Genomic DNA, 72,089 nt, shown 5'->3' with positions numbered 1-72,089 from the left:
GGCTGGGACTGCAGGTGGCGGAGGCCAGCTGCTGGCAGGTCACGATTCCTGATAGCCCTTTGGGCCCGAGAAGCCTCACACGTGCAAACCCAGGCCCACCTGCTTTGCTTCCCTCTCATCCAAGTCCTTCCACGGCGTCCTTGGCTTGTTCCCTCCGTGGGACATCTGCTTCCCTAGCATAAGCCTCTGGGGCACTCTCACGGTGGCAGAGGAGATCAAGTGCTCTCCTATTCCAGGTCAGGCGCTTTGGATTTAACCTTGAGGCAGAGCAGCAGCAGCTTTGACAACCTGCAGCTCATTTCTACGGTAACACCTCCTGCAAGGTAGCCCTGCACGTCCTTGGCCACTAGCTTCCTGGGGTGATAAAAATAGCTGAGGCCCCACAGCTGCTGAATGATGAGTTCTGGAAGGAGATGACTGATTCTCACAGCTGAGCCACAGGGTCAGTGAGTGCCGGGCAAGGGGGAGGCCGGGGTAAAGGCTGGGCCGCCGGGGTTCTGCTATAGATAGAGTTGTTGACAGAGCGATCCTGGGCTCTCCCCACCTGAGGGGACACAGAACAGCTAATTCAAAGGAGCTGCAGAGGCTGTTGTGAAATGGTGCGCCCGTGTGCCCTTTTCTATCGGGCCACACTTGACTTTTTTTGATAGGAGCAGTCATTTCTCCTCCTTCCTCTGGGATACGATTCCAAGTGGGGGAGACATCCATTTCCAGGGAAGGTGATGGGGTGGGAAATGAGAAGAGCCCCCTGCTTCTCCTAAAACAACAGCGAGAGCTGCCCAGCTTATGAAACACCATGGGGACACCGATGTCAGGAACTGCCTGATGGCCTGGAATTAACATCTGCTCCCGCCTTGGGCTGGAGTGGGAACCCGCTGACCTGGAGGGGGGCTAGCTTGGGTAATCTTCCAGAGCAGTGTGCCGATTCTGCAGGGCTGTGAGGTTAACCATTGCACAAAGCTCCCGGTCAGCGCCAAGACGCCTTTAAACCAGTCCCCACATCACGAGGTTGCAGGGCGGTGCATGTGCCAAGAGCTGGACCCAGGAGTTGTGCAGCTGGGCTGGATCTGGACAACTGAGAGCCAGAGCCATCTGCGTTTGCTTTACAGAGCGTGTTTCTCGGCAGGCGACCCCCCAGTGTTCTGTGAAGTCACAATAATAAGGTTTCAGAGAAAGAAACAGAAGAAGTTGCTGGAGGAGGGAGAAATGACGTGACAAATGAGAAAAGCTGTGCTCTCAGATGAGATTGTGAAAAAGATGATGCACCAGTGAGCTGGGTGGACATAGGGAAGGGCAGGTGGCAGCCGTTCCCCTCGGGAGAAGGTGCCGCATGGCTGTAGAAGAAAGGACAAAGGAGGGGACTCCTGCTTTCATGAGGGACGAGAAAGGCCCTGCAGGGGAATCTGGGTCAGGCCCATGGGCTTGGGCATGTGGGGACCTCATTCTTGCTTGCTCTTCCCCCTGTGAGGTGCGTAGGTGGGACTTTGTCTTTTCTGGTCATGTGAGGTGCTTGTGCCTTCTGCTCTGTCCTTTTCGCATATTTCCTACTCTCGGGTTTACAGCAGGCAGCCCCAGCCTGCCCCACATAGTCCTTCTGTCCCTCCGCACCCACTAATTCAGTCCCCGCATCACCCTACAGCCCCTGATGCTTGGGATGGGGGTTAGTATACGTCCATATACTCCTCCATCACCCCTGACTGAGAGTTATGGGCAGTTATCTGAATTCTTAGTTATGCAAAGCTTAGAATCAATTAAAAAGAGGGGGACCAGGATGATGTGGGGGAAGATCCAGATACCAAGTCAACTGTCGGGGACTGGCCCGATCACGGGCTGTCAGAGGTCAGGGCCTTTAGGTGAGAGCGGCGGCGGCAAGCAGAGATTCCTAGAAGGGGGAGAGGGGAGCAGGCATGAGGAAGACACAGGATTTGGAGTTGGCTGCAAGTCTTCCTCATGCCTGCTCCCCTCTCCCCCTTCTAGGAATCTCTGCTTGCCGCCGCCGCTCTCACCTAAAGGCCCTGACCTCTGACAGCCTGTGATCGGGCCAGTCCCTGACAGTCAATACCTGGCAATGCAGGTATTGTCATTGGTCTGGAAGTGGGAAGATTCAGAACACCTATACGTAGCCAGTCTGTGGGGTATGCATGGGGGAGTCCTTCCCTTCTGAAGTCTCCTCTGTGCACACTGGAGAAGCCTTGCACGCGTGTGTGAGTGAGCAATCCAGGCTGCCCATCCAAGCCTCTTCTCTACACCCCACCGAACAATTGCTTTGTGGCCACAGCGGGGGACCAGTAGTGTCCTGTCCCTGTCCTTGGGAGGCCAGATGAGAAAAGAAGCTACAGGCTATGAATCTGTCCAGGCTTTACCTGGAGCAAGGTCACTATGAGGCAGCACTGTGTCCAGGTAGACATGTCCCCTTTGTCTCACAGACTTGTCACGACTCCTGGAAGGCGCTATCACCCAGGGAGGGTGAGAAAGGGGGCCCCCAAGTGTAGGGTCCAGTACCGAGATCCCAGATGCCCAATTCTAAATCTGGCCCTGAGTATGTCAAACTCCAGTGGCCCAACACAACACACGTGTCCTGCCAAGTCTCCCCTTCCCCCTATATTGGCCTCCATGAAAGGTTCCTTTATCCACCACCAGAGGAACAACAACTCCATCTCCAAAGCAGCATACAGTCCAAGAAATTCCAACTCATTCACATTCTAGAATCCTTCTTTTTCAGCCCTCAGCTACTAGCCAGTGCAACGCTCAACAGTGCCTACACGGACTCCTGGCCACCCGGGTAGATCTGTGCCTCTTCAGTCTGCACCCTGTCACCCAGCAACCTTTCCCCAGGGTAAATATGACCTTCCTACCCCCTTACTTACGACTCTTTAGGGGCTCCCTGTGCCAACAGGATCAACTCAGTCTCCCAGCCCAGCACACATGCTTCCACAATCCCATGCACTAGCCCTCCACGGCCCGCTCGCTCTCCCAGCTGCCATCTGGCCTTGCCAAACGCACTCACAGTTCACACCTGTGGCCTCCCTGACCTTTGCTCACACCACTCCCTCTCAACCTGTGCACTTTCTCCGGAATGGAGCCCATTCCTGTGCCTCCCCAGCTAATATCGATCCTCTCATCTGTACAGTGAGCTGATGCCCACATAGCCACAATTTAAAAAATCCCCAGTAGGTATTTCTTCCAGTTTTTTTTTTTTCTCTCCCAGACTGCAAGCTCTCTGAAGGTATGTGTTGAAATGAAACAGAAAAGTGTACATAGGGTCAGAGTTTGTTGCCACAGGTCCAGTCATGTTGAGGAGCATACATGACTTATTTTTAGCGAACAGTGTATATGGGGACACTTCCTAAACAACGGGCAGGAACCAAGCACAAGTCTCGGGCACACATGGCAGACGTGGATAAGTCCATAAAAGTGCTCAGTCCTGCTGAGAACCCTGGGTGTCGCTGATGGCTGCAAGGCTCTCCCAGCCACCGCAGTTTCTGGCCTGTGGACTTGGTCTCAAGTGCCAGGGTGACCTCGGGACAAAGGGCAGTGACTAGGGCTGCTTGGCTACATTGCCTTGCTAGGGCAGGAGGCGTCCAAGGGGCTTCTTTCTCTCCTTTGGCAGGGCAAGGAAAGGAGAGAGGGTGGCCAGGTATGAAATGCATTCAGGCGATCAGACACCATCTGCCCATTGGATCCATTATGATTCACTGAACGGCCTGGTGTCAAGATACTCTCATGAACAAAACACAAGACTGCTCCTAAGAGCTCACGCTCAGCATGTGAGGTAGGGAAGCAAATGGATGGGAGCAAAACAACAGAACACCTGCCAAAGGAGGATGAAATATCAAACCACCCAGGGCCCTGAGCATGGGCTGCCAATGGACTCCTTCCCCAGACAGCCCCGTGTGAGCAGAGCCTGCTCCCTGCATTGCACGGGCCTCTGGCCCTCTGGCCCTCTGTCCCACCGGCCTCTGCATGCCCTGTCCCCACTGCCGAAGCACCACCAACTCCTCTTCACCTTCCTGCAACATTATTTCCTCAAAGAAGCCTGCCCCGCCACATCACCTAGGTAGCTTCTCCAACTCTTCTTCATCATTTGCTCTTAGCTTCTTGTTTATTTCCTTTAAAGCACATACCAGAAGTGACATCTTATGTATTTCTCTGGTCTCTATGACCCAAGAGGTAAGCTCTGTGACAGCAGAGACACTGTCTTTTTTCTTCTGCATTGACAGCATCGTGGGTATAGAAGGGACTTAATCATCATTTATTAAGCAAATAAAGTGAAGGAAGGCCCTTACTAGTTCTCCATGTTTGGCAGTATGAAGTAGGGCAAGCTTCATGGAAGGCTTCTCAGAAGACAAGATATTTGAGAGGAGCCTGTATCACTATTAGGGCTCCTGGAGGCAAAAGCCATTGCAGCAGTAAGAGCAGGGATGTGACTGAGATGTGAAGGTGTGTGGCAAGGATACAGACTGCCCTCTGCTCTCAGCAGTATGTCCCTTTTATGCTTGGCATAAGGCAAACGACTAAAATCTACTTTGAAACATCTATTTCTTGGGCAAGCCCATCGAGCTAAAATGCAGCACCAGCTGAACAATTAGAAACCAGAGAGCTACCTGAGGGACCCAACAAGGGCAGCAAGGACACACAAGTGACCTTAGATGATTCCAAAACCTGGAGAAAATGCTCCAGCAGGCCCAAGCCATCCGATCATGAGACTCATCTCCTGACTGTCTCTGCTCACAAAGAGCCAGCCAAGGACATTCCAGCTCTGCCAGGTCACTGGGCCAGGTTCCCAGGGACAACTACGCGCTCTGCTCTCTCCCTCATCAGACCCAAGGGGAAATACACAGGACTGGCCCGTGCCCACGGGCTGGCAGACTCTGCTCCAGCACCAGTGAAATACCCACCGTCTTTGCACCAGCCGGCCAGCAAGCTGCTGTTGGCAGAGCCCTGGTGATTTATGACACTGGGCTCCTTATCTGGGTGGTGCCAGGTAGATTCTCCAAACTCACCGGGCACCATCTCTCCTACTGATTTATGGATCCCGAATGAGCCAGTCATTTTCCCGTTCTCCTCTTCCTCCCCCTCCTTCCAGGACGAATTGGTTACTTGCCACTGTGGGAGCTACAGGTGCAAGGGCAGGACAAAGAGGCTCCATTTGCCCATTTCCCCCACACACTGATCATCACGGGATAATGGCCCTTGGCCAGCAGCCACCTCTGATGGGCCAGTACACTTTGCTCTCTGTGGGCTGCTTGGGCTGCAGCACCCACCTGGTGCTCTGGCAAGGACTTTGTTGGCTACCCATATCTACTGCCAGTCTGCAGCACCTGGCATCAAGATGACATCAAGATTTTCTCTCCCTCCTGCCCTGCTTCCTCCTGTTCTTCTCTCTTCTTTCCTTCCGTGCTCCGCCCACCTCCTTCCTTCCTCCCTCCCTTCATAATAACGCATAAATCTTAACACAATTTCTTGGCATGAATGCCCAGGGAGCTTTTTTCTAAAACATCCCTGTTGCAACAGATCAAAGAGAGGAGAAAAGGGCATCTACCTCTCCATGGCTCTCGGGTCAGCCATGCAGCTCCTGTGCTGTGCCAGGGAGGTGGTGTCCTTGGAGTCTGGGGAGAGGCCAGGGCACAGCTAAGACAGAGAGGGGCAGGGTGGGAAGTGCCTTTAGGCACGTGGGTTGGAAGCCAGAGTCCCTTGGCAAAGACCCTGCACTCACTGAAGCCCACAGGGCTGCTTGGGTGTGTGCCAGGTAGAGGTTTGAGGTACAGAAAATCACAAGCAAAGGGGCAGTGTGACCACCTGTGGTGTCAGACCCCTTTTTGGGGTGCCTGGACAAGTGAGAAAGAGGGTTGAGATTCCAGCACTAAGATGCCCCCCCTTTTTTAAAGATTTATTTATTTGTACCTACAGAACTGGGGTACAGGCCAGAGACTCAGGGGTGGCGAAAGACTTCACCAGAAGTGGGGAGCAGAGCAGGCAGATCGACGAAGTACACTGCTGAGGGGAGCAGTGGGTGGGTCAGGAGAGGTCTGCCATGCCATGTGGATCTCCTCCCAGGCAGGCGGGGCTCGAACTCATGTGGAAGTGGTTTCAGCTTCTTAATGCAGTGCTTTAACTCGCTGCGCCACCAGGGAGGGCCCCTAAGATGTCCCTTTGGTCCAGGAGATCCCTCACGTTCTCCTCAGGAGAACTGACATAAGCCAGGTCAACTGAGTTTCAGCTCCAAACATGATCCAGGTAGAAGGACATATCTGGTCTCAGGGACACCAGATTGCTTCTCTGCATCCACCAGTTTAGCACATGTGGCTGCCATCCCTTGGGCCTCTACTAGCCTGACTGCTCCTCTCTGTGAGCAGAGCTAAGCACAAGTGTGTGCTAAAGACCCTGAGGTGTTTTGGGGCCTCATGGGGTATGGGTTGCACCCACAGTTCTTGTTTACAAGTCTCTGGTCTTCAGGTGATAGTAGTGCAGATTGTTAACCATATGCATGCTGCCTGAATCCCGAGGATACAGACGCCTTTGGGTGCTCTGTTCTGAGACCACACTCAGGTTGTCACCTTGAGTCCTCATGGTTGTCATGGGAAGCGTAGATTATTATACTCATTTTCTAGATGGCAACAGTGAGGCTTTCAGAATTTGGATGACTTGTCCAAGGCTTGCCACCATCTTGGTCTTCTTGGGCTCCTATAACAAAGCACACATAATCTGGAAAGCTGGAACAACAACATTTATTTCTCATGTTTCTAAAGGCCAAAAGTCCCAGGTCAAGGTGGCAGTAGAGTCAGTGTCTGGTGAGAGCCCCCTTCCTGGTTTGCAGATTGCCATCTTCATGAGGGGAAAGCGTTTCACTCCATCCTACTAATGACCCCATCTAAACTACCCCAAAGGCCCAAATACTATTGCATTGGGGATTAAAGTTGCAACATATGAATTTTTTTTTTTTTGGTAGGGGGGTAGTGGGGAACCATAGAAGTGCCACTAAGTGTCAGAACCAAGGCTCAAACACAGCTGGTCTGACTCTAGCATATTCTACTGCTCCATGATATGCCTCACTGGCTATATTCTGTATGTCTCTTCTGCAACCTAATTTCTTTTAACTCCATAATTTGGATCATAGTTTTTAAATTTTATATATATGTGTGTGTGCGCGCGCATGTATTTTACATCATTCTTCATTTTGTACATTTTTTCCATCTCAGTTGTAATCCCCATGGACTTCCCACCACCAATTCACCCATGTGCCATCACCATAGTCGTGTGTGCTCTTCCCACCCCGGTTTTGATCCTGTTTCCCTTTCTTCCCCTATAAACGTCTCTGGTTTATAGTTGTTTGTTGACTTTCATTTTTATTTTATTAAAGTTTCTTTCCCCCTCCCTCCTGATTCCTTACACTTTGCTATAAGTGAAAGTACTTGGTATTTTTCTCTTTTTTTCTGGTTTATTTCATTAAGTATGATTCCTTTCAGCTCCATCCATGTTGCCACAAATGGCATCAGTTTATCTTTTTTGATTGCCAAATAATATTCCATAGTGTATATGTACCACATCTTCTTCTTGATCCAGTCATCTATTTTTGGACATTTGAGTTGATTCCATATCTTTCCTATTGTAAATAGTGCAGCAATAAACATAGGTGTACAGGTGTAATTTGGACCATATTTCTAAGTGAATAAATATATATCTAGGTGAGGATACAAAAATAGTGTCCAATTTCTATGTAATGCTCACATAATCTTATGCCTTTATGCCTTTGTAAAGCAAGGATACTATCACATCATTCTGAAGATTTAAATCATGCATATGGATTTAAATATCTATAAATCTTAACATTTATGTAATGTAAACCATAATGCTCATTGTTATCATTCTATACCACAATGGAGACTTCTCACAGACTGGGGTATTGTGGAAAATAGAACAGGTAACCTGGGTGTGCTCCAGAATTTTCATGACTTTTCCCAAGTCAAGGAAAAGTCACTTGTAATTTGTTCTCCTTCTGTTTGTCTTACTGTAGTACAAAATTTATCCCCCTTTTATGTGGAATTAAGTGCTCAATTCTGACATTGCCATTTAGGGGCTTCTACACAATGAACTGTCCTGCCTCTCAGCCAAACCATAGTCGTCCAGCCCCACTAGATGATCCACCATCCCTTTCACCCATCCTATGCGTGCCTACCTCTGTCTCTATTATCTGATGGAGATATGTCCTTCCTCTTAAGATGTTTTGTGAATTTTCTGTCTATTCTTCCTTGATCCACATTCTGCCTCTTCTTCTGAGTATCCTCATGTGGGTTTGCTATGGATGTCCAATTCGTCGGGAAGAGTCTACCAACAAATACTGTTTGAGTGGACCTTTCCAGAATCCCTAGTTAAAGTCAATCCTGGAAGCTTGTCTTTGTGGGTCCTTCTTTCATGAAGGACCCAGACTTCATAGAACTCTGACCTGGTTTGGTTAATTGTTGAAAACAATTCTGGGAAGCCACACATCTTGAAATGGAATCACTGTTATTTTCGCCCTAGCTGGAGATTCTCTGTATTTCCTTCCCAGCTAAAGTATAAGTTCCAGGAGGGCAAAAGCCATGTATTTTATGTGTTTGCATCCACTCCCCAATCACTCCCATCATAGGTCAGCATGATGGTGTGCACAGAGTCCCCACAGGTGTCATAGCTACACGATATTATTAAAAAGACCCTACTACCTGCTCTATACACCAACCAGGGCTCTTCACCAGTCAAAGGAAGATACACCTGGCCATTTTTATCCATCCTAAGGCAAAGGGAGCAGAGATTAGGGGGACTCCTGGCTTTGATGTGGCCGGGTTTGTACTTAATCAGATGGGAATTCCTGTGCTAGGGATTAGTAGACAGAGTCTTCCCCATCCCCTTGATTCTACAACTGAAAAGATGTTAGAACAAGGGGGTGGCCAGCTTTCTTCAGTGCAAGCACAGTTAGGATGACAGGCTTGGTGAAATTGTGATCATTGTTACGACGGCTGAAGCCTGTCTCTGTAGTGTGAGATTTTCTTTAAATAATATAACAGTTTATTTTTACATCATTTTGTACATTTTCTTTATCTCAGTTGTAATCCCCATGGGTTTCCCATCACCAAGTCACCCAAGTGCCATCACCATAGTCCCTTGCACTTCCCTCCTCCCTCCCCCCGTTTTTTATCTCATTCTCCACTCCACCCCCACAAAATGTCTCTGGTATATGGCTGTTGTTCATTATTCTTATTATTTTATCAACTGGTCCATTATATTCCTGCTATGAGCGAAACCATCCGTAATTTTTCTTTCTCTTTCTGGCTTATCTCATTAAGCATGATCTTTTCCAGCTCCATCCAAGTTGCTGCAAAAGACATGTGTTTCTTTTTTTTTTTTGCTGAGTAATATTCCAATGTATATATGTACCACATCTTTTTAATCCAGTCATCTACTTTTGGGCATTTGGGCTGCTTCCATGTTTTCCAATTGTAAATAAAGCAGCAATAAACATGGGGGTGCAAGTGTCTTTTTGAATTAGTGTTTTTGTGTCTTTTGGGTAGATACCGAGGAGTGGGATTGCCGGGTCATAGGGAAACTCCATGTTAAGCAGTTTGAGGAACCTCCAAACAGTTTTCTATAGTGGTTGTACTAGTTTGCATTCCCACCAGCAGCGCAGGAGAGTTCCTTTTTCTCCACATCCTCGCCAACATTTGTTGTTGCTAGTTGTTTGAAGATGTGCCATTCTCACTGGGGTGAGGTGGTATTTCATTGGAACCTCACATTCTTTTAATATCCCAAAATAGTATTCTGTTGACTTTTTTGGATCACTTGAAAACACAAAATCCCTCTTAGCTCCTGAGCTGTAACTTGCCATTTTCTGCACCAGTCTACCAAGGGGAAGATTTTCTTTTGCTTCATGGAAATGGCTTTGGAATAACTTGTCTCAGAATCACTGAAGGGTGGAGGAGAACACCTATTAAAGGTACAGCTTCCTGGTTCCCCCACCTGACCCATGGAATAGGTTACCGAGGTAACTGCCCAACAACCTACAGTTTTAGCTGATTCTGAGGGAGATTGTGACTCACACCAAGTGTGGAGAACAATTTTAGCCAAAAGGAATCTAAGAGCTTTCTTAGAGAAGCTTTTCAATTTTGACAGAGAAGTGAGGCCAGCAAGTGCTTCTTAGCTGAGTGAGCTTCATTAGGGCTTTGAAAAGTCACTTTGGGTTCTCCTCTTTATAATCTCACTCAGAGCCTTTGGGCTGTTTCCATGTGAACAACCAAGCTCATTTATTTCTTCTTTCTAGCTAAAGGGACCCTGGGTTTTGTACTGGTATCCAGCCTTAAGGAGGGTGACCCTGCTAGATCAACTGGCTCTTTGGGGGAAAAACTCTTGTGTGTACTGTTGTCCATTATTGTGGGGCAAATATACCCACAAAGGCCAATTAAAAATTTTTTAAAAATATTTATTTATGCATAAAGAACTGGGGTACAGAACAGAGATGGAGGGATGGTAAGAGGATTCACCAGAGACAGAGTGGGGGAGCAGAACAGGTGAAGTATACTGCTGAGGGGAGCAGCAGGCGGGTCAGGAGATGTCTGCCGCACCATGTGGGTCACCTCCAGGGTGAGGATCAAACTCATGCTGAAGTGGCTTTAGCTTCTTACTGCTGTGCTTTAACCCATTGTGCCACCGGGGAGGGTCTCCCAACGGACAAGTTTAAGCTACTAAACCCAGGTCACTAAGTGGAGGATGGGGAAGAGATACACACTGTCAGATGTCGCAAGCCAGTGAGCTGGCTCCAGATCATGCCACCCTGTTCCCACTCAGGGATCAGTAATCTAAATCAGGCATGGCAGGCCCATCCCTCAGCCAGGCATTGTTTGTGAGCAAAAAGTACTCTGAGGTGGGATTAGGACATTTAAAAAATAAAGATTTCTTTATTAATAAGGAAAAGAATGACTTTCTTCTTTGCCCTGGGCATGAGTAGATGGCAGTAATTCACCTTTCACTGTGATGCCATGCTGGCAGCCATCTTGGGATCATGAAGGAAACTGACCACTGGATACCTGCACACATCCTGGCTTGAAGAACAGAGCAAGGGAGAAGACCTGAGTCCTTGAGGAGGGGTCCAAGCTGCTGAGTTGAATGAGCCAGTGTGATCACTTTCTCTGTAACAGGACTTCTTGTCATACACATCCAGAAAACATTTACATTTCTGGGCTTCTGGAAGGGCAGAAAGTTCCCAACTGATGTATTTTGTCTGCATTGATAGCTAAGAGCTCAAGAAGAGGACATGCTTGAACTAACACCCTTTCTTTAGCACCTCATGGCAGATGCAGTTAGAACTTTGAGGAATCAGAGGCAGTGGGCCTACAAGTTGGGTTCTCATGGCTCATTATCTTTCCCCTGTTCTTTTCTCCAAAGCACATTTACCATGTGATATGTCACCAACTTTCTGTCTCGCCTATCTTGCTTCAGTGCAGCTAGCGTGGGTGATGTAGGGCATTATCAGGGCTTTAGCAGCAGCGTGTGTGGCTGAGGTTTAAATGAATTTCATCAGCACGATTAAATACTTATTACATGAGTCAAACATACGGGCTTCATTAAGCTAGTGAACTCCCAGGAACCTCCTCTTCTGTTTATACAACCCATCTGGACTCTCAAATTACTTTAAAGAAATGGGATAAATGGAGTTCGATATGACAGCCAGGTCGTCTTTCAGCATTATACTCTCAGAGGAAACTCATCTTCCATTGCTAAGTCTGGCTTCCATGCAATTGGTTGCAGAGGTTTTTTCCATCTGCTTCTGGCCTCCGTTAAAGCCTGACATGATGCTGAAATTGAGACTTTAAGTGTAACTTGCCAGGACATGACAGACATACTTTTCTCATTGAAGCATGGAACATTGTCTGAAGTCATTTGCAAGCACAAACTTTGGGCCTTTTACAAGGAGGGCACACCTTGAAGGCAAAATAAAGGACAAGGTTTAATTAACTTACCGGACTTCTGTTAGTCGTTATTAGAACCTCTTTATCAAATTAAAGGCCTGCTGGGAAGGCAGCTGAGGGCCAAAAAGCAGTGACATGTGTTAAGTGCCAAAGTGGGTTTTAATGGATGTTTAAATGAGGAAAAACTCCCTGCAGTGTGACAGACACACATAGTGGATTTGTGCAAGCATACTTGCACGTACACACACACACAGCCCCAGAGAGTCTGGGAAATCACAGAAGTCACATTTTTGGGAAAGCTGATATCCCCAAAGTTGGACCAAGAAGGGAACCCTAAAGCATAAAGTTCTTGATTGCTCAATAAATGTCATAGTTATTATTTCTAATAATAATAATCACAGCAGTGTATCAGTAAGTCATTTAAATGCTGCCAAAATTATATGAAGTCCAGCTGCATTGCCAAGGTCATCTGAGTCTAGGATCAAGCTTAAGGATTTGCTCTGTCTCTTGTGTCTCAAGCCATTGGCATAAAACCAGGACGGGGTAACTACCCTGCAGAAATGTTATAAGAGATTTACACAAAGCTCCTAGCAGTGCATGGTATATATTGAGAGCCCAATTAAGGATAATGATTTTGACCAAAGTGTTTTCTGCCATACGTTAAAAATATATTATTGGGGATTACCTACTCTTTATAACCCTAGTTAGGATGAAAGGTAGTGTAGATCATGGAGAAGAGCATGATCTTTGGTGTCAGATTTGTGTGTGTTTGTGCGGTTATATCTTAATCTCTTTTTCTATTAAAAGGGATAAATCACACCAACTTCACAGAATGGAGAGGAAATAATATGTCCATTCCAGAAAAGAACTTCACACCACACAGACACATAGTTGGTACATGGTCAATGTGTGTATTAGGTTTTAAGTGTTTGTGTTCCCCAGTGAGAGATGGGGAGATTCAGTTACAGACTGGGTATGGGAAAGCCCCCAAGAACCTCTTGCCTTTCCACAGAGGATACTAGCAAAAGCCCACTAAGTCAAACTACTGGTGGAGTTTGGGGGGTGGAAACTTACAAACAGGGCTGGCATGAACAGGGCTGTTAGGGACTGGGGACACATTTCAGACACCGGGGTGGAGAGGTGGACCTCTCCTACCAGGACAGAGGGAGAACTTTGGACAGAGTCCAAGGTGGTGGCTACTCCCTAGAAAGTTGGGGCCTTGAACTGAACACATTTTGACAGAGAAGAACTCCGTGGCATAGTCAGAACAAGAGGCCGGGACCCCAGTCTCCCATCTGTATCTTATTTTACTGAGCCAGTTTCTTGTCAACTGGTGGGAATAAATATTTCAAAATGAATGTCTTCTATTTCTTTTTTTTTTTTTTTTAAGAATTTTATTGGTACGCTGAGCTGCTATTAAATAGGAGGGTCCAAATGAAGTTCTTACTCCATCAATATCTCCCCTGTTTCTTTACGGGGGTGACGTGCAGTAATCACTATAAGTTTTGGCTTCCTGTCAGCAGCACAGTTTGGTGTAAGGTTTTGGAAAAGGTGGGAGAAGGGAAAGGGGAGGAATCACCCCACTAAACAGGGCTGGGAGGCTTTGTGACCATCTTTTGGAGAAGTTAGAGGTGTTAATAAACCTCAGCCTATAGCTGCTAAGGGGAAACTTGGAGTACAGGGTCCTTGTAGCCATTTTGAATGGGGGGATGTTTTCATAAAGGCTGCAAAAACAAATACTCCTGGTTGAAAGCATGTGGCTACGTGCATTTAAACACACACCCTGTGTTCCAAAAACACCGCAATTCTGAACTATCCCTGATGCATCAGCTAGAAAGAGAACAAAGTCCTTCATTTCCCAGCATCCTTGTTGGGGCTTGGAGCAAGCTCCCCTCAATTTTCCAGCCCAGCAAGGCTTTGAACATGAAACAGAAGTGTCCCAGGGCTTGTACAAATGAGCCACAGCAGGCTGGATGGCGGAGTATGGATTCCTGAGCTGCCAGGGGGTTAATATCTCTTGCAAAATTACAAATAAGAAAAAAGCCTGCATTCTTCTTCATTCTGCCTGTTTCACACATCTTTGGCAGCTGGCTTCCCAATGCTTCATTTAGGCCAATGCCCGTGAAGGAATGGATCAGCCGGCGCGGGCCATCAGGCAGCCATTTTAAGCCCTTGGCCTGGGTCCCCACTCCCGGCGCTGGGATGAGACAGACAGGCCTTTGTGTGCTGGGATCCGGCTAAGCCAGGATGTGACTGAGAGCTGGAATCTGACCTTTCATGGGCTCCAGCACCTGTCAGAAAAACGAACAAGCTTGGGGTGTTTTTTCCGCTCTGGACTTAAATGCCAGTTTTGTGACTCCCTCACAGTGGAACTGTGCCAAGGCAGTTGTGGTCAAGCCTGGCTCTCCGAGGAGCAAACCTGAAACATGAGTGATGGACGGCCCTGTGCTTCTGAGGCCTGGCCAGCTCTCGGCTCAGAATGAATTCAAGCCTAGCAGAGAACTCCAGTGGTCTCAGGAAACTCAGAGCAGAAAAAACAGCCTATTCCTCTGGCACAGGGTCAGGACGGCGGGGTGGGGGGCAGGAGGGCATACACGCATGTATGCACGTTCAGCAGTGGAACAAAGACAAGGTCATGATGACCCCAACAGAGGGCCATCCGTGGACACAGACCAGGCTCGCCCCTGCCTGGCCTGCTCTGTAGCAGTCTGAGGACTGATGAATGTATTCCGTTGAGTTCACCACCTGTTGGGTGACTGTGGCCACTGGGCACGCATCCTTGGCTCTGGAGACCCTACATTTGCAAAGATATCAGGTTGGCAGGCCACTTGGTTTTATGGACTAGAGATCCAACGCTCAGAAGTAGAAGCTAAGGTAGAAGAATAAGTTAATAGTTATATATTAAATAGATAATGTAACCCAAAGCTCCTGATATACAGAAAGTCAATGAAAAAATCTGAAACTGTAGCCCATTAATCCCAAGTATATTAAAAGTAAAAAAAAAAATCCATAAACATCTATCAGGTCAAATCTGGTTTTGGATTATATGCCTCATAAAAGAAAAAAAATTGTAATTAGAAATGAAATTTCTGTCTCTGACTTTATCACATGGGACCAACTGGGTACATTTTCACAGAATTTGGGGATTAAGTGAAGGTGATATAAGAGAAAATGTAGGCTGTGCCTGTGGGAATCTCAAAGAGATAAGCCTTTGTTTTTTACACAGGGACTGAAACTGGGCTTGGCGACAGGTAGCCGCGACTGGCAGCTGGGAGGCTTGGCCCCAGAACTAAGATGCTGTGCCAAGACAGCACAGAGCCCTCAAATGGAATGTGGTTGTTGATTTGCAACAAGCTGCTTCTCACATGGGCATCGTATGTAGCTGGCTGCAAAGTAAGCAGAACAGAGATTTATTTAACCAGTCTCTTTAGGAACACAGCATAGGTCAGTGAGTAAACACACAAAAAGGCTACCAAAGAAAGCGATCTAGTTTTTAATTTTGAAAAGATGTTACTTGTCTAGACTGTACATTTTGTAGCTTTTTGGTTACTAATGCTTGAAACACACAGTTGGCAGCGTGCCAAACAATTCCCTTCAAATGTATCACATATAATTCTCACAAGGATTCCCCTACATCTCCCTGATAATTCACAAGGGGAATTGTCTGCTTCTTCGGTTGTCCCCATTTCACAGACCTGAACAGAGGCTTACGGAGGTTGAGTAAATTGCCCAATGTCACCCAGCTAGTAAATGGCAAAGTGCCGAGACACAGACTCAGGTCTGTTTATGGCAGAAGCCAAATTCTTTACCAAAATACTATGTTGCCTCTTCCTGTGGTTTCTTAAAGCGCTGTTCATTTACTGCAAAGATAGTCACGTGGTCATAATTTGATTTTGTTGACTTAGAGGGTTACTTTAATCAATCAAACTGCATGCTGACAATATATTCCTCTGTACCTTTCAAATATGTCTGGGTTTAAAAAATTCAAATGAAATTTTTAAAATGCTCTAAATTAGATTTTCACTGGTAAGCATGTTATCTGATCATGTTATTATTTGATGTTTGATAAATACTCGCTGCTACTGTTTGGTACTCAGTTGGACAGTTAAAAGGTGGCTTGTTTTAGACTTAATCTGAAATACATTAAGAAGGGTCAGGCAAGCCTGGGCAGGCTCTGCGAAAGGTTTTTTGCATTGGTCACAGTTTTGACTTATAGATCATCAATTAGTTGCAGATGTCGACAGTAATATAGAGTGTAGGAAGGGTCAGGAGAACACTTCGTTCTCATTTGAGAGGAATTTAGAACTTGAAAAAATACTCTGTTAATTCTGAGCTGCCAACATACACACATTCATGCATGTGTGTAACTCCCTGGAAAAACAATCCAATGTTTGGAAGCAGTAGACCATAATTCTATAGACTGTATAATTCAATTCATAAATACTTGGGTTTTAGAAAATAATCATAGCAACAAGAAGAATAACAAGGATCATTTTTATATTTCTCTCATCTCTGTAGCTCAATAAACACGTGTGTTTTAATCATGATGCGTATGAAAAGCAGTAATGCTAGTAATGAGGAGCTCAACTTGGTGGGTGGCGTTGAGCGCGCCATCTGCTTGTCACTCTGGAGCTTCCCGCTCACTCTCTGATCTAGGGTTCACTTAGATCTAGGGAGCTAGGGCCCATTTCTGCTCCACGGAGCGAAGGGACATGGAGGGTCACGGAGGCCGCGGGCACCAGCCAGAGCTCAGTGCCTCACCCCTGAGTGTTGCTGCCTTCCCACCATGCCAGGCTTGTTGTGGGGAGTCTCACCAGTGTGTTGGAGGATCTTAGGGACAGAGTATTACCTCTCTGACACTAGATTTAGAGAGATCAGAAATGCAGAACCTAGAATGTGTAGGATGTGGGAATTCCAAGTGAGTGCTGCTTCTGTAGGGCATTCACCTCCCAGATTTGTCCAGTTGTGACCCATAAACTGAAGCGGGGGCCAAGCCCTGTTTTTGTAGGGTGCTGGAGCTAAGAATGGATTTTAAAAAAAAAAGATTGAGGAGGAGGAAGAAGAGAAAGAGCAACAGGAAGAGGAGAAGAAGGAATAGAATGAAAAGGAGAAAATATCAGTATGTAACAGACCACACTGGCTTGCAAGCCTTAAATATTTACAGTTTGGTCCTGCACAGAAATCCCTGGTTTAGACCAGTGGTATTAAAATAGGATTCAGTCATATAAATAATCTAACATTTTCTAGTAACTACAACTAAAGTAAAATAAATTATAGTAACATATTTTATTTAACCTGGAGTATCTAAAATAGTATCATTTCTACATGTAATCAATGTAACAATTATTAGTGAGACATTCTGTCTTTTTACTAAGACTTTGAAACCTGATGAGTATTTGCCACAGCGTGTCTGGGGTTGCATCAGCTGAATTTCCAGTGATGGCGAGTGGCTACTCATACAATCAATGGACAGAATTTTGATGTGGAAGTAGGAGGACCCAGGTCTGGCCTTCAGCAGAGTTTCTCAGTCTTTCAACATTTGGGGCTGCTTACCTCTCTGTTGTGGGAGACTGTGTATTGCAAGATGTTGAGTAAGATCTCCAGGTTCCAGCCACTCAATGGCAGTAGGGCCCCCTCACCAAGTTGTGACAATCAAAAAGTGTCTCTAAATGTCTCCTAAGGGGCAAATTGCTGTGGAGTGAGAGCCACTGGTTTGAAGTATGGAAAAGCTCTGTGTATGAACACACCTGGAATTACCCAGAATGTCCTCTGAGTCATTCACTGTGATGGAAGAAGGATAACTGAAGGAGGGTAATGAGTGTTTGGGTAGGAAAAGCTGAGGGGCAGAGCTCAGGCTAAAGCATTTGAAATTTATTCCCTCAGCAATGATAACCATCAAAGAGTTTTGAGCAGGGGAATGAAATTAGCAAAGTTACAAATTAAAACCATTTTTTCTTCCATCTTTGAATAACTAGATTCTTTCTCTACTGGCACAGATAGATTTTTTTTTCCTTAAAGAAAAGCATCGTTTAAAGAGCCAGTACCCCCACCCTGCATCTGGTGGGTGGTTTTTATTAAATTCCAGTAGAGGGATGGGTTTCTAAAGCAATCAGCCAGCCCCTTGGTGAGCAGGCTCCCTGCCACTCAGCTGACATTCCACTCTGCAGGAGTGGAGGAGAGAGGAAAATGAAGTGAACAGGCTGAGGGACCATAGCTTAGGCTGGCGGAATTTCCAGTGGGACCACTTGGTATTCAGATGGGGTGAAATGCAGTAGAGCACAGGGTGGGAGGCAGCCTGATAAGAGCCTTTGTAGCTTACAGTTTCCAAATTATTTTACTTGCTCAACTCCTGACATCAGTGATTGTAGTGATTTCTAAATCCCCTTTAAATAACAGTGGCCATCAGTCATGGTCATTGGGATATGTGGAGGATTGATCACATTCTCTTGTGTATGGTCAAATTAAGAATATTACATCATGACACAAAGTTGAAGGAAGCCTGTACGTTACAGGTGTTTTGGGGGCATTTGTTCACCCTGGGGTTGTTTGTCCGGTTCTACAAAATATTCCAATTGCCCTTCCAATCTACTCTCTGCCTCTCCACCCTGCTCTGTGCCGTGGGGGGCTGGCCTGTGTGGATTGCATCAGTTGGGCTACTTTGCCCTCATGTCCTGCTGGGTTCAGCCAAAGGCAGGCTCAGCAGGCACTCCCAGGGTGAGGGAGAGTGAGGTCTGGGTGTTTACTTCTCCCTCCCGCCCTGCCCAGCTGTGGGTTGGCAGTGACCGCATTCCTCACTGAAGACCACAGCTGTGATGACAGGTCTCACCAGATTCTGGAACTGCTTCCTCTCCTTGTCCTTCCAGGCCTGAGGATGGCCTTGGGATGCTTCTTTATCCTTCTTGGGTTGAACCACATCCCTATAAATTATCCATTCATAATCTTTCTCTAGTTGGTGCTGTAAGCTTCTTGCCAGGACTCTGCTGACATCCCTACTCATGTTAGCCTCTTTCTTTCACCAGCCCAACATCCAATCAGGAAAACTCAAGCAAGGCTAGAGTTAGAGCTTGGCCTTTGAAGTCAGTATGTTGACCCTATTTTATAGTCAAAGAAGCCAGACATGGAGTTTCTGTGGCTTTTCCTCGGTCACCAAGTATCTTGGTATACAAAGAACTTTAATCATAAACCCAAAACCCACACACCCAATTCACTTTCAGAGAGGAATGTACATAATGCTTAATTTTGTGGTTTTCTTTCTGGAATTTCTAGCAATAATAATGGGAAAGGAACTTGGGGGAAGTGTCAAAGAAAATCATGTTGGCATTCCCCTTTTCTGATGTGTGGGTTGTTTAAGGAATCCAACCCCCAGTTGGAGTTAAAATGACTGAACTGTAGGTTGCCCTCTAATTGGCCCTCAGCAGAGGGAGATGCGTGTGCTCTCCTACCTCTCCTTTGCTCTCAGCCTCTATCTACCCCATGGGGAATATTTCCTGGGTGTCACATCACCTTCGTTTCCTCACGGGGTCTCACTGATTACAAAAAAGAACAAACCCCACTCTGGGTTTTGTCTCAGCTAGTTTAACCAGAGGAAGTGATGAATGCTGGAAGGTTAAAAAAGGCTAGGTCCTTGTTAAGATCCTTCCCAGCTGTTAGCACTCTGCACTCTTTTGGTTCTTGACAGTGTGAAGGTTATCAAGAACCAGCAACAGCAGAGATATTAATGGTAGGTGCAGTAACTGAAAACCATAGCAAAGACAGGGATTCTCAGTTTCTGTTAGGTAGAGGACATGGAGACTGCTCAATATTCAACCTCTGTAGAGGTGTGTGTTTGGGGTGTGGGGGGGTTGGCATAGATACACACAGGACATGGAGACTCTGTTCTTGGCCTGTGAGGTGAATTTCTCTGATATTTTGAGCTGAGCTTCCCAGGAAGGGAGATGCAAGGACATTAAATACTATTAAGTTGATTGACTCTCAACCCAGACTCCATATGAGAATTATCTAGGCAGCTTTATTTTATTGTTTTCTAGCATGAGAAATTTTAATTTGATTCTTTTTCAAATTAAAGGTCCATCCAAAGATTTTTTATAAATTAATGTATATTTTATATCATTTGTGGTCCCCATAGAATTTACACCACCAATTCACCTGTGCACCATCACCATTGTCCCTTGTTCTCTTCCCGCCCTCGTTTTGATCCTTCTCCCTCCCTCCTCACCCCCCACAGAATGTCTCTGATTTATAGTTGTATTTGGTTCCCAATATTTCTCCTAGAAATGAAAACCATCAGATATTTTACTGATTCTTTCGGACTTATTTCTTTTTAGATTTTTTTTTATTTATGCATACGGAACTAGGGTACAGCTAGAGGTGCAGGGGTGGTGAGTGGATCACCTCCGAGACAGGTGGGGATCCAACTCATGCGGAAGTGGCTTTAGCTTCTTAGTGCTGTGCTTTAACCCACAGTGCCACCAGGGAGGGCCTCTTTCTGACTTATTTCACTGAGTATAATCCCTTCTAGCTCAATCAATGTTGCAGATAGCATTAGTTTATCTTTTTTGATTGCTAAATAGTATTTCATTGTGTATATGTACCACTCATCATGTACTAAGATCCAGTCATGTATTTTTGGATATTTGGGTTGTTTCCATGTCTTACCTACTATAAATAGTGCTGCAAGAAACATAGTGGTGCAGGTATTACCTAGGCAGTTCTAAAAACGGGATGAATTCTGCTCCACAATAATTGAATTAGAGGATCTGGGATTGGTACACACAATTTTGGAGCACCCTCAGATCCAGCACCAGGCCCCTGTACCTCCTGCCTACCTGACTCCCTTGTTTTAAGTGCCTTTTTCAAAGGGAGTCCTTGTTCAGTATGTGACACCAGACCGAACCAACAGTGATGTCCAAGTGAGTCAGTCTCAGCCTGTACTGGGACTCATGTCAACCGAGGTCCATGATTTTACTCTTCAGGTCACTTTTACCCCGTGCCACCTCCTTTCCTGTGTGTGTGTATGGGGGTGGGGGAGTGGCAGGGGTGGGGGAGAGGGGGAAGGTCAACCATATGCTCCTGTTTGTGGGCCTGTCCCATTAGGGCCACACTTCAGAAGTGCATCCATAGACCAGATTGTTCTGCTGGCTGGCAAGTTGTTTTTTCGTGGCATGGCTTGGCTTGCTTTGGTTAGCCAGAATGGTAATAACTTGCTAATTTGGGGTGACTCAAATATTTCATATAGAAAGGGAACTTGTAAAAATTATCTGCCTGCAGAAATTATCTGCCTGTTACCTTGTACACTGTAGCAGATAGACCTGATGGGTATATTCCAGTCTTTTATAGTATTAATCTGATTAGGCAGAGGGATATGAGTGATTCTTATTTTGTTCTTTATATTTAAATGCTTTAATTGGGAGGGAAATCAGTGTGTTGTTTGTTTTTGCTGGTAGAAGTTCTTTGTGAGTAAAAATAGTGAATACTGAAACGAGTCATTTCATGTGCAAAATCCAAAGTAGGTTAAGCTAATTTAACAAAGGAAACTGATTTTTTATGCAGTAAAGGGTCAAATTAGATAGTACTGAACCTCAAGCAATTAGCACAGTAGCCAACTTTGAAAATATTTAATAAATGTAAGTAGAGATGATTTTAATTAACACACCATTTTATAGTCCCTATTTTCCAGACACTGTTCCTATCCCCTTCCAGGTATTAATTGTCAGTTCTCAAATAACCACATGAGGCGGATGCCATCACAATCTTCATCTTGCTAATGAGATTATCGGTTGTGAGATCCACCCAATCTATGGTATGGATAGATAACAATCTTTTGTTCAGGTAGCCCAAAGTCTAATACCTCTAGTAATAAAACAAGTGGACACTTAAAAAGCTAATGTTTAATGACAGCTGGAAAGAAAATGGGGAACAGAGGAGAGGAAAAAAAGAAGGTAAAAGAAATGACAGCGGATATTCAGACAATTTTCTGTCTTCAGTATGTGTGGAAATCGTGGGCAGAGCCAGGCATAATGTACATGAGTTGGGGGACAGTTTAGAAGACGCTGAGGAAAAGAGAAAGGACAGGGAGTAGCTGAAAGTTCATGAACCAAAACCTCGCAAATCAGTCCTAACATTTCATCTCCTCATTTTTGATTTGGTTTGTGAGCCTTGACATAGGAGTTTTCAGTGCATTTTAATTTCCTGTTGGTTTGAAGAGATTCAAGACTGTGATATTTGAAAATATTTTAAGACAATCCAGAACTTTCTTGCCAACTGGGTTTTTCTTTGGCTAGTCTCTGATTTGAAGGAGACTGGAGCAGAGCCCCCAATAACTAGGATAGTTCTGATCTTAGTGGCTCTTCATGATGAAAGACCCAGAAATTTCTAAGGCTATCTCAAGAGACTATCCCATGAGCTCAAAATAATGCCAGTGGCAATGAGGGACATTTCTTAATGAGAATGGAGTAACTTCAGGAAGATATACCAATCCTAAGTGTGTGTGCACCTGACTAGAGAACTTCAAAAAACATGAAGCAAGATATGAGGATGAGTTCCTTGTGACATCTGTCACCCCACTGACCACCAGAGTTGGCAAGGTGGGTATTCTCTTCCTCCCTCACCTCTCCATGTGTGTCCCTCCCAACCTGTGTGTTCAGTCAAGGAAGGCCTTCTCAGAATAGAAATGGACTATTCTTCCATCAAAGGTTTACAAGTAGTTGCACTCTCCTGGTAGAACCTCCAAACAACAACAACAAAAAAAAACATGAAGCAAAAATTTTTGGTTTCTTACTAAGATAAAATGAAAACAATATGTCTTCATGAAAACTTGGGCAAAATGTTAATATATTTATTTACAAAATTTCCAAAGCTAAGAACAATCTGTCTCTCCTCTGGTGAATAACTATTATATGGAGACATACAATAGAATACGTTCAGCAGTGAAAAAGAATAGACTTGATACCCACAACTGCCCAGTAGGCTATGTTACTACATGATTCCATTAATGACGATGTAGAAAAGCCAGAGCAATAGGGATAAATATCAGATCATTTTTTTCAAGGAATCTGAACCTAAGGGGATGCAAATGACTCCAAAGGAACATGAGGGGGAAACTTCTTATAATGATAGAAATGTCCTGTGTCTTCATTGTAGTTATGCTTATGATTGTGTGAGTTTCTTGAAATTCATAGAATGGTATATCTAAAAAGGGAAAATTTTCCCTCTATGTCATTTATTCCTCAGTTACTAACAATGAGTCAGAGAGGAATATTAAAACAATTTTATGTCAATAAATTCAACAGTTTAGATAATATGACAAATTCTTCAAACAATACAAACTACCAAAATGTGAAATGGTACAACCCCTTGGAAACAGTGTTAGTTTTCTCATAAAATTAAATGCACATTTATCATCTGACCTAGCAATTTAATTCTTAAGATATTTATGAACATGTGGCCACACAAAGATATGCACAGGAATGTTCATGGCAACTTCATTTGCAGTAGCAAAAAGCTGAAAACAATCCAACTATTTATTAACTGGTGAATGAATAAACAAATTGCAATATTTTCTCAGCAAAGCAGAGAAGTGAACTACTGATACATGCAACATGGTGAAACTCAAATGCATTCTGCTAAGTGAGAGAAGCCAGATGTTAAGACTACATGCTGTATGACTCAATGTATATGAAATTCTAGAAAAAGCAAAGCTGTAGTAACAGAAACCAGATTAGTCATTGCCTGGGGCTGGAGATAGTGACATGAGATTAACTGTATGGGGGACATAAGTGTAATTTTTGTGTGGTAGAAATGTTCTATATCTTGATTATGGTGGCAATTTATCAAACTATACTTTTAAAAATGGGTGAACATTATTGTACATAAATTATTACTCAATAAAGCCAATTAAAAAAAAGAACAGAGCCTAGGTGCAGAGCTCATAGCTGAGTGGTAAGTGAAATGTTGCATAGCCAATGTGTCTGTAGGGAAAGGTGAGCAAGCAGAGCAATTGATGAAATCAATCTACTAGATTGGATTGGATTATGACAACACCAATCTATTGTTGGAGCATCTCTCTCTCTCTCTCTTTAAAACCATTCACGTATCACCCCAGATCCCATGTAGCAAGGAGAAAGGCACTGCGTTTTAGAGCTCTAAAAAAGTCACCCCTGATAAAGATTTGTTACTTCACACCCATCATCTTTATGTCTTGTTTCCTTCCAGCTTTTGGCTAGTCTGATGTTGTCATTTCTTATTACTTTTGGAGTGGAAATCTCATGTGTTTGTGCTTAGATGGTTTGTAGTTTCTAAAAGACTAAGGATTCAAAAATGGGTGTTCCTCTGGTCAACCTAAACGTGATCTGAAAGTCACTGGTATTTGCAATGCCAGCATTTCATACCTCATCCTTCCCTAGTGAAAACACTGGACAACTAAAGAGAAAAGAAAATAAAGCTGATGAGTTTCTTTTCTGGGACAATCATTCGAAGGTTTTTATATACTTTCTTTTTACATCTAACAAGGCAATTCCTATGATCATTACAATTTATAGCCAAATAAATGATTGCGATTGCAGGCACTGTAGTCAATGAATTAAACCCTTCAACATGTTCCTGATGCGGTGATGTGTACTCTTGCTCCAGAGCCCTGCACTCCAGCAAAATGGTAAAACTGGCCCAGAGCCATGGCGTCCCATGAGAAATTGAGATTGAAACCACAACACAAAGAACAGAAACTTTTCATGCTTTTAAAGTTTCTACTTCAGTTTGATATGAACAAAGCTTTGTACGCAAATCAGGGATACATTTAACATTTTTCTCCTATGAGCACTCTGTGGCTTTTTGCATATGATAGAGTAAGTCTAGGAGGCAGGGAGAAATGTGTTTTGCCAAGTTTAGAATTCAATCTCTTTGGTCTAGGCAAATCCCACCAAATGAGAACAGTTTGGTGTTTAAATTTGTTTACTTTTTTTCTAAAATAGAACTTCCTGTTTTTTGATTCTCTAAAGATTTGTCGAAGTAGCATTTAAATATTGTTTTGATGAGTTGAATGCAAACAGATCAGAAATGTATGGATAAAATTTCCCTCACATTTACCTAAAATTTTAATAATTAAGAATTAACTAAACATACTTTAGGCTTGGGACTAGATTAAATGTCTGACAAACCATTTCAAAACATTCTGAGAGCTCAAACAGACTGCATTCCCAACGGAAATGTTTTTGTTTTGGTATTTTGCTTAAATTTTAGAAATAAAACACTTGCATTTGCCTCCACAAATATGAATCTGTTTTCTGTATGTGTACCTCACACTGATAGGAAAGTTTTCATCTTTTTTTTTTCCTGGAAATGAAATAAACTTTTAAAGAAAGGAGCAATTTTATTGACTGCCATCCAAGTGCATACTGGGCAGGTACCCAAGCCTCTCTAGACAGGAAGCCAGGGTCCCGTGCGGTGGCACTCACTGCTCAGAACACTCAGTCATGAATGTAGCATTTTTTCTCTCATTCTTCACTCCACTTATCCTCCTAGACCATGGGGTTCCCGTCTTCAATTTCCGCTCTCTCTCTCTCTCCACTCTGTTCCAGCTTGACTGGCTGGCTCTTTATAGTCTGGGTCACCTCAATAGGAAATCTCCAATCCTGGCCCTTTGGACAAATGCCATCCATTCTCTCCTGTCAGGTGGAAGCTCACTAGTCTGGGCTGTGCTGGTTGTGGAAGGGCATGGTTGCCACCTTGGACTCCAGTGAACTCAATGAAAACCTGAATGAATTCTCAGCTAAAGACTTGGGAGGAGAAAACCCTGCTGGTCTGGGATGAATGGATACAGAATTTTCCAGAGGCAGTTGTCAATTGAACTTGGACAGGGAAAATTCTGTTTGGTGTGGCCTGGGCCAGTACCATTTGATTTTCTGGGAAGGATGTTGGTAGGTCTGAACCCTTTCTTCATTTGGTACATTCAAGGGCAGACACAGACTGGTGAAGGGCAGTTACTTGCCACCATGGCAATGATTAACCAGATCTTTAAGGTTTTTGGCCTATTCTTTTTCTACTATGATGATTATTCCCTTAAAGGGAAAAGACAGGGAAAAAGAGAACACTCACATGGATCAGCTGCACTACACTTAAAAATTTGAGCTCATGTCTGAATCACTAGGTAAAATGAAAAGATCAATGACTAAGTAAGCAGTGTATCTTGGTGGGGCTAGTGATCTCCTCCTCTCCCTCCTACAGCAATCAGGCTTAAAATAATTTAATCAAGATCAATTCTTTGCTCTAGTAGTCAGGAGGGTCTTGACTTTGGGTCAGAGGTCCACTGCATTGAGACCAAGTCTGCTAATAAGGAAACTGTTGTCTTTCACTGTAGATTTAGAACAGGGGTCCCAAAAGCTGATTACACTTAGATTCACCTGCGGAGTCCAAACCCAACTTTGAGTGAAACACAAACATCAGTATTTTTAAATTTTTTTCTGGAACATTCTAATGTAAAATTGGAGTTGATAGCAACTGGTTTAGATTGTACAATTTCTGAAAAAATCATTTTTGTCTTTTGGAGAGGGATTTAATTTAAGAGACTGATAACTATAAAAGTTCTATGTCTCTTTTATTGGTGGAACTGTTGCAGAGTAAACGTTTACCCTCAGTCATGAAAGCACATAGATCTCATATCTCCTTTGCTCCCTGCACCGCCCCCCTTCACTCCCCAAACTTAGAGGCAGCAATAAAAGTTCATGTCCACTCAGCGAAGGTTGTAGGTGATTTATTCAGACTGTAACTCTCAGGAAACATTCTGAGAGTGACAGTGAGATCTTGACGTCTTCCTGTGGGTAAGTGTTAGCACAGTTTTCTAGGGGAGAGGATGCAGTTTTCTCTCTGAGGATGGGCCTTGGACCCATAGAGAATATCCAAGTTGGCTTCAATTTCAGCATTTGCCCTATAGAAATTCAGCTATACTTCCCTTCTAAGCATTTATTAACCTATTAGTAAAGAAATTTGTCAATATCTTTGCAGCCAGTGTGTTAGTATTATGGCAACTGAGGAGAAAGTGGCAAGAGGGAAGAGAGTCATTGCCCCTCCCCCATCACCAGGGAAAAGTAGGACATTCCCCTGCAGAAGGCCAGATGGTTCTAGGCCCCCCCCCCCCCCAGTGAAGCCAGCAGCAGGGGTGGCAGACGGTCCCTAGCCTGTCGGGGTCTCTGGAAAGGGGCTCTCTGGAAAGAAAGAACAACGTTCTGGCACCAACATGCTGTCTGTGCTAATAATGTTTAACAAATGGCTATCTAGAAAAAAAATCTCTGATTTATAGCATTGGCCAATTTTCATGGTATAAGCATTCTTACCAGTGCCAATGTCCGGGTCCTAGCCTGAACAAGGAGTCTGAAAGAGGAATTGGAAAGAAACATTCAAGATTGACTCTGGCAGGCCTGCGGGAGCCGGCACTAGCTCGTCACTGCCCGCTGGCGTTCGTGGGCCCCCTCAAGGGAGGAGGGGCCCAGCAAACTGCTGGAGAAGGGCCGTCTTTCCTATAGACTCACCTGTTTGTGTATTCCCTCTCCGTGTTCAATATAAACAGCCAACACTTGTCTGTGACTCCTTCCAGCATGACCTTGTAAACTTAGGGTTTAAAATAAGTTGTTTATGGCCCTCCCAGGTGGCGCAGCGGGTTAAAGCACTGCACTGAGAAGCTAAAGCCACTTCCGCATGAGTTCAATCCCCGCCCGCCACGGAGGCGACCACATGGCGTGGCAGACCTCTCCTGACCCGCCCGCTGATCCCCTCAGCAGTGTACTTCGTCGATCTGCCTGTTCTGCACCCTGTCTCTGGTGAAGCCTCTCACCGCCCCTGAACCTCTGGCCTGTACCCCAGTTCTGTATGTACAAATAAATAAATCTAAAAAAAAAAATAAGTTGTTTATCTGAACTGAAACCTGTATTGCAGTCAGAGGAAAAAAGGACTGAGGACTGTCTTATAACAGAGAACAAATATTTTTGAGTGTCCTTCAAATGTTATCTAGTCACACACAGTTTAAAATGGTCAGGACCAGGTTTGCTCTGTGGAGTGGTACCACATTGCCTTAGTGCACTGAGATTTTTTTTTTTTTAAAGATTTATCCATTTATTCATACAGAACTGGGGGTACAGGCCAGAGATGCGGAGGGTGAGAGGATTCACCAGAGACAGAGTGGGGAGCAGAACAGGCAGATCAAGGAAGTACACTGCTGAGGGGAGCAGCGGGCGGGTCAGGAGAGGTCTGCCACACCATGTGGTCACCTCCGGGGCAGGCGGGGATTGAACTCATGCGGAAGTGGCTTAAGCTTCTTAGTGCAGTGTTTTAACCCACTGTGCTACCAAGAAGGTTGGCACTGAGATTTTTATCTTCACTAACACTTTGTGAGAAGGACACTATGATTGGGAGAAATGCACCTATTAAACAAGCAACCACAGTGAGTACTTCTGAATGAAACTACACTTACTGTGGAATTTTTATTATTATATTAGTTTATTTTTACATATTTTTGTGCATTTTTCCATCTCAGTTGCAATCCCCTTGGGTTTCCCATCACCAAATCACCCACGTGCCATCACCAACCATGGAATTCTTATAGTGAATTTTGAGTTGGGAGTTACTCTGATGCTTATTTTACACTTAGGGAAGCAGAGGACAGAGGTGACTTGATCTTCTGGTCAAGGCACTTGATGGCAGAGCCGAAATCAAACCCAGGCACTCAGGCGCCAAAGCTTGCCTTAGGTACAGAGAACGCTGCCATTTTTCTAAGCAGGCATGCTCCTGGTCCAATCACTGACCTTCAGTATATGTCTGATCCTGCTGGAAAAAGAATGCACTTCTTATGCAAATGTTTCTGAGCTCCATCCTTCCCAGCACACGCATGCACACACACGCCCTTCACATTGTAAACATAACCTTTTCCATTTTAGTGGTAGATACTTTTGAACATTATGTTATCATAGTCTGTGATTTAGAGCTCAAGCATCCAGATGCCAAGCGGTCCAGGGATGCATTAAAATCAAATGCTGTTCTTCTAATTGCTAGCCAAGTTCAATGTTATCCCTTTGAAAAGCACTCCTAAACCACATGCAATTCAGCCAAATTAAGGGGTTAAAAGAAAGTCATATTTCAGAAGGATTCTATTGATCTCCACCTTTAGACTCTGGTACTAAAACAGTTTTGAAAGTTCCTGCCTCACTGGAGTGACATAATTTACACCTTTCATTCTGGGGTTGTCTTAGCTGAGCCACACAGTGGTGTCCTTATGTAGACAAAGCTACTGGAGTTTAGAAACAGGAAGGGCTAGAAACTGACTTTTTAAAGTAAAATAAAGCTCACTCAGTGGGGGATTTCCTTCACTCTCTAAACTCTGACATGTGCTAGGGACTCAGGAAAGAATAATAAAATTCCCCAGGAAAAGCGTTTCACAAATGTCAGTGGTTAAAATGAGATTTTCTAGGTGACCACGGGTCTGATTTCCATCCAGTTTGCTCACCTCCCACAGGGCTGGTCTCAGGTTGCTCTTGCAGAGACAGGTCCACAGAGCCTGCAGAAGAGCTGAGGCCAGGAATAAACTGAGCGCATTCTGGAGGATGTGCAGCCCAAGCCCAGGCTCCTTTCAGGAATGTGTGTCAATGAAGAGCTATGTAAGCTTTCGATAGCTTCTCTCCTGATCACCTAGGAAAGGGCACCAGCTTCAAATGGGTTTGCATGATGATGGAGGAGAGAAGGTACTTCTTCAATGGGAAGTGAATAGGAACCACACAGATAGACAAGGCTTCTATCAGTAGCCTCAAGAAAGGACAAGATTGATGGAGCTCAAGAAGCAAGGAGTTGTTACAGGAGCGCAAATGGGATTTTGGGGAGTTCTTCAAAAAGGAACTGCACAGTGTGGAGTTGACAAGATATTTGATTTAGCTCTGAGGGTCTTAAGGATGAAGAAGAGCTTGGGAGGTGGTGTCCCAGGGCTCAGAGGGAAGATCCAAGTTCAGTTTAGGGGCTCTGTAGTCGTCAAACAACAGTTGAGGGAGAAATGTGGGAAATCAAGTATCTAGATCATAGGAACAGCCTACTATATTCACATATTTCATTAGTCAGTGCTGCTATAACAAGAGATGTATGCACCTAAAGCCTCACCTCACTATGCAAAATCAAAAACACAGGACTTCGAGAAAAATGGAGCCACCTAAAACTAAAAAATCCCAAACTAAAACCTCCCCGAGGTTAAAAGGTATTATTCTAATAAAATAGTAGCACAGTTTCACACAATTAAACATGTGTAAAGACTACAGTAAAGATAGCACTAGAGTTTGAAAAAGACCTGAAGCTTGAATGCTGCAGCTTACAAATTATAATGAAGTGGCATAGGAAGCTGATTAGATTTGCATTTTTTTTTTAATTCTGGAGCTTGTTTTTCCATCCTTGAAAAACAGGCCCTTTGAAATATGCATTTGTAATAGATACCTGCTTTTTCAACATTGAAGAGTTGATTCAATGTGTAGTCTTTTAGTTACTTCTGTGTTCCTGCTAGAAATTCTTTCATGGCTTTCTTATCTGCCTTTGGAGCTTCCCAACCAGCTTCAAGTTTTAGAAATGGTAGGGGTGTTTAAAATCCCCAAACTAAGTAACTCATACTAGAAGGTGCCACTTCTACAAAATTCAACATTTTCCATGAAGATCTTTAAAGATTGTAGTTTCTCTGTGCTGAGGCCATCCTGCTTTTTCACTGTTAAATATTCAGTCTCAACAATGCTCCTCTTTCCGCCCCTTCTATTACTTCAGGCCTTATTATTGTCCAACATGTCTATGTCCCAGTGCTTAAGAGAAGTTCTGTCATAGATTTTCCCCCTTAATTTCCATGGCATCATTGATTCCTTTATGCCCATATCTTAGGTCATGTGTCCTCTTGAGCTTTTAAAAAAATAATTTATTTTTAAATTTATATCTTTTTAAAAAGATTTATTTAGTTATGCATACAGAATTGGGGTACAGGCCAGAGGCGCAGGGGCAGTGAGAGGATTCACCAGAGACGAGTGGGGAGCAGAACAGGCAGATCGACCAAGTGCACTGCTGAGGGGAGCAACGGGCAGGTCAGGAGAGGTCTACCTTGCCATGTGGGTGACCTCTGGGACAGGGATCGAACACACAGTGAAGCGGCTGTGGGTAGCTTGCAGTGCTGAGTCCTAACCTGTTGCGCCATCAGGGAGGGCCCTAAATTTATATCATTTACATCATTGCGTATTCCCCATAAAATTCCTACCACCAAAAAAAACAACAACAACAACAACAGAAAAAACAAAACAAAAGATTCCCACCTTCAGTTCACCCATGAAACCACCACCTTCTCCATAGTCCCCTGTGCTCTTCTTTCACCTGTTTTGATCCCTTTTCCTCCTCCTCCTCCCTCACAAATGTTTCTTATTTGTGGTTGCCTGCTGTTATTTTTATTGTTATTTTTCTCAGCATCCTTTATTTGGTTCCCCTATATTCCTCCTATAAGTGAAACCAGTTGATATGAATTCATCAATATTTGTTCTATTTCTTTGAAGAATGTCATTGAAATTTTTATCAGAATAGCATTACTTCTGTAAACTTCTTTCAGTAGAATGGTCATTCTACTGTCCATGAGCACCATGAGCAGTGGTGTCTCCCTCTTGACTCTTTCAAAATGCCCTTTTATGTCAATACATAAACCTTTCTTTTTGCAAGACCTGTTCGGAGGTTTTTTTTTTTTTAGATTTATTTATTTATGTTTACAGAACCAGGGTACAGGCCAGAGGTGTGGTGGGTGAGAGGATTCACCAGAGACAGAGTGGGGAGCAGAACAGGCAGATCGACAAAGTACCCTGCTGAGGGGAGCAGCGGGTGTTTAGGAGAGGTCTGCCGCACCATGTGGATCTCCTCCGGGGCAGGCGGGGATCGAACTCATGCGAAAGTGGCTTAAGTCTCTTAGTGCAGTGTTTTAACCCTCTGCGCCACCAGGGAGGGCCCATCATCATGTGGTGCTTTAACCTGTTACACCACCAGGGAGGGCCCATGAGTAATTTCTTTTCAAATAAAAACTTTTACAAAAAGAAAGTTCACAAATGTAATAGAACAGTGAATCAAACCTGGTAGGATAACATACCAGGTTAGGGTAAAAGGATGGGCCAGGCTCATGGTCATCCACTGTGGTGGACATGGGATTATGCACTCAAGTGTGTTTTGTGAATTCCTTCAAGACTTGGTTCAGCTGACGTAGTTTTCTGTAGTTAAGGAAAGTTAATATTCTCATTATACAGATTTAAAAACTGAAGCTGGACCACAAAGTCTGGACGTGCGCCTGGAAGGACCAGAAGTTAAGAGTTCTGAGTGTGTTTAAGTCCTGATCCTTCAGGCAGTTCTACTTCTGTCTCCTGGAAGTTTGGTTTTATTAAGCCAGCAATTTTTTTTCTTTTACTTAGAGGTGGCTCTTTCTGAGCAATGCAGGGTTTTGGCAGATGCAGCACTACCTGAATAATATTCCATTTCTGCCACATTTTGACTTATAATTTCAAAATTGCCCTTGAAAATAAGAGGTGTGCCTCTGCCACACTGTGTTGCGGACACAGGGAAAAAGAAAGTTGTTCTTTCCTCCCTGGCTGGCTAAGAAGTCTCTAGTAATGTAGCCTCATCCCAGCTTTGGATGGGGTCTGACTCAGTTTACATTCCATAGACATCGCTCTAGTGAGGGCAGCGACCCTTCTCTTGCCTCTGTCGTTGTCACGAGACTGTGTTCATCACCAGCCCGCTATGGTATCCCACCCACTCCCAGTTGAACCCCAGCTCAGCACCAGAAGAGATGCCAACCGTTCCCAGAAATGAGTTCAGGACTATTCAGTCAACCGCCCCGCATGCCCTGGACCATGAGAAACCATTCATTCATTCACTCATTCATTCATATATTCATTCATTCTTCCAGTGTTTGTTGAGGGCCCATTGTGTGCCAGGATCATTCTCTTGGTGTGGGTTATTTTATTTGTCTTACAATCAAGCCCTGGAACAGATGGCGCCAAGCCCAGACTCTGAGCTCTGCCTGCTTCTCCTGGCCAAGGCTGTCCATACACTTGTTAGAAGCTCAGCCAGTCTGTCAATTCCTGCACACTGCAGATCTGAATACTTGTCAGTGACCTTCCTATGACCTGGTTAACAATTTCTTGACTTGTTACCACCTTTCATGTGTGGGAACAGACTTAGTTCCCTTCCATCTAGCTAGAACCTGTCTGATGTCACCTGTGTTTCCCCCCCCTCCTTCCCTCCCACCTTTCACTTGTTCTTTCTTTCATAGTTTTAAATTCCTGTGCTGGGACTTATTCCACAAACCTGAGAGAAGAAAAGAAAGAGCAAAGAAAGTAGAATAACTTAAATGTGAGACTTTTTTTCAGCTTTATGAATGAGTCATTTGAACTCAGTGGCCATGGCTCCTTCCTAACCTGTACCTTTCAAATTCTGTTTCCAGCTGGAGCAGAAAATCTCAGGTGCCTGGCCCCAAGCCCACAGTGAAACCTGACTGTGGGTTATGTCTCCCTGTCCTGGATCAGAGGTGGCAGCCACAGCAGCTGGAGAGGAGGAATAGCTGGGTGCTCCCTACTGAGGGCACTTATATCCACAGCAACAGACTTGGAACTCAGTAGGGAGGGAAGCCAGCCTGAGCCTTCGCCTGATGTGGCCAAGGGCAGCAGCAGCAAAGAATGACAGGGGACAATTCTTGCAGCCACTGGGCATGGGGCTTAGGAGGAAGTATCTGTCTCCAGGGGCTGGTTTTGAAATGTTCTGCCTTGACTAAAAACCCCAGGTTCTCAGCACAGGGGATGTGACTCATGGCTGAGAAATTGCCTATGGCCTTGGGTGACATTTACATTGATTACCTCTGAGTCACATTTCTCGGAGGATTTTTTTTTTTCACCAGAGGCAAATTGAAGGGAAAATGGCATGGATGGTGGTTTGGAAATAGTAGAGGAAATGGGGTCACTTGTGTTATTAGTAGGAGAGTTAAAGACATGCAAGAATGGAAAGAAAAACAAAGCAAAAAAGGAAGGGCATTAAAGGGCAGGAATCATCTCCCAGAGGAACGAGGAGAATGGGGTCTCTGCTGATGAAGGAACCGGGCAGCCCACATGGGCTCTGGTCCCTACTTGTTACTACAATTACAGAGATTTGGAATGTAAGAGATGAACCACCATTCACTCCTTGATATCACAGTGCTTGTTGGGCACCTTTGACACTCTAGATTCGGTTCTAGGCACCAGAGATACAATGAACAATACAAACTCCTGCCCTGGTGGGGCTGGTCTCAATGGAAGAGAAAGACAACAATGAAATAGCAAATCAAAGTCATCTTTGAATCCAGCCCTTTTGACTAATTAAAAGAAGCACATTCAAAAAAAAAAGAAGAAGAAGAAGAAGAAGCACATTCAGAACGCCCAGCTCCAGAATGCTGTAAATAGGGGCACTTTGCAGTGCATGACAGGAGATTTTGAGGGCCCCATCACAGGCCCTGACTTCATCAGGCCACAGGTGGGCCTGGAGTCCTGATTCTCAGCCCCACACCTGGGACTCCCTTGTCCTGAAGAACAGACAGGAACCTGGGCATGATCGGGGAAGGGGAAATTAAGGAGCCCCCTTAAGAGTCCTGGTTCCCACCCCCACCCCATATGTGTCTTCAAAGCTTCATCTGAGGTTCAGAACTCCCTTCTCAGTTATGTCATAACTCCGACATTGTGTCTGGAAACAGGAAAACCAATGTCCCAGGTCCATTGGGATCTCAAGCCACCAAGAGAAAAACCAAACTAAACAAACAGAAAACTTTACTTGCCAGATTGACTTTACTTCCGCATGACTTGTATTAATGAATCTGAGGTCATTTCCTGAGAAAGGACCATGTTTAGCCAACAGGCAGAAGTTTGGGGAGAAAACGGGGAAAAAATAGGAGCAGAAAGAGTTAAGGACAGGAATCCAGGAGGCTGAACTTGCCACTAAGTGGCCCTGGGGAGGAAAACAGAGAAGGGCCCAAGCATGGAGCAGGCCTGCTTAGCAGGGGAAACCGGAAATCAGCAGGATCGTGGCAGGGGCTGCAGTGAGTGGCCAGGACGGCAGCATCTCTCAGAACCTTGAAGGAGCCATAGTGAAGGGCTGAAGCGCCTCCTGCCAGCTGGGTGACACTGGCTAAGAGAAGGCCAGTCTGGGAGCATCTGGAGGAAGGATCGGCAAGCTGCCTGACTGCCCTCCTGCTACGAGTAGGGCAGTTTGTCTCACTGGTGCCCTGTGTTCTCTAAACTCAGGTCAGGACTCACTGACAACCCCCCACACATAACCCCTGGCCATCTGGCTGCTCTCTTGACCCTACCTTCTGGCCCACCCTTCAGGGCCCCATCCTCCAGGCTGACCTCCATTGGTCCCTGCGCACCAATCATACCCTGCCAGGCAGCCTTGCAGCGAAGTCTTTATTAAAGACAGGAGCAAAACATTGTAAGAGAGAGAGAGGGAGGAGAGGCAGGCGGGGAGGCAGAGACACCAGCGTGGAGGTCGCAGCGAAAGGTGGCTGAGACAGGGCTGGGGGAGGCAGGTGAGTTATGCCAACTAAGAGCAAGTCGGTCCTGTGTGCCCTGTGATCTCTACAGACAATAGAAGGTGCAGCCCCACACCCCTCTCCTTAGCAAGTTCTTTATTAATCACTGCCACCATGTGGCTTGGTTCTAAGTCCTGTTCTCACTCTCCCCTCAGCCACAGTAACCAGCGTGGGGTGATGGGGAGGGGAGGAGGAACTGGGGTCCCTTTTCCCTCCTGCTTCTGTACATTCCCAAGAAGCTTCATCCTGTTGGAGTGATCTCAGCAAGCCTTTCCTAGGTGTCTTTCCATCTAGCCCTAGATGACACCATCCCCAGAGCACACCCACCAAGGTCATTCAAGAGAGAGGCCAGATGGCAGCAGAGAGGATGGCTTTGACTTAGAACTAGATGAGTGTGTGCGTGCGTGTGCATGCGTGCGTGTGTGTGTGTGTGTGTGTGTGTATGTCGGGGAGAGGGCTATCATGCCTATAGCTGTGACAAAAACAACTTGGGCTTCATAGATCAGAAATGAGGAAGGCTCTCTCTGGGCAGAGACCCAAAGGCACGAGTTAAGTCACACTCAGAAGAATCTGTGATTGCGTGAATACCTATAATTAATTGACACCACATATATGTTGTGTGATTTGACTCCTCACCTGGAATTGAAATAAACTATTGATTTCTGGTTACTTTTGCTTGAAACAGGAGAAAGAACATGTGCTGTGCTAATGGCCCAGGTCAGTGAGGAGAGTTAGGAGACATTCAGGATGCGCCTCTGGAGTCCAGCAAGTCTCTGATTAGAGAAGAAAGACTGGGGCACAAAGGAAAGATTAGGATGGAGATGCCCTGGCAGGTGGGATGTGGTCTACTATGGGCCAGTCAGAGCCCACTATGAACACGAATTGCCTTCCTTTGTCATCTTTTAATGTAATTGCTTATTATAGATACCATATTAAAATAAACCAAAAATTGTTCACAATCCCATCCTGAGACCAAATCAAGGAAAAGTACACATGATATCCATCAATATAAATTCTGTCTATGCTGGTATCGAGCACACAAAGCACGTGGACATGGCAGGGCAGAGGACAAGATCCTGTGACTTTGAAACCAAGGACGAAGGAGACCCACCAGCTCAGCTGAAGCTCCTCTGTTCCCATGCTTCTCCTTGTGCCAGTCTCAGCCATTGGAACCTTTCCAGATCTCCTTGGGAGGCAAGCCTTCTGTGTGACCACACAGCTCCTCCATGTTGGTGGCAGGGAGTGGTTCAGTATGCATTTGCCACTGAGCAAATAGGGCTTCATCAGTGTTTGTCTGGACTCATGCATTCTCCTGCATTTCAACGATTTCTTCCTTCCCTAACCAACCTGCTCAATGCAACATTTACAACCAGGCTTGCAGACATTATTGCAAGACTGGAACAAGCTCACATCAAATGAAAGCTGCCAGCTTCCTCCCGCCAGAAGTGAGAGGCACTGAGAGAAATGGAAATTGGACAATAGTCTTGTATACTCCCTGCTCTGTCATGGATGGCCTTCAGCAGGAAACCAATCAGCAGAATCAAAAGAACACGGTTTCCTGTTAACATAGACCAATTCCAAATCCACCAGACATGATTGTTTCATGCCCTGTGCCAGTCATTGTCAGCCATAGCATAAGTAATAACATATGACAGGGTTTGTGGTTTTAGTGAAATATTCTTTTGCTTTTGGCACAACACCACACACCTTCATATTCTTTATTGCCCTTTCCCAAACCGAGGGAGTTTTGTTTTTTTTTCTTTTCTTTTTTAGAGTCTTTTCCCCCAAAGAACTATATTGGCCTGTTTTGCTGCATACCAGCTCTAAAATCCAAGCCAACTGACTCCCAATTCTCCTTAGCCTTTTCTTAAGCAACACTTTTTAAAAATATATATTATTATTATTGCATCACATTGGGCTAAAATAAACCCACTGTGTATTGGCCCTTCAACAATCTTGCTTTTCCTCTGAAAATGGCTAGTTCCCTAAGACTGGCTTTAAGAGAAAAAAACCTCTCACATAATATTTTTCTTACTTTCCAGGCTGATCTGGAAGGTGATGATAGGTCATAAGCCACAGCCTCTGCGAGGATGTTCCAAGCCCTGAAGCAGACGGGAAGTACATGTGTGTTTGGAATGCAACAAAAAGGGAAAGTTACTAGCGTGCTTTGGATAGGACCCTGCCTTTTTAACCCTTCTCCCAAACCTAGCGGAAAACCTGGCTGCAAGACTCCAGTCAAGTTCTCGGAAGTTTCCCCTGAAAGGGCAGAGTGAAGGCACTAAGTGCCATTGTCTAAGTGCCATTGCCAGTGTCCATTATTTGCTGCTTCAGATAATTTTGCCAGGTAGTTGAGGGCTTCAGTACCAGGCAAAGTAAGTTCGACCTCTGATTTCCTCTTTTGGGGGATGTGTGTGTGTGGTTATGGATTGATAAACTATCTGATCCTGAAGACAGAGAAAACACCCCCTGCCAGGACTGTCATCTCAAATGACAGACAAGTGTCAGTGCTTTGTTCCCTGCTCTGTCATCAGGAAGTGTCCCTTGTCTGTGCTCAGCAAATGACATAGTTAATATTCCCAAAGCACTCTGGAAAGCACTGGGTCCCCCTCCAAGCGTGCTCGGGAGTGACAGTAAGGGTCATGGAAGAGGTAGGGTCCCAGGCAGAGCCATTTCTGCACCTGATTTCATTTAATTGCCATGAGAATTCTGGAGAGAAGAGCTGGGCAGTCGTGATGGTTTCCATCTCACAGATAAAGAAACAAAGACCCTTGCATGCTGCTGGCATTGGCAGAGCCATTACTGGACCTCACGGCTCTGGAATCCTTGCTCACGCTCCATCTGCACATCACATTTCCTCTCAGAGCTGAATTAATTAGTTCTTGGCCTGTCCTCAGTTCCCCAAGGGCCTCCCCCTCCCTGTCCTTTCCAGGAAAGGCCTTTAAAACACACACGTACATACACACACACACAGACACACATGCAGGAGCACACATTCCTTGGCCTGAGTTGCCTGTGGGGTCCCCTAAGAGAGGGGCCACTCAGACATGTGTAGAACCTAAAGTATGAGGTGATTTGACCAGCTTGTATCACAATTTTCTTCCCTATAAGTCCACTTTTGTAATCTTTCTTTCTCCAAAAGTTTTTCTGAAATGCAAATTTATGAAACTGCAGGCTCCTGGATGAACCTAAATGAATCCTAGATGAATCATCTTTTTGCTAAAGTTGCTCATTCCTTAAAAATAAGGAGGAGAATGTTGGAGGATGGGGTACGTGGGTTGGGTGGGTCTTAGTTCAGGGCCTCAGGGAAGCAAATTCTGAGATAGAGATTCTGACTGCAGAGGACCCTCAGAAAATACCTGCAGGTGGAACTTGGGGTGTGGGGGTGTGAGGCGGTGAAGGAATCAGGACTGGACAGAGGACGGATTAAACAGTTACTGTGGTTGCCACTAGACTCAGCTCACTCTTTTGAAGGCTTGGCTTTGGCTTGTCCTTCAGAGTTGTTCTGCCTTCAGGGAAGGGGCTGGGTCTCTGCCAAGCTGTCTCTAGAAATGGCAAGTTATTCAGAACCAAGAATGAGTATGTTTCTCAATAATAATATTTGCCTAGCTGAGCTGTACTGCGAATGTTTCTATCGCTTCTGTGGTGAGCTCCCATTGGAGTGGCTGTGTAAGTCATCTTGATGACCCAAGTAGCCATGGCTATTGCACTTATTCTCCTTTGGGGAAACCAAACTCCTCAATCTGGGCAGAGGACTGAGCTTGATTAGCCTCCAGCTTACAGGACTTCGTCTCTCTGCCTACAATGGTGGGTTAAGGGATAGACATCTGCCCTAAGATGAGCCAGGAGTTGGGCCCTTCCTCTGCCTCTAGTGAGTGTTGAGTGATGTACCTGTGACTTAAGCTAAGCCAATCACAGTCCTTCCTCCAGAACCCTCTCTCTCCCCCAAACTAAAACTGGTGTGAAGGAAAAGGAAGAGGTTTTCCCCTCTGCTCCTAGGGTCATGAATGTTGTTCTAATGCTGTGGTAGTCACAAACAGTGGCATGGAAAAGGTGAATCTGGGAGGGTTGGAGACATCAACAGAGGGAAGCAGAGGTGAAAGTGGGTACATCGGATGGTGCTGGGATCTTCTGCTGTAGGCACCTCTGCTTTTATGTGGTTTGATAATATGAGTCAATAACTATTGCATTAAGCAGTGGATTTCCTGGTTCTCAGGAGATAGTATCAAGCTTCTGAACGTACAGCATTAGGACGTGATCATAAATAATGTGGACTTTTAAGTACTAGGCCATCTTGGTGGGGATGTGTGACAGGGTGGAAAGTTAAGTCTTGTGACTGTCTCCTCTCCCCCACCACATGCAACTAATCGCTGTATGTATGTGTGATGTATTTATATTCCTTTCTCTTGTTGAGCCTAAAAAAACAAAACATACTTTCAAATGTAGTGTCTCAATAAGTCACCCTCAATAGATAGAATTCGGCTTTGACATGAAACCTTTTTACTGGATCCTTGGAGCTAGTGTGTGCGTGATTCTTTCAAAAGAAGTTTTGCATGTTGGTTTCCAGATGAGATCAAAGTTTTTCAGTCTTTGTTAGCAGAAAATCTCCTATGACTTTCCCTTAGACCCATCTGAGAGAGAAAAGGCCCTTGCTTGTCATGTTATGCTGGCTCCTTCCCACTACCAAGCACATTTCACACACAAGAGTCCCTCTTCTTGAAACTCAGTTTCCTTTTGGTGTGCTAGGCATTCACTTGAAATGAGAAAAATAGAGACATTGAAGTCTATAGCCTATTTCGTTTGGAATGACAAAAAGTAACTGTTTTGGATGTACACATTTACCCCAAGGAAATCACACTGTTTTATATGGGGTGATGATTGTTGTAGTGATGGCAGTAGCTGCAATGGTCGAAGCAGTGGCACTATGGAGGTAGTGATGATGGGGATGTTGGTGGCAGTGATTTTCTGATGATGATCATGGAGATGGTGGAGGTAGTGATGTTGGCGATGATGAAGATGGTGGTGGTGGTGAAGATAAGTCATGCAGGAAAGGATTTTCACTATTTTCTTCCATACCCAAGGAATGACCATGGATGATTTCTGTAGTTTCTGTTGTTTGTCAGTGCACAATGAGCATTTAGATTATGAGGCACTCTGGGTAAAAGCCACACACAGATTCACTCCATTTTTTTTTTTTCCTCCCTGTCCCTTGAGCCAAGGAAAAAGCAACTATCAGGTTGCCATTCCTTCTCTTTGCCTTTAGGGGAGCATTAAGGAGCACCTCTCCTCCTCCTTTACCCCCTCTTGCACGCCCCCTTTCTCCTTTTTCTTCCCAGTCTCCAAATTAATCTTAGCAGGGAGTCCTAAAGCAAATGATCATGTTACAAGTCAAAATTTGATAGCCTGTCATCTTTCATTATTTCTGATATAAACAAAACTGTCAGAATTCTCTGAGAGCTGCCTTTTGGTTAGGGTGTTCTGTTTGAGGCGGAGAAGATTCATAAGGATTAAAGGAGGATTGCTCCAAGGTAATGAGAAGAGTGGAATGGGAGAACGGAACTAATCTCCAATTCCAAACTTATGTGCACTTTTAGACCATCGCACTGGAAGGGGTTATTGATTAAGGCTGTAAAATGTTTACGTAATTGTGGCTTATTTGATAAAATAGAGGTCTGGGGGCACTTCATTAACCAGGTTCATTTCTTTGTGTATGACCCTGTAATTTCCTGGACTACTTAGATTTGATATGCAGTTAAAGAATAATTGCCTGGCTTGTTTCCTGGAGGTTGATGTCTTCCATGAACTGAGTTGTTAAAGGCTGGTAGACTGTTTTCACATGGAAGGACAGTCCCTAACTATTACACTTGCCTACTTGGGCTCTGAGCTACTGGACCATGACTTCGAGTACATCCACACAAATGTTTTGGAAAAGTTTCTTTTTCTTCATGTACCTTGAACATACATTGCCCTGCCAGTGATCCTGGGATGAATGGAGTATAAATGCATCCAAGTGTCTGTTCATCAGAGACTGTTTCTGACCCCTCATTCAGAAGAGCCAGTTTTCTGAAGGAGCCACATACTCCACACTGCAAGAGCAGACTGCTCTTTGGTTCAGTGTGTGCTTTAGGGCCGTGGTCTTGGTTGGGGACATTTCAGAACTTTACTATTTTGATAACCCACGCTCCATAAACCATTGAATTACGTCAGGTCTATTTAAAACCCCTATGGGCAGCTGTTTAAAATGCTGTCACTGCAGTAAGCAATGTGCTGAGAGTCGCATGGCAGGTTCGGCCCAAGAAAGGGATGCGTTTTGCTTCTGTAGTGCAGGCTAGGTTCACTTCTGACTCTCTCTGTCGGTGAAAAGCCCCTCCATTCCCATTTATTACAAAGCCAGGATATGAAAGCCTCACTTCAGGGTTAAGCCTTCTCATCAAATCAAATTCTTTTTCCTTGCATTCTTTCCTTCGTCACTTAATGAAACTACCACAAATTGTTAACTTCAGATTAATATATTTAATAAGTGAAATCTGGACAATTTCAAGAAGGCAGGTTGGCAGTTTAGAGGACTGGCTGCTGCGGCGTGGTCCCCTGGCTTTTCCTAGGTCATCACTGGGGGCTGAGCCCACCTGTGGAGCCCCTCTGGGCAACTGGGGACTAATGACTCCAGGAAGTCCTGCTTGGCCAGCCCAGCTGTCAGGCTTCAGATCTGCTCAGGGGTCTTACAATAGGAGTGGGGAGGAGGGGGAAGAATAGCAGGAGTCCGGATCTGCAGGGAGAAGCCTGGGCCCTGGCCTTCCCTTCAGAATGCTGCATGTTGACAGGTGTTATGCCTGCTTCTGCTCAGGCTCTGGGCACCAGGCCCTTAAAGAGGAGGTGCTGCTTCTGTCCTGCTACAACATACCCAAGCCTGGATTACTATGCATGACTTGTGAGCATGCATAACGTGAGAGAAAACTTTATCTTTGAATTTAGATCTTTTCAATAGAAAAACACGTTAAAAATGGAATCACTACCTTCACTTCAGCAGACTTATACATGTCAAAAATCTTAAAATAAATCAAATTCCACAAAGGGTGTGGGATGCAGAGGGACCGCCATTCTCTCTCTTTTTTGAAAGATTTATTTATTTATGCATACAAGAGCTGGGGTACAGGGCAGAGGCACGGGTGGAGGGCAGTGAGAGGATTCACCAGAGACAGAGTGGGGAGCAGAACAGGCAGATAGAGGAAGTACACAGAGGAGCAGCGGGCAGGTGAGGAGAGGTCTGCTGGGCCATGTGGTCACCTCCCTGGCCTGGAATTGAACTCCTGTTACAGTGGCTGCTGATCGCTTCATAGTGCTGAGCTTTAACCTGTTTGCCACCATTCTCTTTTTGATTCTTAGCACACCAATGGATGCTGTCTTTCTCTGGTGCATAGTAGGTTCTTCATCAATTTGTCGAATCATTCATGAATCCAAACTAAGGGTGGAACCTTGGAGTCAGTAACTGAGTTTGAGTCTCAGCCTTTCATTTACTAGCTGTATAACCCTGGGCAGGTTACTTAACCTTTTCAAGCTGGGAGGAATAGGTAGGACAAAGCAACCATACATGTGATCTGTTTTTGAGATAATCAAAAATCGTCTACTCCCCTATTGCATTTGTCCCAAGGGTGTCCAGAGGGCACCTGTCCAAGGGACAAGAACTCATTTTGCTTGACCAGATGAGAAAGGAGTGCAGTACTCTTCTCCAGGGCATTGGTGACAACTCACTTTATCTAGGGGTCTAGGGTGTGCTCAGGAACACTGTGGGCTGGGAGGAGGTTGCTCTCTGCTCCCTCAGCCAGGAAAAGGAGATGACAAATCCGTGTCTTCCACTCCAGGCCAGAGGCACAGCCCTGGGACGCATGGCCTCACGGTGGCCAGCGTCCAGGCTCCAGGGCTTAGCCCCGACAGCGCCCCCAGCTACCGCGAACCTGCTGCTCGCTCAGGCGCACTCCTGGCGGAGCAGTCCCCTGGCGTCTGGGACTGGTCCAGGGGGCCACGCATTCCTACCCGCAGACGTTTGTGTATTTGGAAAAAAAAAAAAAGAAGAAGAAGTGCACAAAATAAAGCCACAACAACCGAGGGAAATATGAGTCAAAAACAATCTGCTTATTTGCTTATTCTGAGCAAAACCAAATGTGCACGGCGACCGGGCGTCCGGTGCTCGCGCCCGGCCAGGCCCTCGAAAAGCCAGGTTCCCTGCGGAAGAGAAGGCCAGTTGTGTTTGGGAATCCCAGCGGCGGCCCCCAGGAACTCGTCTCCAGGCCGTGACCTTAGCGAGATTCCCCACTAGGTCACTGTTTCTTTAAAAAACAGTAACAGCCAAGCCCTTGATTCGCTGTTTGCAAAATCCGCAGTTTTGTTTATGGAAAACACACTGGAAGAGGGGGGTGAATGGTGACCCTCTATAATATATTTTCGCTCTTGGAGTTGTTCTGAGCCGAGGACTTTCCCCGCCCCCAGCGCCAGTAGCTTCCTTGATGGAAGAGACTGGGCTCTGGAAAAGCTGACTCTTGGAAAGAGGTTTTTATTACTTGCTGGGGGGGGGGGGGCAAGGATGAGGTACATATTCTTCCCTTCCCTCCATCCTTCCCGTCTTCCTCCTCTCCTCTTTCCTTTCTTCCTCACCATCTTCTGTTCCTTCCTTTCCGGTTGAACGCTGTTTGTTTTTCTCCCAACAGTGATCAAGCTTCCTCAGAATACTTGCTTTCTGAAAGCACGGAACTAATCATTTTCTTTTTCTATTCCCCTATTCCCTCCCACGCGGCCACCACTCTCAGCAAACCAATTAATTTCTAGTCCATCTTTGGGAGACTCACTCTTCTCTTCCCAAAAGTCAATGATACAATTTGTACATGGTCTTTCAGGTAAACTATTTAATCACAGCTCCTCCTGGTAGCCGCTGTTTCTCTTCCCACTCTATCTTCCTTTCCCCCCAGAACAAGAACTTGTTCAATCTCAATTGAAAATCTTTTAAAATTTCTAGCTTTGTGATCTTGGTCACATTTCTTAGACTTTTTGAACTTCCGTTTCTTTATCTGAAAAGTGGAGTAAATGATCCCAGCTTATAAAATTGTCAGACTGATAAAATGTGTGAACTATAATAACACATTCACCACATAGCATACACTCAGTAGGGACAGCCATAATGATAGGTACTGTTTTTTTTGTTTTGTTTTGTTTTGTTTGTTTGTTTACTAAAACCAGCTTTCTAATCCTCCTGCATTCTACTGTTGAGGAAAACTTTAGATAACAGTTTCCAGGCTTTTAGGGAGTCTTAGGTCAACCAGATCTTCAAAGTTCTTCAACTTAAATATTCATATGATTTCCCCAAAAGGGAGACCCCTGGTTGCTTCCCACTCAACCCCCAACATCTGTTTCAGCCCCCTGAACAATATGTGTTCACTCTGGTCCCACTTCAGTCCATTCTCCCAACAGCAGCCAAGGTGACCATTTCAATGTAGAAATTCAAAACAAAAGTAACATCCTCAGATACCTCAGAATTTTTGTCATTTCTTTTCTGGACACTCTTCAAAGGTTTCCCCTTCCTCTTAGAATAAGATGTGAACTTTATCTCTCTCTTCATTTCAGCTGCTTGACCTCCTTTGTATTCTCTGAAGGCATTAGGCCTCCTACTGCCTCACAGCTCTGCCCTCACTGTTCCCTGGGCCTGAAGCTCTTCTAAATGCTTGACTTTTTCAGCTCAAATGTCACCTTCTCAAAGATGCCATCCCACTACTTGATCCTCACTCCCAGTGGCCCTATACTTACATCACTTTGTTTACATAGCATGGAAGTGAATTATTTATTCATTCAAGATTGAATGAGTGAACCTACAATTTAGAGAAGGGGGCAACTTATAAACAGTCAGCTCAAGCCCAAAGACCACAGAAACAAATGTAATACTTTCCAAATCAAGAAGAGTCATAGGACTGATCCGTCTCTAAGGTCAAGACAACAAAAAGATGGTTGTTGATAAGAAACCTGATTCCAAGGTCAGGCCTGGGGGGATATAGTTTCTCCACAGGCAGACTACTGAAGGACTCACACAAGAGTGACAAAATCTGACATCTCAGCCTGCAGGAGGTGAAAAAAATATTTCCCCATGCAGTTTCATTGAGAGTGGGAGGAGAAAATGGTTTTATTATTACAGCTATAATAAAATCAAGTGTATTTACACCTTCACTGACCCAGTCTGTTAAAAGAATCTGTTTTTGCTTACTTACTCACGTTTTCTTTGGCCCTACCAATGGTCCTTGTTTTCTAAATGGAAAATAAGATGTTGGTTTCCATAGAGAAAAATTTGGAAACAACGTACACTAAGCAATGAGGTTTGAATTTTTTTTTTAAGTCTTCACTCTCCCGATGTACTTGGTCTGTGGTGTTTAGAGGCCATTGGTTTTGATGATTTTGAGAGTTTGTTGTACTGTTTCAGAATGGATATATATTTTACATATTTTCTTGAGTTTTTGATTAGTTTTGATCTGCTCCCCAATTAAGTTTTCCCCCAAGTTCTTTTTTCTTCATTTACTAGCTCAAATATATTCCAGAAAAATATGACCCATGTGGTTGGATTCATTTATTCTCGACTCATCCTGGGATAACTGGCATGGGCTACATGTTCAAAATATGTAAAAAATAAGAAATGTTTCCAAAATACTTTTGTATGTGTTACTGAAATTGATGACACATTAACTTGAAGTCTTAAGTAGGCTACTCCCAGTTAGGTGGTGTTCTGATGTGTGAAATAGTTGAGAGGATTTGAAGCAATAGATGATACAGTTACATATTATTTGAATTCCATCTTTTAAAAATAAGTTATTTCTGTTTTTCTGATGGCTTTTCAAGATTTCCCATTCCTATTCAAATTCTGAGAAAATACATCCAGACTAGATTAAGTGTCCTATGTAAAAAGTCATGTCAGTGAGAGCAAATTATTAATCCTGTAACTTGAAGTGAATTAACTTACCCATCCTAAGCCTGAGGGATTTGCCCTTCAATGAAACAGGGATAAAGATGTCCCATCAGCAGAGTTATTGCAAGGATTAGAGATCACATGGGTAAAACTCTAGGGGAGCATATGGCTTGCAGTACTATTTTAACAGACAATGACTCTCTCTGTCTGTCTTTGGAAGTATTTTTGATGAAATCTTATATGACAGTATCCTCACCAGCTTTGTTACATGAAGTATGTAGCAAAGACCCCAAGGATAGGAGTGCCCAAGGAGTGGCCAAATGGTGGAGGTGAGCTGCTTTCAGAAGCATTTCTTCAAGAAAAGCCGTGTTTGCTGGCCTGGATAAGCAGACACTACCGAGCTCAGCATCTTTGCAGACCCACATCTATGGCAGATGGTCAGTTGGCCATTTGTCCGAGGCCAACCACATGTTGATGAGGTCATGATGGCTTAAGGGCCACACTTTGGAGGATATCATCATAAATAATGCCTATGTGAACTGACTTTTGTGTATGTGATCTTTAGAATATTAGCTTTCTGCAGTAGGGCTCAGTGAACAAAGGTAACCACGTCTACAGTGGGATATAAAGAATGTCTTTCCTCCAAGTCAGATCTAAAATGGTAGTCCATGTCTAAAGCCGGTGTCTCCAGGTCTTCTGATCTGCTGCCCACAGTTATGTTCTTCACTGTGCATGAGAATATTTATGGGGTAGTAAGAGCAGGGAAGTCATACTAGGCAATCCTGGGAAAGATGGTGTCAGATGGCACAGTGCACCACTGTGGTAACCTCCAAGAGTAATTATGGACATCTGGATTGATGAAAAGAACTGAAGGATGGCAGGCATTCTGCATTCGGGACTGGGTTTTCCCAAAGGAAGAGAAATGGAAAAAACATGTTTGCTTAACTGCTGACTCATGCTACAAAGTTTTAATTCAGAGACTTTAATTGAAAATGCAGTGAGAATGTAAAAGATTTACATAGAAAATATTTTAGTACATTGGCAACACATAATTACAAAACCAGATGGTTATGGAAAAAAAAGATCAACCAAGAGCCCTTTATTTATTTTTTTGTTTGTTTGTTTTTGTTTTCTCTAGCGTGAAACATTTTTACTTTACCAATTTCAGTATTCTTTTAGTATGGAAGCAGTGCCACCTTTCTATTGAGATTACTATAAGGGGTGATCTGATATCCCAGAATATTTAAAACCCCCCAAAAAATCATTATAGGAACCGGCAATATGAAAGCATTCTTGTGATAGAAGTTTCATGACCAAGACACCAGCTTTCTTTCCCCAGAGGCCAGTCTAATGAGACCATATTTCTCAGCTCCTATTAACCATGACCGCTGTCTCTGTCAAGGGTCATTTGTTTGCAACAGAAGGTTGGAACAGAACTGTCTGAAATGAGCTCAAAAAGGAGAGTTATTGTAAGGAAACAGGAGGCTTTCACTCTCATAAACCTCATGATTGGGTTAGAAAGTTCATCCCTCCATCTCTAGCTAAAGGCACAAGGCACCCCTGCTCTGTCACCCTCTGCACACCTGCACCCCACTAACCCATTTCTCCCCCAGGCTAAGTTTTTCTATTTAGTGAACAGTCCACCCACCAGGGCTGCATATCTGAGTTTAAATCTGCCATCTTCTTCTTTATTTACTATTCCTCCCATCTGTTTTATTTTTTATTCTTCCTTTTTTCCATTCTCATCTTCTGTCCTTTCTTATATTACTTTAGTATTTAAAAATGTTTTCTATTTCCCCTCCTATTAGCTTGTTGGTTATACATTCCTTAGTTATTCTTTTTGTGGTTACCACTGAGATTACAAACATGCATCCTTGTCTTATTAGAGTCTACTATAAATTAATACCATTAATACTTCTTGGACAATGAAAGCCACTTACAACATGTAACTGCAATCACCCTGTTTGGGTGATTTGTTATTGTTGTTGACTTTTATTTCTAGATATCTTTATTCCACAAAACATTATTTTTTTGGTTTAAACAGTAGATATTCATTACGTTTTACTCACATGTTCATCTCTGTCCCCTCTACATTCCTTCCTGCATTATCATGTGTCTGTCCATCTGGGGTGATATTTCTTCTACCTAAATTGTTTTCTTTAGTATTTCTTTCAAGAAAATACTGTTGCTAATACATTCTCCGGTAGCCTATTTTTCCCCCCCTGAATGTCTGTGTTTTGAAACTTATTTCATGACCTCTCTATGAATATTTCTTCAACTTGTAGCCCTTTCTATGCCCAAAGATACACAAATAAATTGGTTTTTCCTATCTTCAAGGATAGTTCACAGTAATTATGGGAAGTATTTATAGTTTATGATTTGAAAGTGTATACTATGTCTTAAAGGGAAGTGCATTTTATAAATCAAAACCTATAGCTTGTCAGGTCGTAAAAACCCACCATGTGTCAGGCACGGTGCTAGTCACTGGAACATGAAAGTGAATAAGACATAATCTTGTCTTTGAAGAGCTCATAATTTAGAGGAAAGGCAGGCAAATCAAATATGAAAAGCTTTGTTAGAATTATGCATACATTATCTCGGCAACCCAAAGGATGAACTTCTGAATGAGAATTCAGAAGCATGGACTATTTCACAGGAGAGATGTCCTGAATTGAATTTTAAGAGAGTAGACGATGCCGGACCATGACTCAATTAGGGGTCATCTAGTTGCAGGTAACAAATATCTATCTTTGCTTAGACGAGCGGTCCTGAGGCACTTGGCATTGATTTAGCCATTCGGTTATGTACTTCATTCTGCCATCCTTGGTGTGTTGGCTTATCATCCTCATGCTTTGTGGTTTCATGAGTTCAGTATGGTTGCTGAAGCTCCAAACACCAAAAATCTCCTGTTCATGGTGTAAAGGGGCTGGGAGAGGCAGTATCACTGATAATTACCCTTTTTTCTTTCAAATTCCACAGAAGACTTCCTTTTGCATCTCATTGGCTAGAAACAGGCCATGTGGACACTTTTAGCAGTAAGAATGTTGGCAAAGGAGTATCTGATATTCAGCCTCTGAAGAGGGAGGTCACAGGGAGCGGAGGACTGGGCAGGGCTCTTGGATTAGTGAACCACAATGTCTCCCACATCTGAGACAGGGATGATCCTTTCAGAAACAGAACAAATGTGCACAACTTAGGCATTGTGAATTTTTTTAAGGTTTATTTATTTATGCATACAAGAACTAGGGTACAAGTCAGAGTTGCAGGGGGTGAGAGGTTCACCAGAGACAGAATGGGGAGCAGAACAGGCAGACTGACTGAAACACACTGTTGAGGGGAGCAGTGAGAGAGGAGAGGAGAGGTCTGCTGTGCCATGTGAGTCAGCTCCCTGGCCAGGTATCAAACTCGTGCTGCAGTGGCTACCCATAGCTGCTGCCACTTAACCCCTTGAACCACCAGAGAGGCCGGTGTTGTGAAATTTTATATGTATTTAGGGAACTGCAAATAGCTCTGGAACAAATGGGGCATGCTGAACCTGGTTAGGAAGGCAGATCGTGGCCAGACATGAGGTGCTAGAGGCAGGCCATGGAGAGCAACAGAAAGGGTTCGCAGAGAGGAGGGCAGTGGTCAGAGTTGTGATTTTAAAAGGTTGCTCTGGTGGCAATGTTGTCTTAGCTTGGCAGTGATCCAGATTGGAGTCAAATAAGAAAATTGCAAATTTATTACATAATCTAGATATAAAGGGGTGAAATTGTAATTGGACCTTAAATTGTAACAATGCACATGAGCTGTATTTACAGTAATTACCAGCAAGTATAGTAGAACTTTGAAATAAGATTGTACTAAGTTTATTTCCTGTCTGTACATGTTACTCAAACTGAAGGAGTCTCTATCCTCCTTTATCAAGGGCGGGAAGGTGTGGGACAGCATGCACTTTATAGCGTCAGATGTTATAATACAGATTGTTGACTTAGGTTGACATTCAGGTCTTTCTTTATATTTAATCATGAATATACTCATGCATTATATAGATGCTAACATTAAATGAAAAGAATAGATCTAGGCGGATCCCAGGTTTTAGGTTCTGATGACAGTATAGATAGTGGTCATGAGATGAGGACTAATCAGGGAGGAGCAGGTTTACAGGAAAAAAATGTGAGTTCAGTACTGGAAACATTGGACTTTAAGGTAATTTATGACCATTCAAATGCTTCAGGCCATTAGGCGTGTGGAGCTTTAACAGAGAATCTGACCACGAATAGACATTTGAGTGTCAACACGTTATAAATCAGAGTTGAAGTTTGATTGAGTTTGATTGTGGTGTGGGTATTGGTGTATAAAGTAGGAAAAACAGGTTATCACCGAAGGGTTTGGAGCAAGGGGAGTAGTTGGGAAGAAGACTGAAAGGACTGGTTGCAAAGATGGAAAGAAAATCAGGAGAACCAACTGGTGAGGACGGCCCAAAGTGACTGGCCCAGAAAGTTTGCATCCTGGTTTTCATCATTACCGGTCATGTGATGCCTTGGTGGAACAGAGGAGACAAACTACATGACAGACTAAAGAATGAATGGGAAGTGAGAAAATAGACTGTGAACATGAGGCAATATTTCTAGAAACTTGTCTCTGACCAAAAGGAGCCAAGTGGACAGTAGTTGGAGCAAGGGAAAGTCAAGGGCCCGTATCTTCATCCTTTGCAGCTTCCGTAACAGAATGCCATGTTCTGGAGGGGCGTAGACAACAGGAATTTAGTTCCCACAGTTCTGGAGGCTGGTAGGCCATGGTGAGGTGATGGAAAATTCAGATTCTGATGAGAGCTCTCATCCAAGCTCATAGATGGCTGCCTTCTCACTGTCCTCATGTGGCCTTCCCACAGGGGAGGTGGGTAGAGGTAGAGAGAGGCCTCCAAGTATGACCACACCGGGGGGTTAGAGAATCAAGATGTGAATTTTGAGGAGACAGAAACATTCAATCCATAATAGATGGGCTTTATGAAAAAGCCACAAAAGATATATACATGTTCTACTTCCGGTTTTAGTTTTTCCCCTTTTCCTCTTCCTCCCTCCTTCCCTCCCTCCCTCTCTCCCTTCCTTCTTCTCGTTCTCTGATATAGAAAAGTTAGTTAAAAAGAGAAATATTAAAGACTCAGGAGAGAAAATAGTTTCTATTTGAATGATCACCATAAAAAAACCAAAGGCCAGTCTTGGATCATAAAGGGAAGGGGGAAAGATTGGAAACAGTGGAAATGAATGCATCTGTAGGTGTTCTGGGAGGATATCCCAGACTGATGTTGGAGACAAGTCATCTGAGGAGACAGTCAGGAGTGAGGGGTTTGAAGAGAAAGGTGGCAGTATGTTTGCTAAAGCCCAGCTGTGCCAGGAGATGGGGGGTGGCTAATGACCCAGTCTTCCCAGTTGGGTGAGGTCTGGTTTAGGGAATCACCTTTCATACCCTTGAGATAATTGATCAGCTGAACATTAAAGCCATTTTGAATCAGCCATCAACTAGAGATAGCAAACTAAAGCTTGAATTGAAATCCTTGCTTTGAATCCTGAAGTACAGAATGGAGAAAGTATAGTAGCAGATCACACTAAAATAAAAGGAACTTTAATTGACAGGACTGTATTAGACAATGGTGCTAATGTTGTATTTTTGTCTGTATTAGTACAGCGACAATATCTTTACCACAGAAGGTCACAGTTTCTCTCCAGTATGTGCCTGTCAGGTTCTAACTGGAGAATTCTGAGCTCCACACTTTAAGCAGAACAGGGACTATGCTGTGGGTAACTGGAACAACAGAGTGGTAGCACACCTTGCTGCGTGACACCTGGGTCTGGCCACTGAGAGACATTCAGTCTGGAGGGGAATATAAAGCAGTACGAACTGCTGATTGAATCCATCTATTTATCTTGTTTTTTTCTGTGCCCTACTTTAAAGAGGCTTCACACCTGCCAGCTCTTTGTTTCCCTACAGCCTCCCTTGGACAGAGCACATTATTACTCAGGCTTTATAGACAGGGAGATTGAGACACCTACAGGATAAATACAGGCTCTAACCTTGGTGGGCCAGCATCCAGCTACTTGTTCCTTAGCCATCTCATTCTCGACTCTTAAACATTTTCCTCTGTTGCCTCCCATGAAAATCCCCCCATCCTTCAAAATCCAGCATAAGTAACCACCTCAAGAAGATTCCTCTGCATCATGAGTCTTCATCCAGTTTTGTTTCCTCTGAATCTAACAGTGTTCAAAACATTTTACTGAACATTGAAACAATATAAATAAAGCAACATCTTGTTAGGGACCGTAGTGCTCAATTATTTATTGTGTTGTTTACTCTAATTTCATGTGCGTTGGTCACATGTTTCTACATATCATGAAAGCAAGGGTTATGTTTTGTTTGTTTTCTTAGCTTTCATAAAGCCCAGTTCAGCACTAAGGGCTGAGAGGTGTTCCATATTTCACCCTTGCTGCTCAGAGACACGGTCTCTCACTTCCAAGGCTGTCTACCATGCATACAACCTTAAAAAGGTAGCACCAGACACAGGGCTGTCAGTGTCAATCTCTCTGCTTGCAAGAAATACATGACTCCTGCAGACAACTGTCTTCCAATTCTTCCATTCTGAAATATTCCCAAGTTTTAGCAACTAATAAGACTTGTCAATTATCTACTTGACATTATTTTGATCAATAAAGTAGATCATCAAAAATGGAATTCCATGAGATTCAAATTGAGTGTTTTATTTATTTTTTAAAGATTTATTTATTTATCCATACAGAACTGGGGTATAGGCCAGAGGTGCAGGGGCAGTGCAAGGATTCACCAGAGACAGAGTGGGGAGAACAGGCAGATCGACTAAGTACACTGCTGAGGGGAGCAGTGGGTGGGTCAGGAGAGGTCTGCTGTGCCATGTGGGTCACCTCCGGGGTGGGTGGTGATCGAATTCGTGCTGAAGTGGCTTTAGCTTCTCAATGCTGCGCTTTAACCCGCTACACCACCAGGGAGGGCCCTGAGTGTTTATTTTTAAAATATGCTCTAAACTATATTTTTTCTGAATGATCTTTGGGAGAAATCTACTCATGACTGATGTGAAACATATTTGTCTATTGTGCACTATTTCTAAGATCTCATGTTTATGAGGAAAGACGAGCTTTTGATTTTCTGTGCTTCAGCCATTCCATTGGCCATTCAACAGAACCCATTGCCCTGAAGACATATCTTTTCATGATGTCACTTCAGTCACACTCAAAGTCCTTCACCCGTGTAGGCTCTGCCCCCACCTCATTCTGACAGCTCCTCAGACATGTTCTGTTTTTCCACATCTCTGTGTCTTTGTGTGCACCATTTCCCTGGCTGGAAAGCTTGCCCCACCTGTCTCGCAAATTCAGACTCCTAGTTTCCCATCAGAACCAAAGTCATGTTTTGCCTCTACTGTGAAACACCCCTGTGTTCCCTAAGTACAATTACTGATGTCTTCCCTTATGATATTTATTCATTTCCATGGCACTGTCTCCTATGTTGCACTGCATTGAGCTATTTAATGTAACAGTCTCAGTCAGTTTGAGGGCAGGCACCTGTCTATATTCTCAGTATCAAACATAGGAGGTATTCAACAATTTGTTTGTTTGTTTAAGAATTATTTATTTATGCATACAGAGCTGGGGTACAGGCCAGAGGTGTGGAGGTTGGGGGTGAGATGATTCACCAGAGATAGAGAGGGGAGCAGAACAGGCAGATGCACTGAAATACACTGCTGAGGGGAGCAGTGGGTGGGTCAGGAGAGAGGTCTGCTGCGCTATGTGGGTCAGCTCCCTGGCTGGGGATTGAGCTTCTGCTTCTATGGCTGCTCTAACTTCATAGTGCTGCACTTTAACTTGTTATGCCACCAGAGAGGGCTCCAAAAATGTTTTTTTTTTTTTTTTTTTAATGAATGAGTATACTAGACTTGGCCACAAGCTACTGAAATACACTGTGATAACTTTAAGAAAAAAGACAGAATTTGTTAATGGCTGCTCAAGCCAGGTCCATGAAGGTCTAGAAGACCAGGTGTGGAATATGGCAGGGTAGAGAGAAGTCCATGTGGAATATGGCAGGGTAGAGAGAAGTCCATGACAACAAATGTGAGGACAAATACATTCTCATTGCGATTTATATCCTTGGACCTGTCCCATAGGGTTCTCAGGCTGGGGACAAGGTCCCTTTGACTGAAACTGTGTTACAGGCCCACCTTCGGTTTCTCACTCCAAAACCAGACTGGCCTGAAGAAGACCTGCCCTCTTTGACTTACAAGACTGCAGCCTTGAGGCTGGCACTACTTGGCACCAAGATCATCCTTTGGGGGAATACAATTCCTTGAAAAGACACAGGGCTATTATCAGAAGCAGAACGAGATGAGTTTTACCAAACATGAGACAAGTGTGACAGTGCTTATTACTTTGACTGGAACTCCAGAAAAGGAAATTATGTGATTTAAAAATTAATTTGATATTGGGTAGCTTGATTACCAGCAAAATCTTTCATGGCGTTTAGCACCTTTCTTTATTTTTCTTGATGAGCTCAGAGCTCTTTCATATATTTAATAATGTGTTATGTACCCCCTGGGTATCTAATTTACTGACTTGAACTAAAATGATTGGACTCAAGACAAAAAAAGAGTCTGCAAACTTTGCCTATGGCTTTCCAGCCATCAAGGAAATAAGCTCTTTTGCTCCCCGGAGAAGCTAAAAATTCTAAAATGAAGTGCCCTCTGCTCTGGTTTCTGCTTTTCAGCATTTCTCTTCTGCTTTCACATACTTTTGCTGTTTTAAAATTAAATCTAAGAAACTCATTCCATATTTTTCATCATCTGCTTTTGAAAGTGAATGTTATGGATTTACGGTTTGGGGTTCTTTGATGTTAGAGTAGCAAACTATGCTTGCTTCACTTATTTTTGTTTCTTTTCTTTTCTTTTCTTTTTTTACATCTATAAGGCTTTGATAATTTGATTTATTAAAACACCACAGTCAATGTAGGGGAACTGACACCATTTACATTGTTGGAAAGAGGCAGGAAACGCCAGTTGCTTGTTTCCAGTAGAGAGCTTACTGTGATTACAACTCCCTCCTCTTTGGTCTTCAGGGAAGTTTGGCATGAAGTAAAATATTAAGCTATGCCTGAAGGATATCCATTCCTAGGACATGTTAAAACTCTTGGATTGGATCCTGCCCTCCCCCCATCCCCATTTGATTTTGTACCTACCAAGATGTACAGAAATGATCAGCTACTTTTTCTTATCAAGGAAAGAAATGCTCTTTCCTCTTCCCCCACAGGAATTGTAAGTCCAGTGTATTGGAATTCCGCTTTTTACGTGGTGGTATACATCCTTGAAAAGTATTACGGAAGATAGTAACTTCTCAGAGTTAAAGGATGACCCTGAGGTGGCGTTATGACAAAGGGCAGAAATAATCTTTACTACAAGGTAGAGGGTATTTTGTTGTTGTTTTCAGTTTCAACAGGAAAGGTGTGTGAAGGTGCCAGTGGAGAAAGAGCAAAATAGAGTCAGTTGTCTGAATGGAAAACTGGGATATGTGGACCACCAGAAAAGCTCAAAACTGTAGGGGGAAAAAAAATCAGACTTGGCAGAGTCCCTAGATGAATTCATTACAGTTCCCTCTACCACATCATTGCATTTCAGAACACGGTAACCCTGATAAGCTACATAAGATTCGTTTTTAATGGATGTGAGTGCAGGCAAGGGAGAATAGGAACAATACACAAAGGTCAGATAGGGACTCATTGAAGTATCTGAGAGGAATTGGAAAAAGCCAGGTGCCCTGTGGATGTGAATTGCAAATTAGGAAACTGTCTGTTCTCTCTTCTCAGGGATTGCAGATCTTTCTCTCCAACCAGACCATTCGGGACACAGTATGATAGAGTCTCTTGTAAGTTTCTTCACTCAACAAAAAGAAATTTAAAGTGTCAGAAACTGCAAAAGTTCTAGTCTACAAATGATGTCATTATACTGGAAGGTGAAGTGCTGGAATTTGCAAGAAGAGAACCCATTTAACCTTGGTATTAGGGTACCAGGGTGGTGAGGGGTGCCCCTCTCCCTGCCCTGTAACATTAAGAATATTCTTAGCTTGGAGCAAGTTTGTTGTTGTTGTTTTAAAGATTTATTTGTGCATACAGAACTGGTGCACAGGCCAGAGGTGCAGGGGTGGTGAGAGGCTTCACGAGAGACAGAGTGGGGAGCAGAACATGCAGATCAACGAAGTACACTGCTGAAGGGAGCAGCGGGCGGGTCAGGAGAGGTCTGCTGCACCAAGTAGGTCATCTCCAGGGCCAGGGACCAAACTGAAGCGGCTTTGAGTAGCTTGCAGTGCTGTGTCCTAACCCGGGAACCACCAGGGAGGGCCCAGCTTGGAACAAGTTTAATGACAAAAGAATTACAAAACCTATATCCCAAATATATAAAGAACACACACAAAAGAATACATAGAGATTTAGAAGTGACCTGAGGCCCTGAGGCTCTGACAGATCCCTCCTTCAAAAGAAATATCCAGGTGTCTATTTGCACAATCATGAATGTAAATGTTCTGCTTTTGTTTTCTCTTTGAAAGAATCATTCTTAGAAACAGCATGTAAAACTAGATTTTAACTACAAACAGAATGCAAACATTATCATCCCTGATCAGCTAAAGATAATAATATGAAGAAAGCTAGAGAAAAGAGGGAGAAGGAAGCAGAAGGAAAAGAGCACCAGCTTCCTCATATTTCCCAGTGTGTAAGGTATTATTTAATGTCACTGTATTAAAAGAGTGCTAGGTTTAAAGTTATACAAATGGTGCAAAGAATTAAAAATAAAAAGAAATTAACTAGAATTAGAAAAGGATTTAATCTAAGTACAGTAATTTTTTTTATTTTTCAAAGTATCATTTAATAGATTCTTCTAAACTGATAAATCAGAAAACAATATAACAACATTTGGGGTTGTCTAGCTAACTATCAGAAAACAAAAAATGATCAAGTGGCAAAAAATCAATTACCTATGAAAAGTGGGCCTGGCATGAGAATCATGTAGTAAGGTTTTTGCTTTCTACTTTATATCTTTCCATTTAAACAATTATTTCCACATGCACACATTACATCTTCTAATAAGAACCATACCCAATACTCCGCAATTCAGCAAGTTGACATCGAGGTTTCCATCCCAGAAAAATGTTCCTCATGTGCATATAGAAGGGGCAGCAAGCAAAATGAGGCACTTCTAGTGCTACTAGGGTGTGCTGGGTAATACCACGGCCCAGAGGTCTGGGCTTCCCTTGTATCAGCCTGAATGTTGTTAACCCCCACCTATTCCAAGGTATAGGCAGAGGTGGGTGGGGGGGCAAAGATCCTTCTGTGGGAACTTCTTATTCTCCTTTGTCTTTTACATATGCATCCCAGTGAGTGACATAGTAGCTCCCACTTTCATCTTACTCAGTGTATTGTCCTGATGGAGGATACAAAGACCTCAAGTTGGAATACAAACATAAACTGCAATCTACAGAAAAAAGGGTGTGATTTTGGGAGCTGTTTCCAAAAAGTGTTATCTCCCTTTCATGTAAAAATGTGTAAGAAAAAATCTGCAAGAAGACAGGTCATTTCAATAGTAGGGGCAACTCTTGGACCACAAAGTGGGAGAAGAAAAGCATGCATGTACTACGATACAGGTAATTGATTTTATTTGGTTGATTGTTGGGTATGTTTTTGGTGTTATGGACATTTATTTAGTGCCTTCACATGTTTTAGCCATTTTAACCATCAAAATAATGCAGGTTCATTTTTTTAAAGATTTATTTTTATTTATTTATACATACAAGAACTGGGGTGTAGGCCAGAGGTGCAGGGGGTGGAGGGTGGGGGAACAGAGAGGGGAAGAAATCACCAGAAACAGAGTGGGGAGCAGAACAGGAGGATTTACTGAAATACATTGCTGAGGGGAAGCAGTGAGAGGTCTGCTTTTCCTTCTGGGTCAGCTCTCAGGCTGGGGATATGACTCTCTGTGGCTGGTGATAATGCTGATACTTTAACCCCTGCATCACCAGGGAGGTCTGAACCTCCCTGGGTTGGAGCTTGACTCATACAAGGAAGTGGGGGCAGAAGGAACTAACATGACCATTAACCCAGTCATAGAGACTCCTAGATCAGACCGCGTAGGGAATATCAGCAGCACAGACCTGAGGGTAAAAATACAGAGATCGAGCCCATTGTGAGATTCCACATAATTATCCAAGATCAGCAGCAAAGAGATCACCCTCCAAGGAGTGAGCCCCTCCCACAGAGAGGATATCTATATTAGTGCAGTCTCTGCACCAGCATGGGGCAGCAGTCTTCTGCCCACCTGTGACTATGCAGGTGCTTCTTTCTTTCCCCCCACTCTCTCTCTCTGCAGGGCAGCAGCCTCCTGCCTGCCCATGACTTGTACCATGTCGGGGCTTCTCGGCATTCCCTCCGTGGAAGCCACTCTCCTAAGGCTGCCTGCCTGCGAACGTGCAGGCCTGTCTCAGCAAACCCGTCCCTTTCGGGGCAGCTCTTCCTGCCCACTTGTATCTGAGCAAGTGTCCTTATGTCTTTTTCCCTAATAAACCTGCTCTATAACTATAACCAAATCTCTGTCTCATGGAGAAACTTTCCAGGGGAACTCGCTGTGAGCCGCTGAAAGGGGAGCTCTTTGGCAGAGTAAAACTAAGGACCCCAAACTCCAAAAATGACACCAAGACCCAAGGTTCAATTTGATTCTACTTTTTCAAAAGTGAATAGACTACTTTTTAGAGCAGTTTTAGATTTCCAGAAAACTTGAGTGGAAAATACAGAGTTCCCATAAATCTAACTACACATTTCTTCCCAATTTCTCCTATTACTAACATCTAGTATTGTTGTGGTATATTTGTTACAACCAATGAACCAATACTAATTAATACATTGGACATTGTGTGGGTTTTGACAAATGCATGACATGAATCCAGTAATAGAGTATCAAACAGAATAATTTGCCTATTCTAAAAATCTTCTAGGTGCTGCCCATTCATTCCTCCCCCAAATGATTTTTCAGAAACCCTTGGTAACCCTGATTTTCATGTTTGCCTGCTGGCTGTTTGCACTTGCCTGCAAAAAAAAAAAAAAAAGCCAGTCCACTGTCCCTGTTCTTTCCGTTACTGGCTGCACCCTGTGATCACAGTATCACAAGTGGTCTTAAGGCACCTCATATCCTGCTACTGCTGCCACTTGTCAGGGGGAAAACCCAGACAGGATGAGAGCCACATTCCCAGCTGTCCTTGTCTCCCAAGGAGAGAAACCCTAAACCAGTAGCTAAGAGAGAAACCAGATACCTAGGGAAGGAGGGTGGGATGTCAGGTCTCAGGCGATCAGGAAGAGGCGCCAAGTCAGAAGCCTGAAAGTGCTGGGAAAACCAGCAAGGAAATGTAGATAATCCAGGTAACACCTCACGCACTGTGGGAAGGGGCCTCAGATAACAGGATTTAGGATTTGTGACAAACTTTTATTGCAGAGTGACTTGGAGAGGCATGGAGCTTCTCTTTTTCCTGGATAAAATTGAATCCTGACTCCTAAGGTTGGTGTGGCTAGGAGAGAGTCACTTGGGGAAACAGTTGAGAATGCTTTTCAAACATTTTTTTTTACCATGGCCACAGTAAAAATGTATTTCATATCGACATGCACATACCTGGCATGAGCATTGCTGGGGAGTGATGCATACTGAAACTGCAGAATTCACCGCATACAAATCTACATTTTAATTAGGTTCCCGGGTAATCATGCTGCACATTAAGGTTTAGGGAACACTGTTCCAGGGGACCCCAGGCTAAAGATGGGTAAAGCAAGCCTACAAAGCACAAGTGAGCTCTTGCCAGGGGTCCTCTCCACCTGAGACCAGAGCCCCCCAAACAAACTGTGTACACACTTGAACCTAAGATCCTGTCTCCCACCGCTCATGTCAACATGTCATTACCACCATCACCACCCTCAGAACAAGAACACCTTGGTATTATATAGCTACACGTGTGGGGAGGGCTGTTCTAGGGCCTTACATATATTAACTCTTCTAATCCTCATGGCAACCTTAATGAAATGGTCCCATTGTCTTGCATCTGAGTAAACTTAGGCATGGAAATGTTACATAACTTACTCAGTCACTTAGCTAATACATGGGGAAATGCCAAAAGAGAAACACAGATTTCTCTAAGATGCAACATAGGTGGGAAAGGCTGCTAAATAAAAATAGGTGGAGGAAAAGTGAGACCTCACATAATCTCCATGGAGGACTACAAAGGTGATTACAGTCAACCTACCTGGCAAAAACCAATGAACAGTTCTATGTTCAGAATCAACAGATATTTCTACAAATACTGCTCCTTTTCTTTGAATACTATTTTATAATTAATCAGAATTCCAATCCTGTTAAATTATTAAGTGTGAAGATAAAAAATATTTCAGACCTGTGAGGACTTAAAAGGTCTATCTTCTATGCCCCCTTCTGTAGGGAGTTACTTTAGGTTGCACTTAAGAAGAGCCTTAAACTAACAAGTTTACCCAGGAGAGTAGGGACAGAGAGAAGGTTCTAGAATGAGAGCAGCATAGCATGCTGAAGGCAAATCCAGATTTGTGCAGAAAGAGAAGACTTCAAAGTGGAGGCACTCCGTTGGGGACAAGCCAACTCAGTAGAAGACATAGTCGTATAGTTTGGGAAAACTTTGAGAACATGATCATAGAAAATAGTATGAAAATTTGAAAACAAAAAACAAAAAACACAAGCAATTCCAGGGGCTAGGATAAACTCTAAGTGTGTCTCAACTAAACATGACATGATTTGAAGCACATGCTAACTGTAAGGAGGGAAACGTTAGCCTGATGCTATGAATGCTTCTTTGGTGTGGCCCAGTCAAGGAAGCATAATCCCAGCATGCAGCTTGCACAGGTATTTTTTTGACCAATATTTAAATAGTTATAAATGTGTACATACCTTTCATTATGTTTAACTTTTAGAGTCAACCTGTGAACAAAGTAAAGTTAGCAGAGGTTATTCAGAATTTAATGTCAACACTTTAGCCATATTAAAGGTAAAATGTAACCAATAGAAGGTAAAAAATAGGAGAAAGGAATGAAGGAAGGCAGAATCGAATGATATGTACCTCATCTTTATAAAGCAGGGAGTCAGAAGTTCTGGTTAGAGTAAATGGAAGGTTGTGCAGTCAATGGAATGTGCATACGAAAACATTTTTGGCAGATTATTTGGCTATATATCTAGGTTAATTGAAGATGTCCTTATCTCCATCCCCAAAATCGTCCTAGAGAATCGCACACACATGAGTAGAGTCTCACTGCCATATGGATCAGTCTAGAGGGAGAATTAGTACACATTGGTCCTCATAGTGGTTAGGAGAGAGTAACCTCGGGCTAGTTGGTCACCACTTAGCAGCTGAGCTTTTAAGCAAGTGACTTCTGTGTCTGTTTTTTCATACATAAATGAGGACTGCTCCAGGTTTGTATTAGTTAAGCAATATAAAGTACTCAGAACCATGCCCTGCAGAGGAAGTAGTCAACTCAGTTGTTAGTTTTACTATTTTCCACCAAGTCCTGAATAAATACCCTAGTGCATTCATAGAAGGGAGATTGAGCAGTAGTTAAAAAAAAAAAAAAAAAAGGACTACGATTTATACATAGTAACATGGATAGATTTTTAAAACATCAAGTTGAGTTTAAAAAAGCAAGTTATAAAATAATATGTTTAGGAAAATGCACCATGTACATTTAACAATACTGTTATGTGTGGATGCATTACTTATGCACACAGATGTAATATTATGCATACGGAACTGGGGTATAGGCCAGAGGTGCAGGGGTGGTGAGCGGCTTCACCAGAGACAGAACAGGCTGACTGACGAAGTACACTGCTGAGGGGAGCAGTGAGTGGGTCAGGAGAGGTCTGCCATGCCATGTGTGTCACCTCTGGGGTGGGGATTGATGCTGAAGTGTGGCTTTAGCTTCTCAGTGCTGTATTTTAACCCGCTGCACCACCAGGGAGGGCCCCACTTTTATATTTTATAAGAACATTTTAGATACAAAGTAAAGTTGCTGAAATAAGAAATAGTGATGTATCACTTTTTAAATTTTTTTAAGTTTCAAAGGCAACAAATAAGAATAAGTACATGAATATTAAATACTGGAGGAGGTAGAGGGGAGGTGTGGTATGAGATCATTTTATGTTTTACCCTGGAGGGGCAATAGATATGGCTTAAAATTACAAATTAAGAACTAGGGGAGTAAACACACTATCTAGGGTTGTGGAAGTTTCCACCAAAACAACCAAATACCAAAATTAAAATAAGTTGTTTCTAGGAGTGAAATGACAAGCTGGGTTAATTCTTCTATATTGTTACCATGTGCTTATTACTTTCATGAATTTTTTTTCTTGGTAAAGGTAATAGACTTACTTTTAAACATTTCTATCACCATTTTATTTTATTGAGGTAATATTGGTTTCCAATATATATAACCTTACCTGTTATAGGAGTATAGGCTCATACTTCTTCAAAACACACGCCCCTGTCCCCCACCCCCAAGGATTTTAGTAAAATTTTAATTCAAGTTTAAGTCTAATATAGGTATAAAAAAGCACCTGAGCTTTCCTTGTACTTGGGGTTTATTTTAGATAAGCAGCACTCCCGCTTTGCCATCCCCACCCCACCCCGCCACACGGATCAACATCACCGGCGTGGGGTTACTAAGGTGACGCAGCTTTCAAGAGGAAAGCAAGTTGAGACAACCGGCATCGAGGTCCCACTCCTGAGGCAAACAGCAACAGATGGGCTTGACCATAGGAGTCCCGGGAGCCCTCAGCTCTGCTCTGCTCTGTCAGAGTTGTGCCAGGAAATGGTAGCAGTTGATATTTTGAAGACGATCTCTGCTGCTAATAATAATGAAGAGATGAGGTACTAAGGTATGAGCAGAGTAAAGAAAACCATCAGCGGCTAAGCAGGCGGGGACTGTGGGAAGCCCAGTCACCACTTGTGGGCCTTCCTGGGTGAGAGAAAGAAGTTTCATGACAAGGGGAGTTCTGTGCAGCAGACATAGTTGCTGCTTTGCCCTGAATTTCCTCAGCCCAATTGAGTTTCCTTGTAGGAGACCAATAGTTTCCTTCAAGTTAACAGCTTCCTACCTAAGTACCAGCCTCCCTGCTTCTCTGCTCCGGGGACTCCCTTAAACCCAGGGCACTAGCTCAGCACTTGCAGGGGACAGAGCTAAATTGCTGAGGACAGAACACCCAAGCCAACTCTTAACTAACAGAGATGAGAGTCAGTGATTACACGCCCCAGCTCCCCCATCTCATACAGAAGACTCTGAGGAGGATTCGGCATTGTTCCCCAGAATGTTCAGTAGGATGGAGCCTCTTATCCCTGCAGCGGTAGCTGCTCATTAATCTTTCCTCTTTGGGGTTTTCTTCCTTCTTTGTGTCATTTCTACTTTTCCTCACTTGTGCTACCTGACACCACCTCCCCAATATATCACCTATAACCAAATGATTTTCTCACTGATTTTTTTTTTTAAGCAAAAAGATGTCAAATCATTGTGTCATGGAAGGGGGGGTTGGCAGTAGATGCTATGATCAGCTGGGATATGAGTGTGTGGGATGGGAGTGGGTGTTTAAGATAGGAAGGGAGGCGTATTATTTTCTGTAGCTGCTACAACAAATTCAATACAAACTTGGTGTCTTCAAAAAACAGAATTTATTTTTTCACAGTGCTGGAAGTTGGAAGCCTGAGATCAGGGTGTTGTCAGGCTGCGATCCCTCTGAAGATTTTAGGTGCGCGTATTTCCCTGCCTCTTACTAGCCTCTGGTGCTTCTGGTAGTCCTTGTCTGTGGCTGCATGACCACAACCTCTGCCTGTCTTCACACCGCCTTCTTTGCTGTGTCTCTGCGTGTCTTCTTCCCTTTGTACTGGATTAAGGAGCAACCCTAACCCCATATGCCCTCATCTCAACCAATTACATTGTTACAGGGTAGCCCTGAATGAACTTGGGCCACTTGTCTGTGGGGCCTCACCTGCGGGCTTAAATTATAATTTTCTTCAGACACACACAAAAAGGGTAATGGACTTATTAAAAAAAAAAAACAAAAAGTGGGGGTGAGGTGAGGGAAGAAAAGGAAACAACCCAGGGAAAGAGAGAGGGATACAGAGTAACTGGAATATCTTACCAGTTGGGCTAACTTGGAACTCTAGTCACAAACTAACTGCTAGCCCCAGTCACAGGGCCTGAGAGCCCTTGCTCCAGAGAGAGAGAACCATTATCTCTCCAGAGCCACAATTGGAAACCTGCTCTCTATTTATCCCCCAAAGTCCCAGAATGCCTGCTTAGCTCCGCCCTTAGGTCCTCACAGTTCTCTCCTTGGTGCTGCTGGGAGTTGTAGTTTTCCAATCACTGGAGTAGGGGGTGGAGTCCACCAAGCTCTGCAGAGTTCTTTTAGGACATCCTTCCCCTTAACAATTTCTCTGAAGACCCTATTTCTAAGCAAGATCATATTCGGAGGTTCCGAATTGGATGGAGTGGGATACTATTCAACACAAGACAGGAAGGATTTGGGGAAAAGCAAGGGAATAGTTCTAGTTAGACTTCCATTTTCAGCCATTCACCAGTCTCCTGAATGTAAACCCAACCAGGAACAAGAGGCCAGGAAAAGTATGAGATCCAACAGCAGCGTCAGCATCTGGGCTCCAGAGCAATCAGAAAAGAAGAAGGACTCTCTGGGCTGAGGGGTAGGGGCAGTGGAGAGTAACCAGTGCACCAGCTTTTGTGAGGAAGGCCTTATTTTTTCTACAACATAAAACAAAAAGGTGTCTGACATCGGCTCCATGAGACCCATCATGGACCCATCATTTTCCACTGGACAAGGAGGAAGAGCTCCTTGTCCAGTGGAAAGCATGCTTATGGCACTGAGGACCCGAAGGGCATTGACTCAGATTTTGTACATTGTGTGCAGCCCTGACTTTGAATAAAAGGGTGCCCTGGGCCTCAACGTAGTAGAAAAATATGCCTCTCCACCAGGACCTACGGTTTGGTGGGTAAGGCTTATGCAGGAGTCCTGCTTTCCAGCTGACACTTGTCTTCTTGGGCATCAGATACACAACCATACCTGGTAACCAGCCCCACCTTTACGTGATGGGAAAAATGACCATCTTACCGGGTGCTGGTGAAAGAAAAGATTTTCTAGTGGCTCCCCTGACTCCATAGGTTTGAACTGTGTCTTTGAGGTTCTATACTTGTGCTGATAACCTGGTGATTCTAATGAGCAGGCCAAGATAGAAAACACTGATTTAGAGTAAGCCCACATTTTGCAGATGAAGTCAAGGTGTGTGAAGTGAGTTTCCAAGTCCCGTAAGAGCGGAGTCAGCCTGTGTTGTTGGAAAGAATGCATAAGAGTCCCAGGGGACCACATTAGGCAGGGCCCCTGAATCCCTCCCGGGGTTTTATGTTCCTTTGCAGTTGGATTAGATGAGAGCAGTAGAAGCAATGTGGTGATGAGGAACAGGCAATTAGTAAAGGGACTGGACTACATGCAATGGCAGGAGAAGCTAGACAGGAATCAAGGCTGGGCTGTGATGCCACTTCTCTGCCTCTCGTGTAGAGCCTGAAGTGGCTGTAGGTCAGTGTGGTTTGTCGATGGAGAGGCAAGAGGGGTATGGATGAGAGTGAAGGAAAACTGAAACTCATGAGGCCAAACTGGAGTATCCCTTTGCCTTCAACATTTCAGCTTGGATACTGGGTTGCCTTGCAGGAGAAGCTGGTCTCTGACTCTGGAGTGGCACTGGCATGTGGCCCAAGATTTGGGAGAGCTGTAGGGGTTGCCAGAGGACTGGAGGTCCCCAGGGTTACCAGCTGAGCCAGCAGATGAGTGACAGCAGAGCAGGACCAAGTGCCTGATGCTATGTGCCAACCTCAGGGCATGGACATGGAAGTGCCCGCACATCCCAGGTAGCCCCTCAAATAGCAGTGTTGGATGGATCCCCATGTCCCAGCCATCTGAGCACCAAGCAGGTAAGGATTTTTTAAAAAGATTTATTAATTTATGCATATAGAACTGGAGTACAGGCCAGAGGCTCAGGGGCGGTGAGAGTATTCATCAGAGACAGTGGGGAGCAGAACAGGCAGAGTGATGAAGTACACTGCTGAGGGGAGCAGTGGGAGGGTCAGGAGAGGTCTGCCACGCCATGTGGTTCATCTCCGGGGCAGGTGGGGATCAAACTCATGCTGAAGTGGTTTTAACTTCTCAGTGCTGCGCTTTAACACTCTGCGCCACCAGGGAGGGCTGAGTAAGGATGTTTTGAGGAAGATAATTCCAATTTGGTTACACAAACCAAATTGGCACAACACAAACCACCATGTTCTTCCATCAGTTTTTACTGGATTGAAAATACGGTAGGCAGGGGCCCTCCCTGGTGGCGCAGCAGGTTAATGCACAGCACTAAGAAACAAAGCCACTTCACCATGAGTTCAATCCCTGCCTGCCCCGGAGGTGACCCACATGGCGTGGCAGACCTCTCCTGACCTGCCCGCAGCTCCCCTCAGCAGTATACTCCATCGGTGGGCCTGTTCTGCTCCCCAGTCTCTCTGGTGAATCCTTTCACCGCCCTTCTACCTCTGGCCTATACCCCAGTTCTGTATTCATAAATAAACAAATCTTTTAAAGAAAATACAGCAGTCAGAAAATGAATGTAGTTCTATACAACCTCTAGGAGGATGCTTCTTATACAAAGTAGATAGTTCAAGATAGGTTCCATTATTTTATGAAATAATTTCAATATCTATTTGGTTTGCTTGCACAAGTAAGCCAAACACAGCTGTGCAGCCTGTGGAGGGTAGACGTGGCCCCCAAGACCAGGGCCCACACTCTCCTTAATTGCTTCTCCATCACAGCTCCCAGTTGCCAAGTGCACCACTCATTGAATAGCCATCCCCACTTAAGATTGTTCATGATCTAAAACGTCAAAAAGATTTGAAGAAAAGTGAGGGGTGGGAGGGAATTAAGATACACACACACAAAAGCCCTTGAAACTTGGAGTGGAAAAAATGACAAAAAATAACCTGTCACCCCCTTAGCCACGAGGGCTGTTATTATAACAGAGTCACAGTATCTGGGGGAGTGAGAGAAGGCGTTTCAGCCCAGGGGAAGAGACTGCCGGCAGCCCCCAATAGTCTTGGCACCAGAGATTTTTCCAAATCCCACTTCAAATCTTGTAATCCCCTCAGTCCTTAACTGCTGGGGATGACCTCACCCTCCCCTCCGTTTCAGACGTGGCTCACTGCTTCTATTCAGAACTGCTGTGACCCAGCAAGCATGTGGCTTTGGGGCTGACTTAGAAGATCCAATCGCACGTGGAACAACACAGTTAAAAGAAATTATGCTCTTATTCCCTTTTATAAACCGTGTCATTAGCTTGGGATGGATCTAAGCAAGGGCATCTTGGGCCTGTCCTGGCTCTCCAAAAGCACTGAGTGCTCATTAATATTGTTGAAGACACAGACTTTTCTTGCAAAATGGACCTTAACTACAGCATCATGGGAAGGTTAAACTGTAACCATCTGCAGGGATTTGCTGCCATAAAAAGTCAGTGCAACATGGAAATAGAGAGTCATGTGAAAGAATGATAGGCAGGCAGTCTCAAATCTATGTAGTGCTGCTACTTACTGGCTTGAATTATTTAAAATTCTCTAGTTCTCTCCTATGATTTTTTTTTAGAGATTTATTTTTTTTATTTTATTATTTTTTAAAAGATTTATTTATTTATTCGTACAGAACTGGGGTACAGGCCAGAGATGCGGAGGGTGAGAGGATTCACCAGAGACAGAGTAGGGAGCAGAACAGGCAGATTGACGAAGTACACTGCTGAGGGGAGCAGCGGGCGGGTCAGGAGAGGTCTGCCGCGCCATGTTGATCACCTCCGGGGCAGGGATCGAACTCATGCTGAAGTGGCTTTAGTTTCTTAGTGCTGTGCTTTAACCTGCTGTGTCACTGGGGAAGGCCCTCTCTTCCATGATTTTTAAGATAAAAGATATCCCTTTTCTTCCTTCGACCTCTATTTTATGTCTATCTGTTTACATCTACCAGTCTGTCTGTCTACCCTTCTGAGGTAGCACAATAATCTGGAACCTCTGGTTAGTGTAGGGGTGCACATTTACTCATTCATTCAGCAAACATTTCTGTCTAGCAACTATATACTAAACAATGTGCTAAGTTCTGACTATACAGGCAAAATGAGATACACAGCTGTGTTGGATCTTACCAGTAGGAAAAAAAACCTTTGAAACAGATAAATTGTCACATGTTAAGAGCAAAGGCAGTACCAAGAGCTTCACAAGAGGGAGAAAGAACTTAGTCTACTGAGATGTCATTCCCAGTTGTTTCAGAGAACCACCCTCGTGCAAACATTCTCTGAGCCATGAAATATCCTTAGAGATCATTTTGAGTTACTTTTGCACTGTTGATTTAATTCAACGGAATGAGGAGTTTGTCTTTCTGTGCCAAAATGTACCCTGATGTCAAGGAGAGAGGGCTGGTGAAAAGCATAGGCACAGGGCAGAGGGGAGGGGCCAGCCCCTCGCCTGCCAAGGAACTGGCACATTCACATTCCCTGGCACTGTTAGTGAATCATTATTTTGTTAAGAATTTTGGATATGTGTATGCACATGTGTGTATTTAATTGCCTATTCTTCTAAAACTCCTTCCTTTTCTTTTTCCCACTTTTTTAAAAAATGGACTGAATAAATTACAAAACAAGGATTCTTGTCTTACTGTCCTTTTGGTGGATTAAGCCTTCACATTGTGACACTCCTCTGAATCACTAGGAAATCTACATTCCAAAGTCCATAAAATCCCATCCATGTCTCAGCAGGGAGGGGAGAATGCCCAATTGCCAAACTTCACACTCCCCCAAACGTTGCTAAATTTGGACCTAAGTGCAAAGAACAGGGGTCCTGCACTCATTTACAGTTGGCAAAAGGCAACTGCCTGGTTTGTGAAAAAGGACTTCACGGCCATCAAAAGCTGTTATAGTGTCACGTGGTGATGAGTTTAATGTAAATGAATCTGAAACATCTGGATCAAATTTCCTGTCAAACAAATAAGGTTATGAAAATTGGGGTGGGGAGTGAAAAATATCTTCTGGCCAAGGGTATTTGGATTATTCCTGAATCCAGACTGTCTGTAACAATGGCTTAAGACGGGGACCAGGTGTGTCTACTTGGTCTTCTCCTAGCATCTGGGTCTACAGCAAATGTGATTCGTGCAAAAAGGACTGACAATGTAAGTCCTCATCCTTGTAACACACACGGGAGATTCATTCTTTTAACAGTGATTGACCAAGCACCTACGACAAGCGAGCTTGGGATCAACGACTAGATCTTGGGATTTTGCAGAGTAGGAACCAGACCATTTTCTCTGGGAAGTTGAACTTTAGAGACAACTTAGTGGCACACATGGGACAGAAAGTTAGCATATAACAAGAGACTGTGCCACGCATCATGGGAGCTCAAAGTAGCCCCATAGCCAGCACCTGAGTGTGAGTGGACTGAGAGGGTGTCTCTGGGAAAGTGCCTTTGTGCTGAGAGCTCCAGTTTGTCTACTTGTTTGCTGGACTCCTCAGATCCCTCTCATGACTGGTCCTTGGGAGGATCTCAAGAAGTTTTGTTTAAATGAATAACTTCTTCAAGCAAGTGGTAGGAGTAGGAGGCACGAATGGTACTAACCAAGGCTAGGGTGAGGAAGAAGTGGGTTAGGCTGGAGAGAGAAGCCCAGGTTGAGAATGGGGGGAAGCAGGAGACTGCTTAAGGAGAGGGGGGTCTGGATAGTAGAGGATTTGGTAAGCTTGAAGTTTGGATTTACGGGCAATGGGACCTCCTTAAGCCCTCTAGGCAGTGAAATGACATGAGCACATTTTTATTTGGGAAGATCTGTCTTGGCTACCATATGGAGAATGGGTTCATATAGAACAACTCTAGACCCCAGGAGGCTTTAGTGGTGATCCAGCGGGAATGGAATGGTAGATCTGGTCTAGAGTGTAGACAGTGGGGAAGGAAATTGATAGGCTCAATGACCTTTAGGAGGGAGAATCAGGGAACTCATTTTCATTTGAAAGTAGAAGGGAAGGGAGAGTCCATGAAGGGACCCATTTTGACACAAAGATACTTCTGCTGTGGTTTCTTTCTTTCTTTTCTTTTAAATCTACCTTCTTTTTTTTTTAAGATTTATTTATTTATGCATACAGAATTGGGTTACAGGTCAGAGGTGCAGGGGTGGTGAGAGGATTCACCAGAGACAGAGTGGGGAACAGAACAGGCTGACTGACTAAGTGCTCTGCTGAGGGGAGCAGCAAGCTGGTCAGGAGAGGTCTGCAGTGCCATGTGGATCACCTCCAGGGCTGGGGATCAAACTCATGCTGAAGTGGTTTTAGCTTCTTAGTGCTGTGCTTTAACCCACTGCACCACCAGGGAGAGCCCTCTGTGGTTTCTTAAGGAAGTGGTCTCAGGTAGGAGCAACAGACAGAGAAGGGAAAGAAGCTATGTGATGTGGCAACTTTTAGGCAAAATTCCAGAGAGGGTACATCAATCATCCTGATCCTATACAGGAATTTGAGCACATCTTAGACCATTTCCAGCTATTTCCTTAATTAGACCAAACCTGTACCATATAGGATTTCAGGCAAACTCTAATGACATGTAAGGTACTACAAGATTGCACAGGAGTCTCAGAAAAGAAAAAGACAACAGAGGAGGAGCTTAAGAAAGAATCCAGGATTGGAGCTAAAATGTGTCCTCTAACAAGCAGAAAACCCCTTCACTGCCCCCACAATCCATGGGCCTCACACTTGTCTGTAATGTAAAAGGGAAACTTGGTGGATTATTCAACTTGGTGCTCAGAAAATAAATCCCAGCTTCAGAAGGTCAATGTTTTAGACACTATCATGGAGTGAGAATATCTTCTAAGGTTTTTATTATCCAGGGAGAAAAAGAGAATCTCAACTATTTTTAAAATAATAATCCTTGACAGAATCTGATGACACTGCCTCAAAAAATCATAATTCAGCCAAATCCTATTGGGGATGGATTTGTTGTGGGCCAGGTCACCAGTTCTCAGCTGCCTTTGCTTGGTCCAGGAGTAGATTTTAGAACACCTTCTTGAGTATCACTTGGAAGATGCTAGATGTTCTTCAGGTAAACTTCCTTGTTTCTTGCAATTGAATGCTTGCTAAATATTAACTCATAATGCACTTGAATTTTCTTCTCTATTTGTGTGACTTTAGTGGACATTTGTTCTGAAATTATACATTGTTTTGTAAAAACTGAGAGTAAAATAAAGATGTGGGTGTGAATTGGACACCACTGCCTAAGCTTAGCGGTGAACCTGGAGCAGAAGCCAGAACTATCAAGGCCCAAGTGTTGTTCTACCCTCCTAGCACAGTGGTGATAGTTTTGGCCTGGGAAATAAATTTCAAGAAGGCATATCCATAAGCCCATCTCAGTTAGCAACTTTACAACAATGCTGAAACTCCTGAACTTCAGCAATGCTACTCTCTTGTGTTCTATGGGAATTAGGTAACTGTTTTCATAAGAAATATTTGAT

The sequence above is a fragment of the Condylura cristata genome, unplaced genomic scaffold (genome assembly GCF_000260355.1).
Source record: "Condylura cristata isolate star-nosed mole 26May11 unplaced genomic scaffold, ConCri1.0 scaffold00013, whole genome shotgun sequence".
Taxonomy (NCBI): domain Eukaryota; kingdom Metazoa; phylum Chordata; class Mammalia; order Eulipotyphla; family Talpidae; genus Condylura; species Condylura cristata.
The sequence above is the reverse complement of the archived record's forward strand: the minus strand, read 5'-3'. Positions refer to the sequence as shown.